The 72089-nt window shown below is 40.6% G+C and overlaps 1 protein-coding gene across 1 annotated transcript; it reads left to right on the top strand.

Moving 5' to 3' along the window:
• The first annotated feature begins 9637 nt into the window (after positions 1-9637).
• DSEL (dermatan sulfate epimerase like) lies at positions 9638-41754 on the top strand. Its single transcript, XM_088475990.1, has 2 exons — positions 9638-9757; positions 37334-41754. Exon 2 carries the CDS (start codon positions 37997-37999, stop codon positions 41630-41632), a length of 3636 nt encoding a protein of 1211 aa, XP_088332116.1. The 5' UTR covers positions 9638-9757; positions 37334-37996; the 3' UTR covers positions 41633-41754.
• The last annotated feature ends 30335 nt before the right edge of the window (positions 41755-72089 follow it).

Raw genomic sequence — 72089 nt, forward strand, 5'->3', positions numbered from 1 at the left:
GACAGCATTTAAAACCTTTAAGCATGCGCATAGTGGTGAAATTTTGACATTCTCCATGTGCTTACCTGTAACGCCTAGTTTGTTGTGTACTTCATTTATTGTCCCTGTGTTTTACAATCGGGGACAAACCACTAGAAAATGTAAAAAACATATGGACTTGCACCGGTCCGCTATCAGGATGTCTTTGGAGGGCAAAGCCAAAGATCTACCAGTTGCACGTCATTTTAAAGAGTTAACCATGTTTTATCTACGCTGCAGTACTTTGTTATTTATCATGTACTGGAAAATCCTAGAGGTGGAGATAGGATACATGCTCTACTTCGCAAGGAAGCTCAGTGGATTTTTAGACTTAATTCCATTACTCTGAGTGGGCTTAAGGATAAGATCAACTGGAATTGTCTAATTTGAGTTTATTTATTTTCATTATTTTTTTTTTGCATATAGGTATACAATATGTCTGTTGGATGTGATCTCAATCATATGATATACACTAGCGTAATTATTTACTCATATTAGCATTGTTTGGATACATTGGCCCTGATTCACTACGGATCGTGCAATCCATTGCCATCGCTATGCCATCACAGCACTACACAAGGATGCCCACTTTACCTTACACAAATCCGTAATGTATATATATTTTTATTATAATCCAAGTGCAAAAGAGGGATTGTTGTGTATATATTATAAGGGCACAGTCGTGCCCTTGTATTAAGGCTAAATCGAATAAACGGAATTCTCCCATAGGGAATTCCAGAGATGGGGGCATGGTACTTAAGGAGCTACATCTCAAAAGCTATTGGATGTACTGAACTGAAATTTGGCAAGGACAGGTAGAACTGTCGCTTGGTGCTGCATGCTAAAATTCAGGGCAAAAAAATGAGTAATTGGGAGTAATCTGAAGTTTAAACTGTCAGTTATTTTCTTCCACTTCCTGTTTGGTCAAAATTGTCACTTTTCTGCTTTAGTCTATGAGGGAGTTTTGGGAAGGCATAAATCAGGGAAGAGGAGGAATTAAGACTTGTGGTTTATTTTGTTAGGTATCTCTTGTTTCAGTGTAGGGCCTTTTGAGGTTCAGGTAATTAAGAAACTTACAGTTTTTTAACAATTGGCCAAAATATGCCCCATTTTAGAGATAGGGAGCTGTGCATGCTCAGTAGGTGGCCCCATGAGAAAACTTGCTGAGCTGCACTGACGAGAGGACACACAGAGCAGAAGCATGGTCTGGACCCTGCCCCTACTAAAAGGGAGGAGGAGGCAGAGTTTGCAGTCCCTCTGCTGGGAACTCCTCATCTCTAGTCAGCTCCAGGCTCTAAGTGAGCAGTGTGAGCAGCTGCAGTCACACCACAACCGTTCTCCTCCCCCGCAGTGTAGCATAGTCAGCCCTCTCCACTCCGCAGCATCCGCTGATCTAGTCAGCCCCTTCCAACCTATCACCCTACAATCTGTGGTGCTGTAGTCAGCCCCCCCACTGTCAGCGTGGCAGTGGCATGGAATGGGGTGGGATCTACCATCCACCACTGCTGCAGTACATGCTGGGCATGGCGTGGGAGGCAGCGGTGGGACATGGCTATTACCTTGCAGAGTTTGGCAGAGGGCGACGGCGTAGCTCGCTTCCTGTTTAAAAAATGGCATTGAGGTGCCATTTTTTTAATTTAACATGGCAGCATCAAGCCAATCACAGCTCACCGTGTCTTCACCCCAACCCTTAATGCTGGTTAATATAACCCAGCACGAGGCAGCGGGTGTCAGTTTAACAGCAGAGGTGGAGCAATGAAAAGCTCCTGAAGATTGAAGATGCCGGGGAAGTCCTAGATGGGCAGCGGCCATGTAAAAGAGCTTAAAGGCTGCTGCCCTCCAGGTGAAGATGTCATGGAAGTCCTGGGGGAGACAGCAGCCATGTAAAAGAGCTTAAAAGCTGAAGGTGCGGCAAAATAAATTATTAAAACATGTTGTTTTTATTTAAATTTTTATTTTACAGGAGTAATATAGGTACCAGCAGAACCTTAATGCCCAGCTTGCTGGTACTTGTGGTTCTCCAAGTACCTCCTGTGTGCTGTACCCTCCACCACCTGCGCTAGTGTTTTCTTTTTGTTGCTTTTCTCACCTGCAGGTGGCACGCTTTGCTACTCCCGTCCCTGATTGTTAATAAATTATAAAAAAAGGAATGAAATTCCATAGACAAAAAACTTTACAGTTTCACATATCACATTAAGGCTTCTTAGACATCATCTGAAATTTCAAAAAACCTTCTGAATTTCTGTCACTTAAAAAAGCTATGAAACTCTGATCATTAATGGACGTGTTCCTTGCACAATACAGATATGGATATGCCATCACATCCTGTGGTTAACTGCAGATTCAATGAGCACACAATTCTGTGAAATAGCAGCTCCACCATTTTGTGAGTGACAGCAATCTCACGTCAGATCAGAATTTAATTGCTTTTTTGAGTTTGAGTGGCAGAAATTCAGTAGGTTTTGTGAAATGTAAGAATCTTTAATGGGACATGTGAATCTGTAAGGATTTTTGTCTATGGAATATATATATATATATATATATATATATATATATACTGTGTATATATACACAGTGTGTATATTAGGGGTGAGCGGGTTCGGATTTCTGAAATCCGAAACCCCCCCGAGCCCCCCCGATCCGAGGCCGATCCGAGTCAGACTCGACTTTTCCCGCCTGACTTGGATCTGAAATCGAGGCAAAATGTCATCATCCCGCCTTCCGGATCTTGCGGGTTTTGGATTCTATATAAGGTACCCGCGTCGGCGCCATTTTCTCACTCGGCTGTGGACAGTGAAGAGGGAGGGTGGGAGTTAAGGGTGGCTGGGCTGTGTAGTGTAGTGTTGTGCTGTGTTGTGCTGTGCTGCTGTTGTCAATAGGGGCTGTGTCCACTCCTCCAAAGTCCATAGGGGCTGGCTGTGTTGTGCTGTGCTGCTGTTGTCCAAAGGGGCTGTGTCCACTCCTCCAAAGTCCATAGGGGCTGGCTGTGTTGTGCTGTGCTGCTGTTGTCCATAGGGGCTGTGTCCACTCCTCCAAAGTCCATAGGGGCTGGCTGTGTTGTGCTGTGCTGCTGTTGTCCATAGGGGCTGTGTCCACTCCAAAGTCCTGTGCAGTGTCCCAGTCCTAAAGGGGTGCTGTAGTGTTGTCCAGGGGGTGCTCTGTCCATCAGGGGTGCTCCCCCAAGTGCAAAAAAATAAATATTTTTTCTGTGTTTGTGAATTGTGTGCGCAGTAGCTGCACGTGCATCAACAAAGTAGTGCCAAGCATGCGCCTGTGTCCCATAAGTAAAGGACGGGCTGGCTTGTCTGTTAAAGGGTGCTGTAACCCCCAAAGGGCACTCCAAACAAAATAAAAAAATATTTTCTATGTTTGTGAATTGTGTGCACTGTGACTACACGTACATCAACAAAGTAGAAGCGCCAAGCGTGCGCCTGTGTCCCATAAGTAAAGGGCCGGCTGGCTTGTCCGTTAAATGGTGCTGTAACCCCCAAAGGGCACTCCAAACAAAATAAGAAAATATATTTTTTTTGTGTTTAACCCGAAACAGCTGTTGGAGCCATCAGGGTTCAGAGTGTCGTACATTATCAAGATGTGCTGAGTATTACTTCATACATTATTGCTCTATGGCTGGCTATTATACCCTAATGGTGATTTTTAAACATTAAAGTTTTTTTTCATATTGCTGTCTATAAAAGATGTGCTGGATTTTTGTCCATTACTGGACTTACTGCTATATATAGCCCTCTGACGAAGTTGATTACAAAATGCGTTAGGGCGTGGCTTGACTGACGCAGTGTGTTCACCGTCTGGCGTTCTCCTCGTGGTGAGAAGCTCCGGAGGTCACCGATCACGATACTGAGCGGGCTCATTTAGCGGTGTGGAGACCGTGGAGACTAGCAGCCGGGACGGAGTTCTGCCTATGGGTGCAGTATATATCATGTGGTATCCAGCCCACAGTGTATATTGATTTGGTACGAGTCCATCTTCTTATGTTTGGAGAAGTGAATTTTTATGCTTGTAATAAACTTATTCATGCACGATATAGCGCTCACTTCTTTCTTCTCTTTTTGCATCAATATATATAGATATATATATATATATATAAAACTAATAACTGTAGGCAGCTGGAACCGAGGGGTAGTTTGCTTGGGTGCCTCCCTGGGGCTAACGCACTGCTTGTATAATCAATGAAAAGAAGGTGGCACTTCAAGTCTTGTTTCCAAAGTGAAAAATAAGGTGCTTTTAATCAATGTTTTGGGGTCTAGTGTGTCCTGAGGAAGGGGACTGGACCCCGAAACATTGATTAAAAGTACTTTACTGATTGAGCCATAAGGTATCCTGGAGTGTGTGGTGTGTGTTTGTAGTTAGATCAAGATCTACATTCAGAATACTTTTGATAGTCATAAACTAGCCTGTCTATTGTTCAATACAAGCCAATCCAGCGGTCATGACAATGGTACATAAATTAGCTACTATCAGGAGGTCAATTAAAACAAGGACTGACCCACTTCAAGCAGGATAGATCTTGTTTACCAATCAAAAGTAACCAAAGGAGAATTTTGGATGAAAAGACTTTCCAAATGTAATAATACTCTCCCTGCTGGTAGCAAAAACAAGCAGATATGTTTGTTTTATGATACCTTGGAAATCAACTGGCCAACCCTCTAATTACATAATGTTTTGAACACTAAAGACTATGCCAGTTAATGAATAATTTAAGGTTATAAATATTAGGCACTTGAAGGTAGAGAGGGAGGAATTACAGATACAAGAGAAGGATCAGAACTGAAGACATTAAGACGGTAGCTATTCATTTTTACTTCACATATCTTGCAAGTCTACAGTTGTGTATTAATTGTTTAAGTTTGTAAAAGTTTTTGTGTTTTGTTATGTATGTAGTTAAGGAAGTGTAAAAAATTAGAAGACTTATTACCATTGTGTTTTCTTATTTTGTATTTTGTATGACCTAGAATAAATGTATTCCATGTTTCAAACTCATTTTGGAATCACTAAAGCTATACATGAAATTCGCAAATATTATATAAGGCTCTGGAGGTTCGACAATCGACTTGTATTCATAGGGTATAGAATTAATATGTTTAATGATCTATCCCTGCATAAAGTGTATCTACCACTTGCATGAATGCATTGCTTGGACAGTAGATGTTGTTACAATAGATATACTTAGTCAATAAGCCAGGATTATAAATATCTTTGTAAAGTATATTTATATTTTGCATTGATACATTTTTTTGGACAGTAGAACTATAGGCCCCTTAAAGCACATGAGCCGATCACATATATATGTATAACAGTGTGCATATAAAGTACATTGTTGTGTGACTGGAACAGTAATAATAATGTTACCATTTAATTATGAGCCAACCTATTTGTAAGCCCGTTAAAATAGATTTGCAGATATAAGATATATAAAACATATATCAATATATGATATAATAAATAATATATAAGTTTCGTCTTCAGTAGCGTTTGTGTGTGTGTGGCTATGGGGCAGTGTATATGCGAGGCTACTGGGGCAGTGTGTGTGTGCGGCTATGTGACAGCATGTGTGTGATACTATGGGAGCAGTGTGTGTGATGCTATGGGGCCAGCAATTATGTAAGGCTATGTGGCAGCATGTGTGTGATACTATGGGAGCAGTGTGTGTGATGCTATGGGGCCAGGAATTGTGTAAGGCTATGGGGCAGCATGTGTGTGAGTCTATGGGGCAGTGAGTGTGTGGTGTGAGGGGGGTGGGGGCGCCAAATGAAATACCCACCGGGGGCTCCACTTGGTCTAGAACTAGCCCTGGTTCTGCCCCTGATCCAGACAGATGGCAGCACTGTCTAGGAGGCAAGTTACTGTTCTCACATAAAGCCACACTGTACCAGAACATACTTTTCATACACACTGCCCTAATACACTGACACTGCACTAAAACAAAAACAAGTCTATATGCACATTCAGGTAGAATCAATTAGCTGCAAGCTTAACCTGGAAAGAAAATTCACTCGTCTTTACATGCGTCCTATAGGGTATGATAAAAAAAGAGTATGTTTTTTCTCCCTTATTTACTAGCAATGTGAGCAGCCATAAAGCTATACATTCATCTTTATCTCTGAATTCAGTTTACTGATTACTGTAGTAAGACAATAACAAATCATTGGACTGCAGACTACTTGACACATATCTGTGTGTGCAGGGCCGGTGCTAGACTTCTAGGCACCCTAGGCTAAACTTCTGCATGCGCCCCCCCCCTCCCCGGTACTCATTTAGCCCTTCAGGTGAAAATGACTTTGCACAGGTGGAGTGGCGTATGAGTCTTGTGTTAAAAAAAATATATATATGTATATATATATATATATATATATATTAATATATATATATATATATATATATATATATGAAACATAAAAAAATTTCCGCCACTACACCTGTACAAAGTCATTTTCATCCTGAGGGGCTAAATTACTACGGGGAAGTATGTATATATATACACACACACATGTATATATATATATATATATATATATATATATATATGTATATACATACACACACTCAGTAGCAGGGGTGTAACTAGAACTTTTTGGGCCCCATAGCAACATTTTTAAGGGTCTCCCCCTAACTTAGGTCTTACACAATGCCCACAGTAGTAGTCCCCCTAAAACACTAAATGCCCACTTGTAATGGTGCCCCTTATTCAATGCCCACTGTAAAGGTGCTCCTTACACAGTGCCCCCAGCAGTAATAATGCCCCTAAAAATAATGCTCCCTGTAGTAGTGCCCCCAGTAGTAATGCCTCCTGCAGTGCCCCCAGTAGTAAAGGCCCCTGTAGTACCCCCAGTAGTAAGGCCCCTCTAGTGCCCCCAATAGTAAGGCCCCTGTAGTGCCCCAATAGTAAGGCCCCCTGTAGTGCCCCCTGTAGTGCGGCCCCCTGTAGTGCCCCCAGTAGTGCCGCCCCTGTAGTGCCCCCAGTAGTGCGGCCCTGTAGTGCCCCCAGTAATGCGGCCCCTGTAGTGCCCCCAGTAGTGCAGCCCCAGTAGTGCCCCCAATAGTAAGACCCCTGTAGTGCCCCCAGTAGTGCGGCCAGTAATGCCCCTTGTAGTGGCCCCTGTAATAAGCCCCGCACGCGCGCACACACACATAAAAAAACAACAACAGTGCCTGCTGCCGTCCGTCCCGGGCGCCCGCTCCTCGGAACTAGGAAGACGGACCTCAGGAGTGAGCTCCATCCTCCGACGCCGGGGAAGCGGGGAGAGGTAGGTAGGGTAGGGGTAGAGGTAGAGAAGGAACCAGGTGCTCGCTTGTAACACAATCTCAGCGGGCACCCAGCAAATGGGGGGTGGTGATCGGAGGGCTGAGTGCCCTCTAGTGGCCGGTGCCCCTAGGAAGCTGCCTAATATTTCCTAGTGGAAGCGCCGGCTGTGTGTGTGTTAGCTCTTTTTATTTGATAAACATGGTGAAAACATCAATACTTCATATGTTCTGTCTAGTATTTTGCCTGCAGACCTTATTATTATTATTATTATCATTACAATTAATTTATAAGGAGTCACAGTGTTACACAGCACTGAACAGTGTGGAAAACAGAGGGTCTGATTCAGAGATTTACGCTAATGTTAATGCATACTCTAAAGGATCGCAGTTGCTAAAATATGCTAATGCCTTCCAAAGCATAGCCGAGCATAGGGACGCCCACTTCTGCCTTCTCATATCTGTCTGACAATGTACAATAGTGTAAACATCGTTACCATCAACGTATATTGGGCAGTCACGCAGCTTGTAATTCAAGTCTGACCAGCGGCAACCACTGCAGCTCTCCTGACATGCAGAGAGTTCTCATACAGACGATCGCAATGGCAAATTTATGCACATTATTAAAGTGAGAGATTTAGTGATTTAGAAGTGGATATGTTGCCCATAGCAACCAATCAGATTCTAGCTACTATCTTCTAGAAGGTGTGTGTTAAATGTTAAGTAGAATCTGACGGATTGCTATGGGCAACATCTCGACTTCGGCGGATGACACCCTGGTGCGGCCCCCACCCCCCTTGTGACGCCTCTGAGGGAGAGCAGGTACTAATTACCAGGACTTGTTGGAGGGGCCCAAGAGGGCCCAGGTCCGGCATTAACCACCCTTTCCTGTCAGCATCCCAGCACATGCTGCTGTGTGCTAGGCTGCAGTGGGACGAGGGAGACTGCTGCTGCTTTATAGTCTACGCTAGTAAATTATAGTGAGTAGCTGATTGGTTGCTATGGACATTTCCACTTTATATTTCTCTTGAAGGCACGATACATCACCCCTTTAGTAACTATACAGCAGTATTGTGAGCAACATATCAAGACTTCATTACACAGGAACTCTCTGCCCAGAAACGATAAATTGCTAATTAAAAAGAAACTGCCTCTAAGGCTACTTGGAATTGTCATTAGACATCTGTGTTAGGTATTGTCAAGTTATTCTCCCCTAGAAATCAACCAAATTAGAATTAAATCTAGGGGTAGATTTACTAAGCCAAGGCTTGTCAAAGCTGCTGATCATCGGCAGCTTTGACCGATAGTTTTCATACGGCAAAATAAATAAATGTTAAACAAGTCTGGTTTCGTTTTATTTCCATTGTCGTTTTCAAACTATCAGTCAAAGCCGCCGATGATCGGAACTTTGTCAAACCATGGCTTAGTAATCTACCCCTTAGCGATTTACATTTTATGATCATACAAGGAGACTCTTATTGCTATTTTGTGTGTCCTATCATTCATCGCTGAACTGTTGCTTACTTAGACATTGTAAATAAATGACATATACAGTATTTGCTCACTTGTGTCTGTACTACTGTTACAATTATTCGGCTCATAATAGATGGAATTGATGTGACATATTACTCATGTTGACATTCAGGAATTAATAAACAATTAATAAATGATCACATTGTCCTCTCAAAAACTAATTTTATATCAAAACTAATTTGTTAATAATTCTCTTTAGTATTTCACTATTGTTTGTGTTAACCACGTATGAAAGTTATTAGTTAATGTGGGACATATTTAATTTTAAGGGGGGAGGGGAGTTGTTGTGTTTGTGTCATTAAATCCAGCACAGTCATAACAACTGCAGCAATTCATGTTTATCTCCCCACAACTCCAGCCACTGGCAACATGATAATAACATGCTTTCTTCTTTCTCCATTGATCTGCAATAATTTTCTTGCAGTTCTTGGACTGAATCTCAAGCATTTATTCTTCTATACAGTATACTATACTGTAGTAGCCCGAGCAAAGCACTAGGGTCCAGGGGAAATCAGGCAGTAAGTGAGCTGTCTCACAGGCTCCACCTACATCCCCATCACGGTGAAAGCTCTCACCCTTTGCTGCACTCCAGAATCAAACCTCCCCCCCTTTCCTTTTCCTTTCCCTGGTATTCGCCGCCCCGTGATATGTCCCTTGATCCCTGGTGAGTGCTGATCGCTGCCTCAGTCAGTGATGGAGCATGCAGAACGAAAGGCAGGCACATCCTCCTAGCTGTATCCAGCCTGCCCCTGCTATTGCAGCAGCAGCAGCAGCAGCAGCAGCAGAAGAGAGGGTTCTACATCCATCATTTACAGACTGGAATCCTAATTCTTACTTCCTCTCCAGACTTCTGGCAGCAGTCTCCTCCTGCACGGTTTGCAGCTGTAAATTAGCAATTGTTAAGCTTCCCGCAAGGCACATTAGCCTGATCAGTCCAGAGGGTACAAAGGTAAAGTTTTCCTATGGTCTGAACCTATCCTGCCTATTAAAGAGAAAATAAGATGACGGAAACATAGTGAAATGATCGCTTTCTTTTCAGTAACTGTGCAGATGTTTCCACATGCAATGCTTTGGTATGGTGCTAATGTTATTACTTATCCAGGTTACTGTGTGTGCAGCTGACATTGTGTAATGTGAAAACCACATTGTCATAGTCGACTGATGACTTTTTCATGTGTTCAATTATTTACAAGTTTAAATATGTTTGTTTCATTCTGTGTTGTCAGAAAAGAATTTAGATTAGACTCCATCTAGTGGTTATTGTTGTCTGAGTTGTTATTGTCATTTCTGATGTGTGTAATGTGGTTTTTAATTTGCTATTTTTTTATGTACCTTTTATTTAGTAAACATGTCACTGGCACGGGAAAGGGTTTAATGTGACAATATGGATATATTTTTAAAGCTTAGTAGGTTATTGACACTAGGCGAGTAAGGAAAAGACAAATGAAAATTGAAAGTGACTGCATTTGTAATATATTGCATTGCAAATACTCTAATTATGTAGCTTATCTAATACAGTTTTGAATATCTACTTAAAATATATTACATGCAAGTGATATTGAGCAATATGGTTTTACGTGTGATAGCGCCTGATTCACTAAAATGGCGATTTAGTTACTTATTAACAAGTTAATTCAGTGTTTTTATTTACAAAACGCTGTTACCTAATGCAAATTGCTACAGTATGATAGTACTATCATTAGTTCACTTTACATTCATCTTATGTATTAAGATATTATAGTTCATTCAATTTTCTCAATGAACTGCAATTCATCTTAATTTGTAAGATGCACTTCTCAAGTGATCAAATTCAGGACTCAAAGAAATTACCCCCCCCCCCCCCATATTCCAGAAGAACTCTCCACGCCAGTGCTGCAACACTTCTCATTCTATTACCAGGACACTAACAGCACTGTCTGAGTCTCTTACCCATATAGTAATGGATGGAGACGTGGTTCTGCCCAGTCTATGACCTGTGCAATATACTGACACCTCATTTTTAGAATGTGAACTGGTACCTGTTGTAAATTGTTGTAACACTGGTGGTAGTTAGTTCCCTTTACTTGCAGTTAGAAACATTTAATTTACCTTTACTGTCCCTAAAGTGCTTTCTGTGTCTTTGGCTTGGTATAGTAAGCTGTGACTATAGGTGTGTATGGTAAATGTCAATACAAGAAACATTTTCAAATAAAGGTCACTTGGAGTCCACTCTTTTATCCTTGTGAATTATGTATAGAGCCACACTAGATATATGCTTTTATTTTCTTTATACTGTAGTGTTTTGCTAATTATAGACAAGAGAAATTACTATTATTTATTACAAAATATATGATACAATCTATAAATAAGGTTCATAACTCTATGCTATAAATACCATGACAAATAGTTGAACAATGTCATACATATATGAGCCAATATTGAGATTATACCATTTTTGGTAAATATTAACTATTTTGCTATGCTTTATATTGGCTGTAATGCATTGTAAGCACAGTCAAAGCTACAGCATACTACTAATATATGTTCTCCACCATGTTTCCATTACGGCCAGAAATTGTACGCTTGTTGCACCCCTCAATGTGACTATTATACAGGAGATAATAACTGAAATATAGAACCACAAAACAAGATGTGAGTGACTCCATGGTGTCTGACTGTCACTGAAAACCTTTTAGCATCAGTTGTGATTATTCATCTATAAGTGATCAGACCAAATAAATCAATGTTCTTACATATTATGTTCAACAACATTCATTTTTGATCATGGTTGTTTTATTATCAGAGGAGATGAAAAAATATTTCTGTTAAATTGTGAAGGTGATTATAATCAATTAATTTAATATAAAAAACCTGTCCAAAGGCCTACAGGAATATGGAGATCTCTAGCTGCACTCTTGGTGTTTATATTAATGAAATCCCCTATTTTATTATGTTGTACAAGTACAGCCTGAATAGGAGCACTGGGTCATGTTCTCCAAGCCAGTAATGTTTATATCTACTTCAAATGCTTCAGACTTTTCATATCTTTTGAGGGAATACAGCAAAGTGTCGGCATAGTAGGTGGCATTTTCAGATGGAGACAAGAATAGTTTTGTATTTTGTACTTTCATCCCCACTGGCAATATTAAAAAGGGTTGAATCAACTGTTTGTTCTGTTGCTGGACTTTTCAGTACTGACTACCCATGTTTGTCATTGCTAATCTTGGGATCTCTAGAAGTATATTAATGTTGCACAGATATGGGAATCAAGTAATTAAAGCCATATCAAAAATACACCACCAAACAGGATTTGAATTAGAATATATAATGGAATCTTAAACACAAATACAACACAAACCGTACACACAAATAGTTACTTCTGCTCTGAAGTACAATAACTCATAGGGGTCTATTTACTAAGCAGTGTTAGGAGAAGTGAAGAGTGAAAAGTGATAAGGTGCCAGCCAATCAGCTCCTAACTGCCATCTCACAGACTGTGTTTGAAAAATGACAGTTGGGAGCTGATTGGCTGACACCTTATTACTTTTCACTCTTCACTTTTCACTTCTCCTAACACTGCTTAGTAAGTAGACCCCATAATTAGCTACTTTCTGGACCAGCCCTCTGGGAGACACCGGGTGGGAGCTCCAACAGGCAAGTGCAGAGATCATGACAATATATTTCATTTAATCTTTCATCTTGGCCTTACTCCTCCCCCCATGCTGTGAAATAAGATGTTCCATAACTCTAACTTCTTTCCTAATGAAGTGGTTGGGATGCAGGAGGATGGTATTATAATAATAATAATATACCACATCATTCTGTATTAGTGTTTAGTGGGGGGAAATTGATCATAGTACATAAAATGTAGAGGTCTAACAAACTTTGTTTTCTTATTTTTTTCCTTAAAATAGGTATGTTCTTACATACACAGCCTGGCTCATGCAGGGATCTGTTTGGTGTTCTTCCGGACACCTGGTCAGCTTTAGAATACATACAGGAACATAGAATCTCTGGGGTATATTTACTAAAGTGCAAATTTTTAGAAGTGGAGATGTTGCCCATAGCAACCAATCAGATTCTAGCTATTATCTTGTAGAAGGGACTAGACAAATGTTAAGTAGAATCTGATTGGTTGCTATGGGCAACATCTTCATTTCAAAAAACCCGCACTTTAGTAAATATACCTCTTTATCTCTGGAATTTGGCGCTGTGTCTTGTAACACCAAGATCACCTTTTACATGTAATGCTCCGTAGTGTGTTATTGGCATATACGAGTATGTTTATAGTATATTATATTTACATATGTTTTATCAATCAAAGTTAAGAAAAAATACAGATAAATAGTTGTTCATTAACATTCATTATTAATTAGGCCCAGAATTAATAAAAAAGATTAATGAACACCTTTTTCGTTTTAGTAATATTGAACAAACTAATTTCTGTAGAAATATTGCGGAACTCCTTTTCCAGCCCCAATCCTTTCTATTTTAACCCCCTTCCCTTTTTCACTTATTCATTTTCCAGGTGTCTTAATTTTTTTTTAACTCCATCTTTTGCTATTAGTTGAAACACATTTCAATTATGAACTATGGCATCTTTTTATGGTGTTCTTGTTAATGTGTGTTATGCACTGTCATCATAAGCATCTGTAATACTATGTATTCTTTTTAAACATAAACATATCATAGTGAGATGCAAAAGGTTTATATGACCAGCAATGTTTTTTATACCGCAATTTAGAATTGAGCTAAGATGTGCTGCAACTATATATATATATATATATATATATATATATATAGATATAGATATAGATATATACATATAAAAAGCACACCCTTTCCCTGTCTTCAGATGGTGATCGTTATTGGCCAAGTTCTAAAAGTAAGGCCTGTATTCAATTGCCGGCGAAAAGTCCCGGACTCTTCGCATGCCGGAGATTTTGCCGTCATCGTTAGTTTTGCCTCCGGAAAAGTATCGCGCTCGTCACCGCTTTTCGCCCTATTCAATTGCAAAGGACGCAAGAGCGCGTCCCGGGGAAACACAAATCGGCGAAAAGTCCTGTCAGATTTGGGGAAATCAGCCTGACACCCCCAAAAGATGCACTGACATGTGGGATCACTATGGATATCCCCAAATAACCCTGCTGAAGGTATTTGTGGTAATTAAATGCTCTCAATTGGTGCTACGCTATTTTGCGTCGTAGCACAAGTGGTGAAGAATAGCATTTAGCAGTTTTTCTTTGACAAAAAAAAGTAGTCCCAGCAAATTTGGGGTACATGACAATGGGTGCAAGCATGGTTAAAAATCGCTAAAGTGCGTTTTAAAAAAAACTTAAAAAACGCACCTTCAGCAAGCACCTGCAATAAAAAAAACAGCTTGAGCATACTTAGGCGACCCCCTGCAGTCAATTTCGCTAGTTTTTAAGTTTGTCCTCCAACTTTGAACTTTTTCGCCACCAAAAACGAAAGTACTTTTTTGGGGTGTTCGAAAGTATTTTTCAAACTTTTTTTGATGCAGTTCACCTTTGGGGGACCGTCCCAAGGCTGCATGGGTGTTGCCGCAACTTTGCACCCCAAACCCCCAATTCTGCACTTTTTTTCCGCCTCCTTTCAGAGGCGAATCTTTCTCACTGGTTACAAGGTGCAGACTTTTCGCACTGGCAAAAAGTCTATGTAATTGAATATGGGGAAAAGTTCTTGCCTGGCGAAATGACGTCACCAGCAAGAACTTTTTGCCAAGAACGTCTTTTCGCCGGCAATTCAATACGGCCCTAAAGCTTCATATATTGGTGCATTCAGAGTCCCCATTGAGAATTATGCTGTATTTTGATATCTCCTACGTTAGGCATTTATTAAATAGCCCTGATACTACAATTTGCCTAAACCATGCAGAAACAGCCATTGCTGCAAGGCTTTCAACTTAATTAGGAATTATGGCCCTGATTAAGTAAGGATCGTTATAGTGATTACGCACGCAGTTTCACTGCGAAGTTATGCTAATGATTGCAATCGCAATGCCATTGCAAACATAAGGATGCCTACTTTATCCTACACGCATCTGTAATACTTAGCAAGTTTGCAAAACTATCGGTACCATCGCAGCCTCAGGCACACTTGCACAAGGTCTGACCTTACTCAAAAATCGATAACTTCATAGCACGCAGTGAAAGCCCAAGCTGCGTATGGCATCACAATGGATCATTTAGAACGCAACAATCGTCCGTTGCATGCATATTTGCTGTTGCAATCAGTAATGAATCAGGCCCTATATCCCTAATAGTTAAATTAGAAAACTCCTTAAACATCTGAAAAAGTTAAATATATTGTAACCATGTGTAAGTTAAAGAAAGTGAGTAATAGATTTTCATTAAACTTTATTTTGACAATAATGTGACAGTTTAGCTGCATTCTATGATCAGTAATAAAGCAATTTGTTACATTGTAATCATGCTTTGACACATTTACTGTTTCATTGCTATTATGGGAGAGGTTATGTTTTAAGAGTACATTTCTTCAAATCACCAAGATAAAACTAATGGTTTTCTTTATGCATGAATCACAAGTATATGACAAGTAAAATATTAGTACTGTATGTTTTTTTGGGGGCGGAGAAACATATTTTTTAATTCAGTTGAAGAATCAAATGTACTGTGTATTATTACTATTATCCTTTGTTCATATGGCGCCACAAGGGTTCTGCAGCGCCTTACAAAGTACAGAAACAAATGAGCACACAAGACAACAGTTATTAACAGTACAGACAATGCAGGACAAGTACAAGATTTATAAACAATGCTGCATAACACCTAAATAAGCAGCAGAGTCTAATACCCCTTTTACACCGGAGCTAAAACCTGGGTTATTGCAGGGTTAACTCGGGCAGCTCCCTGGTGTAAAAGGGGAGAGGGTTGGATCGCCGGGTCGAGTGACCTGGCAATCCAACCCAGGTAAATAGCAGGGTTTAACACGGGCGTAGTCCGTGAAGCCCTGCTGTGAGAACAGCGCACTCCAGGTCACGATGACCTGGAGTGCGCTGTTAGCCGGCCGATTGGTCCGGCTTCAGTGGTGCTTGGAGATGACGTCATCTTCAAGTGTCCACTTTCACGCCGGGAAAGCCGGGTCTGTGCAGACCCGACTCCCGTGTGAGCGGCGCCGACTCGGGAATATCCCAAGTCGGCGCCGGCTAAATTCTGGAGCTGATCCGTATAGGAACTCTGTTCCAACTCCAGGTCAGACATGGAATTTTGGTGGAAAAGGGGTATCAGTAATCAAGTTTTAGGTGCCATTGTAAATGAAAGTAAAAGTAAGGCAAGAAGAAGCACGTGGGGAAAGAGGGCCCTGCTCGCGAGAGCTTACATTCTAAGGGGAGGGTCAGACAAACATGGGTGACACAGATGGGCTAGATAGTGAGGAAGGAGTACAGAATAGTGGGTTAGGATGAGCGCTGGAAAGCATTGAGGAAGAAATGGGTCTTGAGAGCCCATTTGAAGATTAAGAGCCAGGCAATAATATATTGTTAATTTGCAATTGTTTTAATTTAATTTTAATAACTATTTAGATTATCAGATCAGCAGGCTATCTTTAAGCATTCCCAAGAAAGAACTGCATGATTTATTATAGGTAATTGGTTGTATTCCCCATTTTTTCTATACTGTACATGTCCACAATTAGCGTTGCTTATAATTGCATTTTCATTAGTGTTTCTATTCATACACAGGCTAGATATAGTTTTTCCTTAATGGGCTACATGGAATGTATGTGCTATGAATATGTATCTTTTGCCTATTATTGGGCTGCACAGACGGTGTAATGGTTAGCATTACTGCCTCACAGAACTGAGGTCATGGGTTTAATTTCCATAACTGTGTGGAGTTTGTATATTCTCCCTGTGCTTGCGTGGGTTTCCTCTGGGTACTCCAGTTTCCTCCCACACTCCAAAAATATACTGGTAGGTTAATTGGCTCCCCCCCAAAAAAAACCCTAGTGTGTATGTGTGTGTGTGTGTGTACATGTGATAGGGAATATAGATTGTAAGCTCCACTGGGGCAGGGACTGATGTGAATGGCCAAATATTCTCTCTGTAAAGCACTGCGCTATATAAATAACTGGTAATTATAAATAAATATTATCCTTACTATGTAAGCTCTTATGGCCAGGACCCTTCTCCCTCTTATTTTCCCCTAGCATACTCCAGCTCATCAGTGCTCTGCTCCCTTGTCTCCTCTGTTACCTATACACAGCTCTTGCTAGCTTCAGTGAGTTGCCTGGCTCATGCCCCAGTTATCCGGCCTATCCAGCCTGTGGTGTATTATTAATGTTTGGTACTTGTGCTATAATATGCCATTGTGTATTGTACGTATACTCTGACACCCTATTAGGGTGAAAGGTTTTCTATGTTTCTTTGTGCGGCGCAGCACATATATTTTGTAGCACTTTAGATAAATCGTTCTAGAGTCAAAGATTATTTCAGAAACTGTCCATACCTCAAAGCATCAACTTAGTATACAAGATCATTTGCTTCCTCAAGCTCACTGGAAACTGAAGGTCAGCTTCAAATTAGGAGTTGTAGTCTGTACAGGGTTCCTCAAAAAAGAGATGTTACCGATTTTGTGGCAATGAAACAAATTCAATGAGAGTCTTTAAAAACCTTTAAATTAGTGATAAAATCCTTCTTTTACTCCATAATCATCTGGACCCTGTACCCACTGCCACACCAGCATAGTAGCGTAGTTAGACTTTAAGTAGCATAGAGAGTGCTGGTCAAATTCACATTTGAAGATAAACTTCAACTTTAACAATAGTCAGTTTGAAGACTGCAGTGTTGATTGAGCCTACACATAAGTGTGGCCCTTAGCCATTGCACTTCTTCTACTACTGCCTCCAACCATTATCATATCAGTGAAAATGCAGTAAACAGGACTTTGATATGTGTATACAGATCTCCACGCATGCTCAGATGAGCATACCAGGAGGTGCAGGAGGATGGATTGCATTGCCTGGGCCCTGCTTTAAATTTTGCTATGGTGCCAGTGGGGTCAGACTGGCCTAGAGGGGAGCCGAGGATACCCCTGGTTGGCCTTGGTAAGGGGAGGTGGGGCCAACCACAGCTGTATTAAAGTCAGGGCTCATACCCAGGGTTTCCCTCTCTGAGTACCCACCACCATCAATTCGATCACTGAAGTGATCCGCACTGCTGCCACAGTGCCCACACTCACAGTCCTGAGGCGGTGCCAGTCACATTACCCGCTTGGCAGACAAGGTCCTTTATAGGACCACCAGCGGGCAGAGAAGTACTAGGGTATTTGGCACCCAGGGCAAGATAAAAAATTATGCCCCCCCGCCAAAAATGGGTGTGGCCGCAATTATTCATCTTCCGGCAGAACCTACATCTTTCCATATGGACAAAAGTGGTACCTACCTCAAAAATAGTTAGTGTAACTTAATACTGTTATTGAACCTGTTCATTAAATGAGCACTTAATGCATAGGAGGCATTGTATATTACAACAGTAGTTAGAATATCTGCCCTGAGGGTCTACATGCAATAGCAGGTAGAAATCAATTCAGTATTTTTATATAATCTTTGCTTGCCTGCTACTGCACATTTAAGCTGACACTTAGTTAAATGCTGTCAGCCTACCTACTGGAATAGTAGTAGTATTCAGGTGACATTGGTGAAAGCAGACAGTTAAGAAATCAAACATTAACACAACCTACATTTATTGCTTTGTACATATGATCTAGTTTATTAAAACAAAGGCTAAATACAGTGCTTTATCTTTGTGACCTTTTTCAGCATTTTTTTATTATTGATCTTGTTTGCTACATAACTACACTGCTCTGTGTCTTGAATACAATTCTATTCTCAGAGAGATTCAATGGTAGCAGGGAACAAAAAGCACTGTGATCTGGATGCAGGGCCGGATTAAGGTCTGTGGGGGCCCCTGGGTAACAAACAAGTGGGGGCCCTATCAATAAATGAGATATATATATATATATATATATACACACACACAAACATATATATATAGACACACAGAGCCGTAACTAGACTTTTTGGTGCCCTGTGCCAGAAAGAGCATTGGCGCCCCCCTCATTTTTAAAAGGGACATAATGCACCCAAAAATGGGCCATAGCTTCATGGGGAAGGGCCAGGGAAGAGATAGGAGACGCCAGGAAATGCTGGGGATGAAATAAGCGGAAGCTACAAGCAAGAATGATAATAAACAAATTTGATAGGCCCAAACAGCGCCCCCTGACCAGTGGTGCCCTGTGCGATGGCAACGGCCGCACTACCCTAGCTACGGCCCTGTAGACACAGATACACATATACATTATTACTGCATACTTCTCCTGGTTTCAGAGGCAGCAGCAGAAGTTGCGATTCGCGGGTCTTTGAAAAGGGTTGGAGCCAAATGTCATGAGGGGAGGGGCAGGCAGCTCAGTTAAAAGAAAAGAAAAAAACTGATTCATCAGGTGGATGTGGCTAAGGGCCTGTCATCCTGCCTATAATCCGGCCCTGTCTGGATGATATAAAGAGCTTAATAAAAAGTGCAGGGGAAACCTGATGAAGTTATTTAATTGGTAAAAATTTCAGAAGGGCATGTAACAATTAATTGAATATGGAAAGCATTTTTGTAGTTATTCTTTTTTTTACACCGTATCGTGCTGTAAATGTCACAAGTTATATGTAACATTAGATTGTTGTTATTACTATACTTATGTATGTACTATAAATTCTTTAGTAGTTTTTTATGAAATGTGTCAGCAGCCGAGTAAAAATATTATTTCTAAATTTAACTGTTTACATTTTCCAAAGATCAAAAAAGTTTGAATTGTAGCAAACTTATGACTCCTCATACTCCTCAGATGCACCCTGTGTCTTTGATACTGATATTGCATGTCAAACCGCTAGGCAAAAGGCATTTTTTTTTTAGATGTGGGTCTGATCAACAAAGTTGTTCAACCCACATGCTGTGTAAGCTATCTAGGCTGTCAGAAAGGGGAAAAAAAGAAAGAATGAACCGTGTTATAAAAAAAATGAGATAAGTGCCTCAGATAAGCAGCTGTCCCAAGGAAGCATAAAAGCTGTACTTTCATCTGTCTCATCAATGTTACTGTGAATGTGTGACTTTAATGTAGGTCACGCATGTGCACTATGAAAGCTGGAGGAATCTAAATAGGTCCCACTTGGCACTCCAGGAGTACTTTCAATAGGAGAGAGTGAGCAAGTGTCATCTGAAGTCGGTGCTAGCCCACTCTTTCCTAATGAAAAAAGCCAACAGTAACTGTTTTTGTTATGCCTGTATATGTACAATTACTTGTTCATTATTTAACTTGTTTATATCATTGTTATACACTTTTAATTATAATAATCAATAACAACTGAAAACTTTAATTCAATTGCTTCCTATAGGGGAGATGTACAGATGTGTCCTCATATATCTAGCCTCCTTGCGTGTTAAACAGTCATTCTAGTCAGGCAATGCCGTGGTGCGACTTGGTAGCGTCGAGTGTCTTTTTATGCAACTTTTTACCTTCAAATGCATCTAATTTGCACAGTCATGTAAATAGGATACACAAGCCGCTTCTGCTGATTAAAATGATATGTGGATTCCTATATTCTGTGTGTGGCTGCAGGTGTATCTGCATGCAAAATGCTACATTAGTGTCACAGCCACGGACACTGTCACATAGCATATTGCATGCAGAAACAGCCGCAGTCGCACACAGAATATAGGCATGTCACATATCATTTTAATCAGCGAATAAGATACATTTGAAGGTAAAAAGTAACACGTCTCTCATGCATTATGTGTAATGTGACTTGTAGCGCACGGAGGATACATGTATGTGGACACATATGTAGTAAACCTTTTAAAGAGAGATAGCGGAGAAGTAACCAATTGCTTCTATGTAGCTGTCATTTTATAATAACTGTGCTAGATTAAAGCTATCTAGTAACTGATTGGTTGCTATGGGCTACTTCTCCATTGTGTGTACCCAGTGATGTCGCCAACGATTCCAGCCCCGACAGGCAGACATATCGGACGGTCCGTACACACTACGCATTCTAGTGCCCGACCGTCCGGCTTCCCCGCAAAGTGCTGCATGGGATTGCCAGCTGCATCGCCTGATCTTACATGCAGTACATAAGATCAGGTGATGAGGCTGACGACCCCACAGGAGTGCACACTACATGATGTAGTGCATATACACTACACGTTTTTTAATGATCTTTATGCACATTCTACTGTTTTCTCCTACTGTAATCTTGGTGCACATGCTGCATATGCTGCTGTTTTCTCCTGTCGTAATCTTGGTGCACATACTACTGTTTTCTCCTGGTGTAATCTTGGTGCATATACTACTATTTTCTCCTGGTGTAAGTTTGGTGCATATACTACTGTTTTCTCCTGGGGTAAAACTGGTGCATATGCTGCTGTTTTCTCCTGTCGTAATCTTGGTTCATATACTACTGTTTTCTCCTAGAGTAAACCTGGTGCATATACTACTGTTTTCTCATGGCATAATCTTGGTGCATATACTACTGTTTTCTCCTAGAGTAAACCTGGTGCATATACTACTGTTTTCTCCTGGAATAATCTTGGTGCATATACTACTGTTTTCTCCTAGAGTAAACCTGGTGCATATACTACTGTTTTCCCCTGGCATAATCCTGGTGCATATACTACTGTTTTCTCCTGGGGTCCACCTGGTGCATATGCTGCTGTTTTTTCCTGGAATAATCTTGGTGCATATACTACTGTTTTCTCCTAGTGTAAACCTGGTGCATATGCTGCTGTTTTCTCCTGGAATAATCTTGGTGCATATACTACTGTTTTCTCCTGGGTAAACCTGGTGCATATGCTGCTGTTTTCTCCTGGCATAATCTTGGTGCACATACTACTGTTTTCTCCTAGAGTAAACCTGTTGCATATGCTGCTGTTTTCTCCTGGAATAATCTTGGTGCATATACTACTGTTTTCTCCTGGGTAAACCTGGTGCATATGCTGCTGTTTTCTCCTGGCATAATCTTGGTGCACATACTACTGTTTTCTCCTAGAGTAAACCTTGTGCATATGCTGCTGTTTTCTCCTGGCATAATCTTGGTGCATATACTACTGTTGTCTCCTGGCATAATCTTGGTGCACATACTACTGTTGTCTCCTGGCGTAATCTTGGTGCATATACTACTGTTGTCTCCTGGGATAATCTTGGCGCATATACTACTGTTGTCTCCTGGGATAATCTTGGCGCATATACTACTGTTGTCTCCTGGCATAACTTTGGTGCACATACTACTGTTGTCTCCTGAGATGATTGCTTAGTAAATAGACCCCTGAGAGCTTGCGGGGTATATGTGTGAAGCCTTGTAGAGAGATAAAGTGCCAACCAACCACTCCTGTCATTTTTCAAACACAAATGACAGTTAGTAGCTGATTGGATGGTACTTTATCTCTCTCCACTTTATCTCTCTCCAAGGCTTCATATTTCCTGTATGAGCTGCATGCCACAAGCAATAACGATATATAGCAGTGGGATGACCTCTTTTAAAATTGCATGTGCGTGAAAATCTTTAAAAACCTTTACGGTGTCTGCGTTACGCAGAGTATACGCACAAAGGCACTGTTGAGACACACAGTATCGGAAATAGAAAAGTGGGAATGTTCTGGGTGGGGACTGGGAGGTGCCTAAACAGATGCACAGAGACGGTCCGGCTTATGGACGTGTTCAGGGAGTGTTACTGAAGTGTTTGCATACTCCGATGCTCAATCATTCACTTTGGAAGCCATACTCAGACAGTAAATCTGCATCTGACATACAGCTGGTCCAAATTTCAAAGGTATGACTGATGGTGGTATCTAACGGCACATCAGGCAGTATAACAACACCTACAGGGTGCTGAAAGTGGGCGTCTCTATCCACATTTATACATACTGTGGCACATCAGGGAAGTACTTTGTAGTGACTTTGTAGCTCCATCTGTGTCTATCTCTGAATTGGACCCTAAATGCGTCCAGCTCTATGAAACCCAAATATCACAATATACCTTATATCTATTTTATTGATACCATTCATATTAGACTGTTGGCATTTGCCATTTCAGATCGCCTGCAACAGTCACCAGTGTGAGTCTAAGCTTTGAAACTTTTGTTGATTTTGGAAATGTTTAATTTTATTTTGTGTACATTTTATGAATATAAGGATTAATAGAACTATTGTTCCTGTTAACATTCTTTAAAAAAAATAAAATAGCTATAATCGGAAAGCTTAGCTCCTCAGGAAGGGACAGAAAAACTGGTATTTTTTTTTTTTAATACTTGTGTAACACATAAGTGCAGGGACCACAATTTTGATTAAATCAACATTAATAAAATGAATAAATAAAATAAAAGTACAGAACAAATCCTATCTGTTTGTAACGTATCTCTCCATGTCTTGAAGTAATAAAAGAGCACAAACCACAAGCAGCCCGCTTTTCAATGTCACACAACCCTGGTTTTCAGCAAGGGCTCCAGCTGGGGAGAAGATTAGTAAAAATTTATTGACTGGGAAGTAGTATAGGCTTTAGGGCTACTGACATTCAAACATTGTTTCTGACTTGAGTTTCTAATACAACACAAGCACTGTAAGTGCATGCAGTGGAAAACGCAGGATTTCTAGAAGGGGGTTTCCAAATGCTTGATTTTAGAGTGAGTCTGGCCAGTCCATGAAGAGGGTAGAATTAGCACTTAACCAGCTTTAATATGCGTCATACAAAGTATATTGGGCCTCATTCAGAGGCGGTCGGAGGATGCAAGTGGTCGCTCAGAAACTGAGCGGCCGCTTGCATCCTCACCGCCCGCCTCTGTTTCGGTCGTTAGGCTGTGGGTTTACACCCGCAGCTCTAACGACCGCTAGGGTGATGGTCGCGATGGTCATTGACCATTGCGACCATCGGGGCTTACGACGAGACCCTAGGTTAGGGTCTCACTTGTCGTAAGCCCCGGAGAGCTTCTGGCTCTGTCAGAGCGGAAGCTCTCCACTGACATCACTAGTGATGTCAGTGGGGCCTCCCCCAAACGGTAGGCGTTCCCATGGGAACGCCTCCGTTTTGGCTGCCACCCCCCTGGTCCGCCTTCCAAACGGGGCGAGCTGTCAATCAACATCAACAGCTCGCCCCCTTTGGAAAGAGACCCGCTACGACCGGCGCTGTCGGTCATAGCGGGTCTCACGCATGCGCACGAAGGAGCCGGCTCCCTCGTGCGCATACGCACTGGACAAACATCGAGGCGGTCGTAGACCGTACGGCTGCCTCTGAATGAAGGCCATTATGTGGCATAATTCCAGCATATAGAGGACCAGCAATCACTAGTAAACCATTAAATGCAGCAGTAGGGCCATCCTGCCTGAGCTGAATGTTTTTATTTTAGATGTGGGCTCCATTCCAGAGTATTAGAGCAAGTCCGAGAGTCTGGGGGAGCAGCAGAATAACCTAGCACTGCCCTGGACATATATGCACATATTTTTGCTCTATAGCAGCACATCCCTAACAGTGAATGTTTTCCAGATCTCCTAGTGGTGCACAGGTTATTTATTACTGACTGATACATGTTAAAAGTTGCACAGGTGATGCTAATTATTAAATTTGTGATACTGTGAAGAACATGCAGCACTAGTAAAAATCTATTATATTACTATTTCTATTGTTGTCATGGTGTGGGCTGGGGAGGGGGGTTTCCAGGCAGACGGAAACCCCCCTGCGTTTGCCTATGGCATGCAATCAAATTTTAACATAAAACTGATTATTTTGTATACATATGTCTATACCCTTTTGTGTTCACACTGAAATCTGCATTCATTTATGTTTCAGCTTGTTTTTTTTAATGTTTCTTGATGAATTTGATCTCTATAGGTGCACATTGCATTGGGCTGCATTTTGCTCTCTAATCCATTGAAATGAATAAGCAGAACTGTAACTAGGGGTGTGCAACCAGGGCCACCACACATAGCACAGGGCTCTGTGAGCGGCACCATCGCAGCCCCACAGCCCTTGTTTCTCGTTAGCAGGGTACCTGGAATGGCAACCTGTAATCAGTATTACTGCTCCATTGCCACCCATAATTTCCTTCCGTCACTACAGGCAGCTACCCTGCCAAGTTTACAGCTGTCCCTAGCATCTTGAAGTCTCTCTGGGCACTACTTCACTTTCAGGTGGTGGTGTGTGACATCATGATCTCATGCATTAAGGGGGCGCAGGTGGCACAGGGAGCTGTTAAGCCCTGTTATGGCCCTGTTAATAGGATATTGAAATTAATGGTCCATTAACATAAATGGAGTTGCACAGCACTAACAATTGTTTTTCCCTACACGAGTAATGATTTAATAAATATCTATAGTTGTGGACAAATACATTTCCATATAATGTAAAAAAAGGTTATAGTCTATCAATGTGCTGCCTAGGAGCCACAATCAGAAAAAGTGCCAACAACATGTTATCTAATCTAACACATCAAAGCTGAAATCTAAACAGGAAAAATATGGTACTCTTAAATTGGAACGCTCCCATTAAATGTAAACCTCATCGTCATTTCATATGTGTGAAGCAAGGAAAGAAGAAAAATAATAACAAACAATGGATTAATACAATTCAATTACTAAAATTACAAATATGTCCATGTTTTTAAAAGCCAGTATTGCCCCATGCAAAAAACATACACAAAAGCGTGCAAAACCATGGTGAAAAATATGGGTGCTCTCCCAATACAAGAACATAAACACTAATGTATGAAAAAAGGGGGTTACTTACACTGTCTTGCTTCATACATATGAAATGACGATGATGTTTATAATTTAATGTGAGTGCATCGATTTAAGAATACTATATTTTTCCTAATTAAATAAGTTTTGTATGTTCATCTGAGTTTATGTTACCTAGACAAGTGGACATCTCATTGGTGTACTGTACAGTTTACTTTGTTTTTCTACTATCAATGTAAATCTAGTTCAAGTGAGCTCCCATAGATAATCCTACACCAAGCTGGTCAGTCTGGGGAGGTCCCATGCTGTGGTTTCCCTGCTTATATCGAGACCCAGCCTAGAATATTTAGCACAGGAGTTGGTTTAAAATCTCTGTAATTTCAGTGTGATCTAACAAGTTGTTGGCTATGGAAATGAATTGGGGAAGCACAGTGAGAAATTGAAAAAATTTCAGCATGATAACATTAATATTCAAACTTATTTACATACAGTAGGAGAAATAAAATAGTAGAAGAATTACATAAGTGTAGTCTGAGTCAAAATAAGATCTTCATTTATAAATCACTGATTTATTCCCTAGATTCCCTATAGCAAAGAAAAATATACACCAGTAAGGAAGTAAGATGACTAGGCACTCCATTATAACAGGTAATGTTTGTCACTGGAAATAAACATTTGTTTTTATTCCAGAGCCTAGATAAAGTCTGTGAATAAACCCTGAGACCTTTATTCAGGTCACACAATAATATGTATTTTATTTTAACTGATTAGTAGTTAGCTGCTAGTTAGAGAAGCAGACACTGGTATTATTATTTATTATTATTATTAGCATTTATTTATATGGCGCCACAAGTGTTCCGCAGCGCCTTACAAAGTACAAAAACAAATTGTATACAAGTGACTTACAGAACAATACAATACAGGACATGGATAATATATATTGCTACATTAATGACCATATCACCCAGATAAGCAACAGAGCATAAGCAACCAAGTGTTAGGTGCCCTAGTGGTGACTAAGAAGTAAATGACACTATAGTAAGGAGAAGCACAAGAGGGTAGATGGCCCTGCTCGTGAGAGCTTACATTCTAAAAAGGTGGGGGAAGACAAACTGGGTTGACACAGATGGGGTAGATGGGGACGAATGAGCATGTAGCAAGGAGTTAGAATGATAGCTGGAAGGCTTTGATGAAGTAGTGGGTCTTGAGAGCCCGTTTGAAGGATTGCAAACAGGTGGAGAGTCTGATGCGGAGTGGGAGAGAGTTCCAGAGGTGGGGAGCAGTGCGGGCAAAATCTTGGAGGCGGGAGTGGGAGGAAGTAATCAGCTGGCATGAAAGGCGGCGTGCATTAGTTGAGCGAAGAGGGCGGAGAGGAGCGTGAAGGGAGATGAGATCAGAGATGTATATGGGAGAAGATTGGGTGAGGGCTTTGTGAGCGAGCGTGAGAACCTTAAATTGGACTCTGAAAGGGAAGGGGAGCCAGTGTAGGGCTTGTAGGAGAGGGGAGGCAGATACAGAATGTTTGGAGAGGAAGATAAGCCGTGCAGCAGCATTGAGGACAGACTGGAGAGGAGAGAGATGGGATTTGGGGAGGCCAGATAGGAGGAGGTTACAATAGTCCAATCTGGAGATGACCAGTGAGTGTATGAGGGTTTTAGTAGCATCCTGGGTGAGATAGGGTCTGATCTTAGAAATATTTTTGAGATGGAAACGACAGGACTGTGAAAGGTTCTGGATATGTGGTTTGAAGGAGAGGGATGAGTCCAGGATAACTCCAAGACAGCGCACCTTGGGACTAGATGAGATAGTTATTCCATCAATTGATAAAGAAATAGTGGGAAGTGAGGTGATGTGGGAGGGTGGGAAGATGATTAGCTCTGTCTTAGACATATTAAGTTTAAGAAATCGCTGGGACATCCAGGAAGAGACAGCAGAGAGACAGTTGGAGATACGAGTCAGAAGAGAGGGGGAGAGATCAGGGGAGGAAAGGTAGATTTGAGTATCATCAGCATAGAGATGATAATGGAGGTCAAAAGAGCGGATGAGTTCACCTAGAGAGGAAGTATAGAGGGAGAATAGGAGAGGACCAAGAACAGAACCTTGGGGAACACCTACTGTAAGAGGCTGTGGAGGGGAAGAGGAGTCGTGAGAGGAAACTGAAAAAGATCGGTCAGAGAGGTAGGATGACAGCCAGGAGAGGGCAGTTTCACGTAGACCAAGGGAGTGAAGGATATTCAGCAGGAGAGGGTGGTCCACAGTGTCAAAAGCAGCAGAGAGATCAAGGAGAATGAGAAGAGAGTAGTGGCCTTGGGATTTGGCAGCAAGGAGGTCATTGCTGACTTTTGTGAGGGCAGTTTCAGTGGAGTGGAGAGAACGGAAGCCAGACTGAAAAGGGTCAAGGAGGGAGTGGGAGGAAAGAAAAGTGGTAAGGCGGTTGTAGACAATCCGCTCAAGGAGTTTGGAGGCAAAGGGGAGGAGAGAGATGGGACGGTAGTTAGAAAGAAGGTTAGGATCAAGGGTAGGTTTTTTAAGAATGGGGGAGACAAGGGCATGTTTGAATGCAGAAGGAACAGTGCCTGATGAGAGGGAGAGGTTAATGAGGTGGGCAAGATGGGAGCAGGCTGAGAGAGAGAGGAAGCGGAGGAGGCAGGAGGGGATGGGATCAAGGGGGGAGGTGGAAGGGGGGGAGGACCAGATGAGGGCCATGACTTCCTCTCCAGATACAGGGGAGAAGAATGTTAGAGTTGGTAAAGTTGATGGGGAGGGGTGACTAGGGAAAGGAGGAGGTGGAGAGCTGGGGGACTGATTGGATATGATGTCCTGACGTATGGAATCAATTTTAGATGTAAAGTAGGTAGCATAGTCAAGGGCAGTGAGCAAGGAGGGGAGACGAGGAGGGGGTGGGCGAAGGAGGGATTTGAAAGTAGTGAAGAGACGCTGGGGATTAGAGGACTGAGAGGAGATGAGGTTCTTAAAGTATGACTGTTTAGAGAGGGAGAGCGCAGCACTATAGGATGAGAGCATAAATTTGAAATGGAGAAAATCTGCCTTAGAGCGTGATCTTCTCCACTGTCGCTCGGCAGTTCGAGAACACTTTTGCAGGTATCTGGTGCATTTGGAATGCCAGGGTTGAGGAGTAGATCTGCGAGTGTGAATAGTGATCGCTGGGGCAACAGAGTCCAGAGCAGAAGTAAGGGAGGCATTGTATAGGGAGGCGGCTTGTTCAGGGCAGGAGAGAGAGAGGATAGGGGAGAGAAGTGAGTCAAGCAGGGAAGAAAAGGAACCTGTGTCGATAGTGTCAATGTTACGCTTAGTAATGGAGGCTTTTGGAGGTAGAGGAGGGGAAGGAGAGAGGGACAGGTTAAAAGAGAGAAGGTGATGGTCAGAAAGAGGGAATGGGGAATTGAGGTGGTCAGAAATATCACAACGGTGTGTGAATACCAGATCAAGCACATGGCCACTCACATGGGAGGGTGAGGAGGTCCATTGGGAGAGACCAAGTGATGATGTGAGGGAGAGGAGTTTGGAGGCAGAGGATTCTGTGGGGATATCAATTGGAATATTAAAGTCCAGGCAGACGGAAACCCCCCTGCGTTTGCCTATGGCATGCAATCAAATTTTAACATAAAACTGATTATTTTGTATACATATGTCTATACCCTTTTGTGTTCACACTGAAATCTGCATTCATTTATGTTTCAGCTTGTTTTTTTTAATGTTTCTTGATGAATTTGATCTCTATAGGTGCACATTGCATTGGGCTGCATTTTGCTCTCTAATCCATTGAAATGAATAAGCAGAACTGTAACTAGGGGTGTGCAACCAGGGCCACCACACATAGCACAGGGCTCTGTGAGCGGCACCATCGCAGCCCCACAGCCCTTGTTTCTCGTTAGCAGGGTACCTGGAATGGCAACCTGTAATCAGTATTACTGCTCCATTGCCACCCATAATTTCCTTTCGACACTACAGGCAGCTACCCTGCCAAGTTTACAGCTGTCCCTAGCATCTTGAAGTCTCTCTGGGCACTACTTCACTTTCAGGTGGTGGTGTGTGACATCATGATCTCATGCATTAAGGGGGCGCAGGTGGCACAGGGAGCTGTTAAGCCCTGTTATGGCCCTGTTAATAGGATATTGAAATTAATGGTCCATTAACATAAATGGAGTTGCACAGCACTAACAATTGTTTTTCCCTACATGAGTAATGATTTAATAAATATCTATAGTTGTGGACAAATACATTTCCATATAATGTAAAAAAAGGTTATAGTCTATCAATGTGCTGCCTAGGAGCCACAATCAGAAAAAGTGCCAACAACATGTTATCTAATCTAACACATCAAAGCTGAAATCTAAACAGGAAAAATATGGTACTCTTAAATTGGAACGCTCCCATTAAATGTAAACCTCATCGTCATTTCAAATGTGTGAAGCAAGGAAAGAAGAAAAATAATAACAAACAATGGATTAATACAATTCAATTACTAAAATTACAAATATGTCCATGTTTTTAAAAGCCAGTATTGCCCCATGCAAAAAACATACACAAAAGCATGCAAAACCATGGTGAAAAATATGGGTGCTCTCCCAATACAAGAACATAAACACTAATGTATGAAAAAAGGGGGTTACTTACACTGTCTTGCTTCATACATATGAAATGACGATGATGTTTATAATTTAATGTGAGTGCATCGATTTAAGAATACTATATTTTTCCTAATTAAATAAGTTTTGTATGTTCATCTGAGTTTATGTTACCTAGACAAGTGGACATCTCATTGGTGTAGGATTATCTATGGGAGCTCACTTGAACTAGATTTACATTGATAGTAGAAAAACAAAGTAAATAGTTTACTTTGTTTTTCTACTATCAATGTAAATCTAGTTCAAGTGAGCTCCCATAGATAATCCTACACCAAGCTGGTCAGTCTGGGGAGGTCCCATGCTGTGGTTTCCCTGCTTATATCGAGACCCAGCCTAGAATATTTAGCACAGGAGTTGGTTTAAAATCTCTGTAATTTCAGTGTGATCTAACAAGTTGTTGGCTATGGAAATGAATTGGGGAAGCACAGTGAGAAATTGAAAAAATTTCAGCATGATAACATTAATATTCAAACTTATTTACATACAGTAGGAGAAATAAAATAGTAGAAGAATTACATAAGTGTAGTCTGAGTCAAAATAAGATCTTCATTTATAAATCACTGATTTATTCCCTAGATTCCCTATAGCAAAGAAAAATATACACCAGTAAGGAAGTAAGATGACTAGGCACTCCATTATAACAGGTAATGTTTGTCACTGGAAAGAAACATTTGTTTTTATTCCAGAGCCTAGATAAAGTCTGTGAATAAACCCTGAGACCTTTATTCAGGTCACACATTAATATGTATTTTATTTTAACTGATTAGTAGTTAGCTGCTAGTTAGAGAAGCAGACACTGGTATAAAATATTATTTTATTTGTTCATACAGAGAATACAAACAGTTGGATGTAGTTTTGGGAATGAATAGTGATCCCTGCCCTAGGAAGCCTCATAGCAAGAAGTCATGATTTATATGTGTTTGCTCATTCATTCATTTATGTATTTATAAGTGAAATCGATACCTCCGAGGTTTCATTATTCCTACACCCTCTATATGTAACATAATAAGGATTCTTACCATTTGCTGTGTACCAGCAATTGAAACTGCATAGGTTATATATAAATATGTAACTCTACATATGTGTAAGGGATTTCATTTCAGTGCCTCAGGATTATTAATAATATATACCAATTAACTTATCATCTGAAATATTTATACATTGGAGTTAACTATCCAAAAATTTTAAAATAGTTGTCTCATTAGTGCCAGCACAGACCATGTAACTTGCGTTTATATTAGAAATTGCCGGTGACATTTTTTTTTGACAATTTGTTCACTGTAACAAGTAGGAAATCATTTCCATTATGGACATTCATATTATAGGGATATTGGGAACTACAGTACTAATGTCTCCATGTTTTAAGCCATTTTTGTTTACAAATTCGTTGGCATTACAGCAAATATTGGCACAATTAATTATTGCACTGGTTTTACAAATATCGACAATGGCACAAGTTCCCCTGTACAGCAAATAAAGAGAAATCACTAAACTGATGTTTGTTATATAGATTTGAAAAAAATATTTTTTCAGATTCTTGTAAACACCATTGACAATCTATTATACCATAATTAGGGACATACTGTGTTTATCAAGATAATTCTGCCCATAAAACATGTGGAATGTCTGTTTCTGCATGTTTATAAGGACATAGGGTTCTATTCACCATCCCTTAATATCTACAAAAGGGGGTGAAAATTTACACTTTCCATACGCTTACCTGCTGCTCATGCGGGCACGTTGGAGGGAGCTTGCACTACAGACCACGGGGTTGGCAGAGGGGGGCTTCTATAGGCGGCGTCGGGTGAGTTGGTGGAGGGGGGGTGGTATAGGCGGCAGCAGAGAAGAGGTGATTACAGTGGGCTGGGAGAGAGACCGTGCCAAGGGGGAGGTGGTTACAGGCAGCGACAGGGGGCTGTGACAAAAACCTGACTGGCAGCAGAAGGAAGAGGAAGGAGAGGGTTGGTACAGGCTGTGACGGGGTGCATGGCCACTTGCATGGTGTGTACCAAACCAGAAAAGTAACATGATAGTGTGAGCCAGGGGTATTCAATATGCAACCCTCCTTTGCTGTGAACTACACATTCCAGCATTTCCTGCTACAGTTTTAGCATAACCTAATGGCAAAACTCTGGCAGGGCATGCTGGAATGTGTAGTTCCACAGCAGCTGGAAGGCTGCAATTTGAATACCTGTGTGTGTGTGTGTATGTATATATATATATATATATATTTTATTATTATTATCATTTATTTATATGGAGCCACAAGTGTTCCGCAGCGCCTTACAATGTATGAAAACAAATAGGTGACAAAAGACTTACAGTACAGTACAATACAATACAGGACAAGGAACATGGATAATATACATTGCCACTTTAGTGACCATAACACCCACATAAGCAGCAGAACATAAGCAACCAAGTGTTAGGTGCCCTAGTGGGGAGTAAGAAGCAGATGAAAGTAAAGAAGGGAGAAGCAGAAGAGGGTAGAGGGCCCTGCTTGCAAGAGCTTACATTTTAAAAGGGTATGGCAGATATACATGAGTGACACAGATGGGGTAGACAGGAGGCTATACTCACGGCCAGGTCACCAAGTTCCAGCTGATGAGTATCCAGGATATGACTCCAGATCGTACTTTATTACTATTGTAGTTAATTCTGAAAAATTTATTAGCTCAGCTCCTATCATTTCAATACATAGCTTTAAGAGTTTTGTTAGTGCATCTCATTGTCCAAACCATGTTCATTAAACATATAAAACTGTAATAAATTTAGTTGATATAATCTGGTCTCAAATTTTGGTCAAAGCTTGTTCAACTGTTTGATTAATTGTTATGCATATCACACTTAATACTAGCCACACTTTATATCTTTCCACATGCAGCTGACTATTCTAATTCAAAAGAAATAGTTTGTCTGATTATGGCAAACTACAGCTGGCATCTATTGGTCAGCTGATCAAAGCAGATAAATTGCACTCTGTTAAGTAAACACATGCTCAATAAACTATACTAACCTCAAAATATCCACAGAGCAAGTAAGACCAAATGTGTGTGTATATATATATATATATATATAAACTGTACTGTATATGTGTGTGCATGTTGTCATGTTCATGCATACACTTGATAAGAAGTAGACTGTGGCCATAAGTGGTGCACATGGTGAACAACAATTCTCCAGTAGACTGTAAATTGAAGCCATGCTCAACTGGTATCAAGGTGCCAAAAGAACATTGCCCTCACCATTACACCACCAGCGACCTGAATTGTTGACACAAGGAAGGATGGGTCTATGGATTTACGTACGTTGTTTACCCAAAATGTTTACCCTATAATCTGTATGTCACAGCTGTTCAGTTTTGATGACTCTGTTCAGATATGCTCTTCTGAATACCACTATTGCTGCACATGGTTATTTGAGTTACTGTCACCTTCTTGTCAGCTGGAGCCAATCTGCCCATTGTCCTCCAACCACTGTCATCAACATTGGAATTTTTGCCCCCTCAGAACTCTGGAATTTTGCAGGGTTGTCCATGGGTCGTTCCAGTGGCACCCTTCAGTGTTAACTAACCAATCTGGGTCGCAATGACCTGGATCGTGCCGCATGCCGCCCGTGCGCATGCCGCCCGATTGGCCGGCTTTAGTGACGCTTGGAAATTACATCATCTTCAAACATCCACTGCAACGCCGGAAGAGCCAGGCCACTGCAGACCCGGCTCCGGTGTGAATGACGCCGACTTGGGAATATTCTGGGTCGGCGCCGCAGTATGAAAGGGGTTAGTTCCGGATCGGATCCGGATTGGAACCCTGTTCCAACCTGCGGGTCAGATCTGGAACTTTGGTATAAAAGCTGTATGACTGTGCATATTTCAGTTTATTATTATGGCATACTGTATTAGAAGTATGTGTGGCTAGATTGTAAACTTGTTGTATAAGGGGCCTATTCATCAACACTAAAATAACGTTTTTAAGGACATTTTCCTTAAATAACGTTATTTTGGTATTCATGAACAGACTTAACACAGGAGATATCACAGATATCTCCTTGCTAAGTTCCCCTGCGTTAATTTCCACACTCCCCATACATTAGTATGGGGATGTGGAAATTGTGGTATTCATCAAATTCCGAAAATTATCAATTTTCGGAATTTGATGCAGTTACTATTCGCCACTGTGAGGTGGCGAATAGCAGAATCCACTTACCTGTATCTACTTGTGCAGTTCCCCCGACGAGCCCCTCCGGCGCTCTGCTCCGTCCTCAGGCTCCGGAGGCTGGTCTGTCATGTGTGCTCCCCAGCAGAGCACAAGAAAGTTTAGAGAAAAAAAAGAAAATTTTTTTTTTTTCTAATCTGTCATGTGGTCTGCTGGGAAACCACATGACAGACCAGCAGGACGGAGCCGGAGGCTGCTGCGCGGACAGGTAAGTCGGGGGGGGGGAAGGTGAGCGGAGGGGGGAGGGGTGTGGGGGGACACGAAACTTAACGCATCTGTAGGCAGTCCTGCGCATGCGCTGGTTTTACAGATGTAACAGCGCATGCGCAGCACTGTTTCCAGATGCGATAAGTTAGTGTAGGCAGGGAAAAGTATCTATTTCCCGAAAAGCTGTCATCGCAAAAATGACAGCTTTTCGGAATAGATACTTATGGAGAGGTGGAATGATGAATTCCACCTATAATTAGCTAGAACTCCATGAGAGTTCTAAAGCTAATTATCTCCAGAGAATTTTAATGTTTAATGAATAGGCCCCAAAAAACGGTAAGTTAAAATATCTCCTGTGTACTGTATTAGTGCCTTAGTAGAAAAATGATCACTTACATTTGTGTATTTCTTGCTTGACTACCAAATACCAAATAGAAACTTTTAGCAAAGTCTCTCACAGTCATCAGAATAAAAGCATTTTGTACATCTTCATACCTCCCAACATGAATCTCTCCTGGAGGGACAAAATGCTCTATTTCTGTACATCCCTCTTAATTTATGATTGCCATCACCTGTGTTGAACTAGTTAATTGATAAGGCGTTTCAACACAGGTGATGGCAATCATACATTAAGAGGGAAGTCCAGGAACAGAACATTTTTGTCCCTCCTGGAATGGGTCATGGTGGAAGGTACGCATATTTATAACAAAAAAAGTATAATGGACATTCTTAAAACACATTCCCTATAGTATTATTTAAAAGGCATGTACACTTTTGGTTAACCCCTCCTTCATATATTCTACCCACTGATTGTGGTCTGTTTTTTCTTCTTTTTTTATTATTTTGGACTTGCAGTGCTACCACAGCATTACAGCACACAATTCATCTACAGAATATCTCTTTAAAGGGGCCTATCTATTAGCAGATAAATTTGAACGATGAACGATATATCGTTCAGTCGTTCAATTTATCTGTCATGGATAGGCCCTGAAAGATGACAGATGCGCACTCCATCGGCCGACAAATGTCTTTCGTCTCTCCAACATGTTGGTCAATTATCGCTTATCGCTGACAGATATTAGAAATATCTGTCAGTTTATAAGGTGTAAACGACAAATGATATTTTTAATGAAAATTAATAGAAACATAAAAAAAATTCCACTCCCTGAATGATGTCATGCAATATCATTCGTCGTTTGCAAAAATCTGTCATGTACGTGACAGATATCTGTCACCGCAGCCCCAGGATTTTTCAAGGGATAAATCTTTTGTCTTTCATCGTAGCGAAAGATCTGCTAATGGATCGGCCCCTTAACAGAGTTCTATTGAAAATAATGTTGCTATAACGTGTAAACAACTGCACCTCTGTCTTAGCAAAGTAAATAGACATCTGGGGGTATATTTACTAAAAGTCCATTTTTGGTCGATGTTTGGTTGATTTTTGGTCTATTTTGTGTATCAGGGTCTAAGTCATACATTTACTAACAGATGATTTTTTACATATTTTTATTAAATAATGCCAAAAAATCCTCTCTAACTAAATGTGTGATTTAAATGTGCGATTCAGACCCTGACGCCAAACATCATCCAAAAATAGTCCAAAAATTATGTAAAAAATCATCTGTTAGTTAATGTTTGATTTAGACCCTGAAATACAATATCGTCCAAAAATTCACCAAACATCAACCTTCAATAAATATACCCCCTGGACTCTTATGCTCAGGTATTGTGGAGCAGAGTTTAATCACTTACCTGGTGACATCGCATGTGATGCAACTGCAGCAAGCAGTGCTTCAGCTGGCAAGGTCACATCACATGCAATCGCTCTTCCCCCCTGTGTCCCCCGGCTTAGGAAGAGGAGACCAAGTCTGCAAAAGTGCAGAACAGATCTCATCTGACTCCCCGGACCCACCGGAAGTGACACAGCTGTCTGTGACCACCGAATTCACTTCGGGGGTACATGCACCAGTGATCACAGTGTGAGGAGGGGAACTTGGTTGTTATTTGGCTGATCTCTGCAAGTGCTGGTCATCTGTGCCCCCTGACACATGCTCTGCATGTGCGGGAGGGAAGGGGGGGTATATGCCCATGGGGGTGTGGGGCGGGGGGAATCTAGCATCAGTGGCGGTGGGAGAGATGTAATATAAAGAAATATGAGGCTGGATGGTGGTAAAATAATAAAAAATATACATTGGTGACAGGGTATGAGAAGGCTTCTACAAAGGGGGTAGTTGGTTTATAAAACAGATTTTTTTTTTACTACTAAGGGGGTATGTGGGGGTACTGTTATTAGGATTTATGACCACTGTGTGGTCTATTACCTATGGAAAGTTCTATTATAATAGGGGCCTAAGGTTGCGGGGGAATAGGGGGGGGAGCAAAACACCCCCAAGATTTTTTTTTTTAATCAAATATTTAAATATATTATTAATAATACTTTTTAAACTTTATTATATAATAAAAAAATGACAATTTCTGAGCAGTTTTATCGGAAAAAAAATCAGTCAAGTGGTTAAGGTTCCTTATTTGCTCCATGGGATGCAGGTTAAACTGCAGGGATATTGTCCTTTAATTAATAGGCTGTGTTTTCTGCCTATGGCACACAAATGAATACATTTAAAAGAAAGAAAAAAATTGACTATCGGCTATGTAACATTTCTCTGAACTTCAAAAGCATGTATATTTAATATTGTCATAGCATTACATGATGTGGATTTGTTTTTCTCTGCAGGAATTCACACTCTTGCACAGCTGAAAATGGGAAATGGAAGCAAAAATAACTGAAAAACAGATGGTGGATATCTGAAATTGTCTTTCCTTCAACAACAAAACAGCAAAGAAGAACAGCATTTGGTTAATTGTTATGCCAAATCCACAAAAACATGTATAACATTGTTTTGATGAATCAGACATTTTAATTACTGACAACTGGAAGATGAATTAATGGCATAGAAAAAAAATCCATAACATTTTCACATATGCCTTATTTGGCAATAACTGAATAAATGCATCATAAACCAGCACACAAATGGTGCAGGAGAGCTCAATAATTAGTTAGGAAAACAAATACGTATGCAATTCACCAAGACCCAGATTTTGTTTTATTATACTGCTGCTTTATTTAAGAAAGTATAAATAGAAATCACAGAAAACCTATTTAAAATATATTACAGTGTCTCCTATTGCGTTCCAATATTACAGAGATAATTATTACACAGAAGGGAAAATCATGAATTGTAATTTGTAACCAAGATATACCTATCAGTATGTAAAGTCCCTTAACTTCATATTTACCAAATGTTTGCCAAAAGCAAGTACTAAATGAACGCACGTTTTTTAAAAGAATATATGAAAACTGAAAGAAATCTTTTATTGATTCATAGCCTGATGGATCATGGCTCCAAATGTAGCAGGACACTCTGCTGTTGCAATTTTTTTTCTTTTTCTATCACTTTGCTATGTCTATTGTAACAATTATACTAATGACTGGATGGTGCTTGAAGACGATTTCCCTCAGTATAGCATATTGTCGTCTCATGGAACCTTTAATTTCAAGCAGAAAAACAATCCTTCTTATCCACGGTTATATTTTGATAGTGCTGATGTTCAAGAACTTAAGCAAAAGACTCACACCACCCATTTACATTTATTTAGGGCAATTAGAAATGCCGTTAGCATGATGCTGGCTAATCCATCTTATTACTTGCCTCCTCCAAAGCATGCTGATTTTGCAGCCAAATGGAATGAGATTTATGGAAATAATTTACCACCATTGGCATTATATTGTCTACTTTCTCCAGATGATAAACCTGCATTTATGTTTGCACTGGAATATATGGACAGAATGGTTAATTATAAAGACTGGATGGTTCAAAGTGCCCCTGGCGATGAGGTACCACTTGCACATTCTTTAACGGGTTTCGCCACCTCATTTGACTTTTTATATTGGTCTCTTGACCGGGATAGAAGACAAAAGTATTTGAAAAAAATTGAGACTGTCACTAGTGAGATGTATGAATATGCCAAAGTTCGGTCATGGGGAAAACAGTTCCTCCACAACCACCAAACCACTAATATGCTTGCATTGCTCATCGGAACTCTAGTTGTTGAAGAATCAACCCAGGCAAAATCAACCCAGACAAATATGTGGAAAGAAATGGTTATCGATGTGATGGAAAAAACAATGTTTCTTCTTAATCATGTTGTAGATGGATCTCTTGATGAAGGCGTGGCATATGGCAGCTATACATCAAAATCAGTTACACAATATGTTTTCCTATCAAAGCGCCATCTTGGTATTAATCATTTTGAAAACAACTGGCTGAAAATGCACTTTTGGTTTTATTATTCTACTTTGTTACCTGGTTTTCAGAGAACTATTGGAATAGCAGATTCTAATTATAACTGGTTTTATGGTCCAGAAAGCCAGCTGGTGTTTTTGGATACATTTATTCTAAAGAATGGATCTGGAAACTGGTTGGCACGTCAAATCAGAAAACACAGACCTAAAGATGGACCCATGGTACAATCCGCATCACAAAGGTGGAGTACATTTCATACAGAATATTTGTGGTATAATGCAGAGCTTTCCCCACAGCCTCCACCTGATCATGAAACACCAAAAATGCATGTGTTTCCCAACTGGGGAGTCGTAACATATGGAGGTGGTGTGTCTAATACTCAGACTAACACATTTCTATCTTTCAAATCTGGAAAGCTTGGTGGTCGTGCAGTTTATGACATTGTTCATTTTCAACCATACTCTTGGGTAGATGGGTGGAGAAGCTTCAACCCTGGGCATGAACATCCAGATCAGAATTCTTTCACATTTGCCCCAAATGGTCAAGTTTTTGTTTCTGAGGCTCTCTATGGACCAAAATTTAGTCATTTAAATAATATTTTAGTTTTTGCTCCATCACCTACCAGTCAGTGCAATCAACCATGGGAAGGTCAACTTGGTGAATGTTCTCATTGGCTTAAATGGACAACAAATGAATCTGGAGATGCAGCTGGAGAGATTATAACAGCAAGTCAACAAGGAGAGACAATGTTTGTAAGTGGTGAAGCAGTGTCTGCCTACTCATCCTACATGAAATTAAAAAGTGTTTATCGTAGTTTGCTGCTTTTAAATCACCAGACATTACTTGTGGTTGACCATATTGAGAAGAATGAAGGTTCTCCAATATCCTTAGTCAGTGCCTTTTTTCATAATCTAGATATCGATTTTAAGTATGTTCCATTTAGGTTTCTTAATAAATTAAATGGTGCTATGATGGACATATGGGATGCACATTATAAAATGATGTGGATAGATCAAAATGGTAATAGTCCTATAGCTAAGATACAGGAAGCTGAGCAGATAGCTGAATTCAAAAAGCGCTGGACACAATTCGTAAATGTTACCTTTCAGTTAAACGAAAAAGTTTCAAGGATTGCTTACTTATTCCATGGGCCATATGTTAATGTGTCAAATCTAAAATTCTTAGATAGTAGCAAATATGGAGTTAAACTCTCTGTTAAAATTAATAATACTGAAAATATAGTGTCTATGGTAACAGACTACAATGATCTTGAGGTCAGATTTAATTATCTTGGTTTTGGAGGTTATGCAAAATTGGAAGACCAGGACAAAATAGTGCGATTCGGCTTGGGTACTGAGTATGTTAAAAAAACTAAACTAATCAATATGAAGGGGTTTCATTTTGGGTACAAGGTACATTTGATTTTAGGCTTAATATTAGGTATAAGCTTGGGGATTTTAGTACATTATAGGAGATTCTACGTTAGTTTTCGTAAGTTGATGCGCTGGATGCTGATATTGATTATAACATTGTGGTTTTTTGAATTGGTAGATGTGTGGAAAACATGTACTCAACCTATTTGTGCAAAGTGGAATAGTGAGGGAGCAGACAGAGGGGTAATTAGGAAATCTGAAATGCATTCCGAACTGCCAGTTGTAGTAATTACATCTCTTCCAGGTTCAGGAGCTGAAATTTTAAAGCAACTTTTTTTTAATAGTTCAGATTTTATTTATATTAAGGTCCCTACAGTTTACATTGACATTCCTGAAGCAGAATACAAAATCGATTCATTTGTGGATGCATGTGAATGGACTAGATCTGATGTGGTTGATGGGCATTTTCAACTAATTCAAGGTTGGCTACAGTCAGTGCTACAGAATACAAAACTCCATTTACAGAATATTGATTTGCAAGAACCCAGCAAACCCAAGCTTTTTCACCATACCCCAATTAGCAAAGAAAAGAAGCGAAGATATAAGACAAGAGACATTTTCTCAGAGCAAAGGATTAAACCTAAAGCATATTACGATAGGGATGCCGATTACGTTAGACAACTCCGCAAACATTTAGTACTGTTTCCCAAGGCTCAGCCTGTGCTTGGTTTAAATAGTGGTAGCTGGACTTTAAAGCTTCCATTCATTCAAAAGACTATTGGACCTCAATTAAGGGCAATATTTGTTATTCGAGACCCTCGTGCTTGGATTTATTCAGTGTTATATAAGAGCAGTCCAAGTTTATACACATTGAGAAATGTTCCTCAACGCTTATCGGCAATGTTCAGAAATGATGAAAAACAGAAATGTAAGTCAAATTCTGGCTTTGCATTGGAATATGACTCATTAAAGGAAGAGATTTCCAATTCTAAATCAAATGATTTATCAAAACTCGCTTATCTATGGTTAGCCAATGTAGCAGCAGCCATTAGAATAAATAATGATTTGCCATCAAAAAATTACCTTCTGATTAAATTTGAGGACATTGTTAACTTTCCAGAAGAGACTGCAGAAAGTATGTACAACTTTTTTGGTATTCCTGTATCACCTGCAAGTTTAAATCAAATAATGTTTGCAAGTTCCACAAACCTGTTTTATCTACCACACGAAGGAGAAATTTCACCCTCAAACATAAATACATGGAAGCGGAATATGCCTAGTGCAGACATTGCATTAATTGAGGATATCTGCTGGAAACTAATGGATAAACTTGGGTATGCAAGAATTAAAGATTGATTTGTCCATTTTAAAGCCACTAAAATAGACTAAGCCAAAAATGATCATTATGAATGATTTTATGAGTGGTAGCTCCTATGTGCTGCAGGACAGCAGTCATTTGCACTATCTCAATATGATTTATGAATCACAATCAGAATCAATAAATATATATTGTTTATTCTTGTAGATTGTCTTTATATATTTTTTTAACAGATATTATTTTATGCATTGTAATTTTCAAGAGTTCTAAAAATGTTTAGAGAATACACTTTAAAGTGCTAATAAATCATTAAAAAAGTGATAGGGATCAGATCATCCTTCTTCCTCTGCTATTCAAGAAAGAGATAAGTTCCAAACTCCTAAGTATACAATAGAAGAAAAAACACAACAGCACCAAATTGAGCAGACAATAATGAAAGAGCAGAACTAATATTTCCTAAATAATGTTTGTATGATCAATTAGATTTATACAACAAGCTATATACCCTAATATATGATTTTCATATTTTGTGATTTTAAGGAATACCATATACATTGATTGGATGATATATGGCATTGTTTGATATGTACTGTGTATTAATGTATTTTTTAATACAAAAATTAGATTGATTAGCTAGTTGCTCATTTAGGAATTTTTTTTACACTTACATTAGATCATTATTGTCTAATTAGTTTGGTACTGTTCATGTGTTTTTATTATTCTTTAAAAATGTATTCTTATGCAAATATTCACATAAAAGTAAGAATTCATAAAATACATTGTGCTATTTACAAAACGTGTTTTTGCCTCTTGCAAGAAATTTGTTTTTAGGGTTATCTTATAAAGAAACAAATTATTTCAATCTACAGGATGGGCCTTATAATTGCAAATAATTTGAATATTAAGACCACTACAACCAAAAAAGTATTGCTTTATTTAGAAAACAGCTCTACCGGGCACTGAAAATCTAACATTGGGTGGCGTTTAGTTTGTTGTTTTCCTATTTTATTTACCTATGTTCTCCCAATAAAAAGTAAAACATAAAATTCAAAAGTTTGATTTAAACAAGCACATACAACCAGTGGTGTCACAAAAGGGGTGCGGGCAGCACCCGGGTGTCACTAGCTGAGGGGTGACACCAAGGTGCCAACTCCTCAGTGACAGGAGCTGGGTGCTGCACTGTTGCAGAGAGTGAGCTGGCACTGTACACAGGACAGTCTGCACCCCCCACCACTACCACCCCAAGTGATAACCAAGAAAGGTGGATCTAGACCACAATTATACATATGATATAGCAAAACAACAATTGCTGTTAGCTAAAATAAAATGAAAGCAAAACTTCTGTTTATTCATAAGATATGGGTGCCTACTCCCTACAGGAGCAGACAGACTGGAAAAGGAGTTTGTCACAAAGTGTATAGTCTCTGATTGAGCGTTTTGCCTCAGAAAGATTTTGACCTTATCATTTATTTTCTGCAAAATAATTACAATTTGCTAGGAAACTTAAAATTATTTAATGAAATGTTTTAATTTGGCTCCCAATTCCATCAACCCCTCAATTTTCTGTATGGATAAAAGATAGACAGTAAGTAGAGAAACATTGTCTAGATAGACAACAGATGTTAGACAGGCAATAGGTAGACAAGGACAAAAGGTTGACACAGAAAAGGTCGATGTTGATTAAGGTCGATGAGGTCACAAGGTCAACAGGGTCGAAAGGTCGACACAAAAATGGTCAACACATTTTTCTGTTTTCTAGCCCTAATATTTACTCTAACCCTCCCCTCAGTCCCTAATCCTCCCTCCTGGTGCCTAACCCTAACCATCGGGGTAAGTGCCTAATTCTAACCATCCCTTCTAGTGCCTAATCCTCCCTCTTGGTGCCTAACCCTAACCATCTCTTCTAATGCCTAACCCTAACTGTCTGGTAAGTGCCTTACCCTAAATTTAAAAAAAAAACTTTGTGGCCCATTTTAGTGTCGACCAATTTTTTTGTATTGACCTTTTGACCATGTTGACCTTTATCCATGACAACCTTTTCTGTGAGGACATTTTGTCCTTGTCAACCCATTGACTGTGTAGACGTTGTCTATCTAATTACTATCTATCTTTCATAACAAACCCATTGCTGGTATTGTACTGATAATTATATACCTAAATCTGAAGTGTATTCGAAAGTTATTTAACTTTATTTTACAGTTTTTCTATATTCTGATTCCATTGATATATAAGTAACAGTCTTTTACTAAAGTGAGAGTTTTTAGAAGTGATGATGTTGCCCATAGCAACCAATCAGTTTCTAGCTATTATCTTCCAGAAGGTGCTCGTTAAATGTTAAGTAGAATCTGATTGGTTGCTCTGTCCAACATCTCCATTTCTAAAGACTCTCACTTTAGTAAATATACCCTTTAGTATTACATTTTGTGATAGCCTTGTGAATATTAAGAATTTAAATTTGCCTTGATCTCCAATTGTCCCTGATCTGTTACATGCATTTTTTTGTTCCCTCATAACTGAGAGAACAAAGAGACGTAGTACCAACAACATCCTTATCTTCATAGGCATAAATAAGAACTCCTTTCTACCGTTCAGTAGATGCTGGCACACAAATAGGAGTTTATCATGTCCTAGCAACTAAGTGATAAGTGTGCTCTCTGGGAAATAGGGAATAGATCAGCTGGGATTGTGTGAAGAGTGCTCTCAGGTTGGTACTTGGGTGGAGCGGAAATCATCCTTCTAACAAAGAGAATCATAAATCCAATTGGACCGCTCTTCTACCTACAAAGTACTGTTGTCAATAAAATCTCCATCTATTTGCTGTCAGTGTCTTATCACTTTTGTCTACATAGTGTAGAACTCTCAATACAGTGGATTACGTATTGATAAGGATGGTTCTCTTTGTTCTTTAACTTCACTGCTGAACTGGGTTTGTCCCTCCATTGTATCCTTACTTTCTGTGAAATTCTCAGGTCCTTCAAAAGGGGTGCATTGGGTGTCTGCTATGTAAAAATTATTGGACACTAATAGCAAATAAATTAACAAGATTTTATTGATGGTAGTACTTTGTATGTCCACCATATGCAGTGATTACTGCAGACAGCCTTCTTGGCAAACTATTCATAAGTTCCTGGACAACAGCAGGTGGTATGTTTTGCTATTTCGCCTTAAATACAGTGACCAACTGTGACACTGAAGAAGGTCAAGTCGTCCTAGAATGCACTCGTCGCTCTAATTCGTCTACTGCAAAAGGAATAGTTCATCTGTTAATTTTTTAAGATTATTTCAGGAAATGTTTTAAGTGGCATTACAGTAGTGATCTTCTGATGTTCTGTAAATGACTTACATGAGCCTGAGATATACAGAACAATTTGTCATTTGTACCTTGTGTAGCATGTTTCTTACTGTGTAGCAATTTACTTGGCTACATTACCAAATAAAGGACGACTTACATTAGCATAGTTAGTAGGAGAATTGAGGATGTTCCTTCCAACACAAAAAGCAGGTACACCAGTGCTCTAAATGCAAAGATGAGTTTACTTAAATTAGATAAAGAGCTGTAGAGAGTACAGTTTTAGGGGTATGTACACTAAATTTTTTGATTGAGTTAAATTACTGTATAAATCATGCTAAACTGTACAATATTTTAATAGAGTGGAAAAAATTATTTAATGAAACGGCTAAGAGGTAGGAGGTTAGACTTTTCATATAACATTTACAGTTTAATATAGTGGGCCAAGTGTAATAGGATGAGAGTTTTCTCACACTTTTTAAACTCGACCAATATAATAGAGTCTGACAGAGCAAACTCGCATGTTTTTCAGACTTAAAAAATCTCACAATTTAAAATCTCATCCAGATATTTTCTCATTTTGAAGATAAAACTTGACCAATGTGAGAGGTTGCTGCTAAACTCTCACTTTTTCTAAACTCTCACCCTATTACATTTGGCCCAGTATGTCTGTTCTATTTTGTAGATGTGTCCCCCTACACTAAATTAGGTATATATATTGAGCTGTATTGGGTGGAGTCAAGAATGGCACATCAAAAGAAAACAATGGGAGTACTGAAACAGTACCTCAAACAGTACCAATTTTAATTTAACCTTAAAATTGGTTTCAAAACATCAATATTTTCTGATGATTTTTGGATGTTTCTATTTATAGTAATCCGGATGGAGGCTTAGGACAAGTCATTTGTGTTTGTTCCAGCCACCAAAAAAGCATAGATTCCCCAAACCTCTCTGTCCCTAGTGGTGACTGCTGCAATAGCAGTTACCGCCTAATCTGCCCCGCCCCAGCCACATAACATATAATAACAATAATAATACTAATATATTACATCAGGGCACAAAGCTGCTGCTATGTGTTCCCTCCAATAATCTTTATTTAAGAGGAGCATGAGGGAGTATCTTACAGAGTCTCTGTAGCAAGACATAAGGCACTTATAGCACTCATATAAAGAAGCATCAATTTTGCATTTGTTTGGCGGCATTCCATCTGTTGATTTACTAAAGCACAAACCACTGGAAACCTACTGAGAATCCAGACTTTAGAATACAAAAGAACATTGAAGCACCATGAATGTTTTTTTCCATTCTGAGTACAAAGCGGCAGGTATAGAAAACATTGCAAACTTGCTGGAAGAACAAATTAGGTGGTTTTGACAGGCAAGGTAACTCACAAAGCTGCTGCTCAAGCTATCTGTTCATCCAGAGGAATCACCATATACATACAGTATAATTAAGACAATCATTATGTGTTGAATAAGGAGTCTGATGTTGTAACATTGATAATTCTCTAATGAAAGAAATACTATTTTATTCAAATATTAGGGGGAGAAATTATTGTTATTTTTTATTAAGAGACCAATATTGTTTATGAATTATATTCAAGGGACGATATTAACTAATTGTTAATTGGTGTTTCAAAATTTTTTAATGAAGTGGGAAGTATTTATTTTTTTATGATGTCTACACCAGTTATATAAATATAAAATAAGAAATGCTTTCCCATTATATATAAAAAAACATATTTAAACACCAATTAACAATTCATATTGCCTCTTTTATATAATTATTAAATAATATTGCTTTCTTAATAAAATGTATATTTTTCCCTGATAAAATAACACAATATTATTTCCCTCATAAGAGAATTATAAATGTTATAGAATCTGCCTCATAATGATTGCTCTCTGTCACGCTCTGGACTATTAAAACCACTTTCTTACTGCTCCGGTGCTTGTGCAGGATAGCACAGAGTTCCGCTCACACTGCACATCGCTCCCGGCTGATGCTGAGGTTGTCTGTGCTGCTCCTGCCCCTTCCGTTCAGTGTCCTGTTACTGAGCATGGAGATGGCTCTCTGCAGCCTCTTGCTCACAGCATGTCTTTCCAGCATGATGGAACACAGGCTGCATGCCAGAGTTCCCTCCTAAACAACAGTATGGGTGCAGCCATGTTGGACTCGGTCACCTGATGCTCTTCCTCCACTCAGTGCGCTGCTCCAAGACCAGCTGATCACAACATCCAATCCCTGGGGATCCTCCCCTATAAATTCCATTTCCAGACTGGCCTCTTTTTCCTGTACAATGTCGGTTCTTGCTGATACAGCTCAGTGCTAAGCTCCCAGGTACTCTGAATCTGAATGGACCCAGTCCATTATATCCAGTTTCTATATCTGGTAAACAAGTCTCCTATACCATCTTGTACACCAGTCTGGTTTTTAACACTGAGAGTTGTTCTTACAGCCACCACTGGTTCCAGCCGATACTTCCAACCATCAGGCTCATCCAAAGCTTCCAACATTGGACTCATATTAATTAAGTTCTTCAATTCATCAACATCATTCCCAACCAATCCAGTTAATCAATTCATCAACATTGGACTCATCAATTAAGTTCTTCAACTCTTCAACATTGGTCCCAACTGACCAGGTTCATCATGTCATTAATATCGGACTCATGTCAGTTAAGTTCTTCAATTCTATAACATCGGCCTCAAACCATTCAAGTTCCTCAATTCTTCAATATAGTATTCAAATCCATTAAGATCTTCAAATCATCAACATCAGTCTCAAACCGATCCAGCTCACAAACCAGCATCTTTGGTTCCAATCCGATTTTGCTCATTCATTCAGTATTATCATATATAGTTCTCATTCCAACCTGCTATTTAATAAAGACATTCCATTCTTGTTCTCACCTTCGGCCCATCATCCTTTACTTCCTCACAGCAATACATGAGGAATCCTGGTTCAAGTCACCCAGGTTTATTCACACCTCCCAAGTATCCTCTTCAGCCTCCAATGCCATTTCCAGCCCAAACCAACCCTCAGGCATGACTCTCATTATAAGTGTATTTTGTTCCTCTCCTACTGATTGTCCAGAAACATTCAGCAGTTTTATGATGATCTTGCACCAGTTTTACAGCATTGTTATTGTGATTTTACAGCAGCTTGGTCCAAATTCCATAAAAAAAATCACCCAAAAAATTTTCATTAAAATAGATGGACATTGCCGACGGTTTATAAATCCCTATCAAAATGACTCACTAGTAGATTCAGTGGTTTGGTGCTTCAGTTTGCCAGTGCCGTGTGGAGGTTGCAAAACCGCTGCTTAATAAATTTACCCTGCACTACCCTCATGGATAATGAGGGAGGACAGGTGATGAGGAGCCACGCAAGGCTTCTCTGTTACTGTAAACTGTATTAACAGAATGTAGGGTGACAGCAGATAGTAACAGCAGAGTGTACTATAAGAAATACGGGATATATTTAGATTAACGGTGGCCGGGACACCGGGCGTCGGAATACCGAAGTTGGAAGCCCGACCCGGGACTAAAGATTGGCATTGAAATCCCGATTATTGAGCCACCAGTATTTCATACCCATTCCAAGAAATACAGTATGCATAGCAGAATGTGCTTGGTGCAGTAGTCCTCCAGATATGCAGTTAAACTAAGATACATTTGTATTGGTCGATATGCTGAGAGTATTGTTTGTGTATTGCTGGTGGTGGTTAGTCCACATGTGGTATGCTCAATCAGTTCTTAGATTTATTGCAATCTAGCAGAAGAGCAAGTAACATAACACACAGGGATATCACAGGTGTAACAGTGGTAAGCAATCTGTGGAATATAGCAGCCTGGAGCTTAGGGTAATGTTGGGCATTGTAGTGTACTGGGTGTGAGCTGGGCGAATGTATTGGCAAATGGTAGTCCGAAAGACCCTCTGCGATTCAGTGGTGCTATACGGTAGTTGCGGTTATTGTTACTGGCTGTACTGGCATGTATTCTGATGGGAGTCTCTGGAGTTCACCCTATCCTCATGAACACTGGAGAGAAAAGATGCATGCAGGCGCTTGTGCATGTGCAGTAGCACGTGTCAGAGATCGGGCTCCTGACTGAGCTGCACCAGGTCCTATTGAGTGCTGGCTCAATTCAGTGTCATAAATTCATCCCAGATGCCCAGAAGCAAGTTATAATTTCATGCTCCTCCCCCCCCGTCACAACACTGTCATTGTAATGTAGCATTTTGCATGCAAATAAACCTGCAGTCTCGCACAGAAAGTAGGCATGCTGCATATCATTTTAATCAGCTTGTGCATCCTATTTGCATTGTTGTGCAAATAAGACACATTTGAAGGGAAATATTTGCAAGAAAATATGTTTGCGCTACCGAGTCACTTTGCCCTCACACGTTATGTGTAACGCGACTTGTAGCGCACGGAGGATAAATGTATGGAGTGGGATGGGGAGTTGTGGGTGGAGGAGGTGCCCCTTCAGTGCTGGCACCCAGCGGTAGGTGCCTCCATTGTCTCCCATAGTTCTGCCCCTGGCTCAGTTCCACCTACAGAATGCTGGAGGGAGGCTGCACAAGAAAGCACTCCTTCCAGCAAACTGAACAACTCCCAGTCAGGAGAATTGTGCATGCTGCAGTAGCAGTGAAACAAAAATTAAACACAGGAAAGAAAATAGAAGTAGCTGCAATAGCATGCATGTGCATGTGGAGAAATGACTGACTGCTAGGGCCATTAGTTTAAACTGACAGTGTAGCAGGGGTTGAGAAAAAGCCAGCCAACATACACTGGAAAGAAATTATTGATTGTAAGAAAATATTGGATCTTCCCTATCGTTGGCAAAATAAACTTTAAACATTGGAACCAAAACATTAATGATTCTAATGTTTCATAATTTGATTCCCATTCCTACTCAACAGGTGTACTTGAATGCAGGTGATTTAATTTATTTTGCTTAGTAAATTAGTACACCTGTTTCTACAGATGGAAATCCTGAAAAGATGACCTGTTTGTGGCTTATAGTTGAAAACCACTAACATACTGTAGGTACATCATGTGGCATTCCTTGTTGTGATCATTTGTTGCTTTAGATTAGGGGTGGGGAACCTTTTTTCTGCTGAGGGCCATTTTGATATATATATCATTATTCGCAGGCCGGTGCAGGCCACGCCCACTTTGTGTGACGTCACATGGGACCGGGCCACAATCGCCGATGAGGGAGCTGTAAGGGCAACGGGATGACTGTCTGAAGCATCCTAAGGTCACTCCAGGTGGCACTGCTGCATAGATTCTGGCTGCAGGGTGCCATTCTAGGCCAGATGAGGCTAGCAGAAAAAAGCTCAGAGGACCAGACCAAATGATTCCACAGGCCTTATACAGCCCCTAGGCCTGAGGTTCCCCATCCCTGCTTTAGATAAATGTTTCTCAAATCCAGTCCTCATGGAACCCTAACAGTGTAATATTTTAAGGTCTACTCACACAAATCAATATAATTAGTAGCAACTTTGGCTCTTTGAAAAAATATTAAATAAAATTTTTCTTTAAGGAAGTCATTTCACTGACCATTTCGGGATGTAGTAACCCTACCGGAGGTTGAGATGCCGGTGCTCAGAATACCAGCACCAGAATCCCAACCCCTGGAATCCCGATGGTATTAGGGTTAGGGGGAGGGAAAGGGTTAGGGGTTAGGGTTAGGCACTAGGGAGGGTGTTAGGGTTAGGCTGTGAAGGAGAGGGTAAGAGTTAGGCTGCAGGGGGGAGGGTAAGGGTTTGACTGTGGAAGGGTAGGGTTAGGGTTAGGCTGTGAGAAAGATGGGTTGGAGGGGTTGGATGCTTACTTTAGTGGTCGGGATCCTGACTGTCAGGATACCACTGTCGTCATTCTGACTGCAGGCATCCCGACTGTACTCAACCCAACAATTCTACATTTTACAATTGTTACTGATCCAAGAATGAAATTTGCAAACCAGCTATGCATTTCTTGTAATATTTTTGACATTTGTAATTGCCAAGGTAACATTTTAAAATATTTGGAAACACCACTTTTTATTTTTAAATGTGCTTGTATATCAAGAATATTGGAATACATTATTGGGTTGTTTGTATAAAGTCAAAATAATGAACTGCAGCACAAGTACAATACTAAATTAATATTATTATAAAAAATAAATATCCAGGACATAGAGGGCATTGTTCAGTCAGATATAAATGCAATTTGCGTTTTTTCGGGGGGGGGGGAGAGTAACTTGCTTTTTTTGTGCGCATACACATCTTTTTGCAATGCATGTCTGTTTTCAGGCTTACACTGCACTTGCAACTGTGTACAATTAGGGGACTGATATGGACATACAGACAGATGTAGTGGGCATGCAGATACTCCTATAGTACAGTAAATGTGTGGTGTAGACATGGCCGGAGTAAAGCTAGGTACACACTGTCTGATAATTTTTTGACTGGGTTGACAAACAGGACAATTTTTCTGCAAATCAAAAGCTCTAATATCTTTTCTACACATTATCCAATTTTTTACTAGAAGTTACCAATTTTCGGCCACATCACACTGATTTTGCATACTGTATGTCTGCCCACAAGGGGGATGATGTAGTCATGGGAATTTGTAGGAAATATGGGCAGATTATCAAGAATGCAAACACTCTGCCCGATATCGGGAGAAATTTTCTGTCTTGGCCAACCGGTCTGATAATCAAAGGATGTGTTTGTGGATGTTATTTGACTGTTTTATCACCAAAATGCTGATGCCTACACACTATACTATAAATTAGGCCGATCACCCGATTATTGGCAAATTGGCTGAATATTGTGCAGTGTGTACCTAGCTTAAGGGCCTGTTGTGAGAAATGGAGGAGCTGTGACCAGTGCCATGTGGGTGTGTACACGTAAAAGTAGAAAAACAAATCCTAATTTTGTGAGGAAAACCTGCTGCAAGTCCCCAGGTCCTCCTGCTACACAACCCCACTTCCCTATGTCCTCCTGCTGCACGTCCCAAGTTTCTTACATCCTCCTGCTACAGTTTTCCACCTCTTCCTGCTGCAAGTCCCCTCTTCCCTATGTCCTCCTGCTGCACATCCCCACTTCATTACGTCATTACATCCTACAGCTGCATACCACCACTTCCCTACATCCTGCTGCTGCACAACCCCACTTCTGTTTCAGTTCCTCACTCACCCATTGTCTTCCTACTGCATATATACACTGAGAGGTTAGGTTCTGCTGTATCACGGGTGTTGCCAGAGTCCTGGACTAACTGAAGAGTCTGGACTGAGAGCATTGCAGCAGATGTGCTGCAGTCTAGTCATGATCTGCCTATCTTGCCCCAGCCAACGATCTCTATCCCCCTCCAGCTCAAGCAGGAATACTATGATTCTGGCAACCTGTTCTGTGTGCAGTGCCCATAAAGGGACATGTATGGGCTCCTAAGGCATATTAAGGGACATATGGGGGCTCTGATGGCAAATAAGGTGTATGTGGTAGCAGATGGCATATAAGGGGGCATGTGGGCACCTGAAATCTGAGATATAAAATGTTTGTAACCCTTCTGCATTTTGGCCATTCCCCCATATCACATACCCTGTCCAAGAATCTGAAAATGAAAAGGCGGTAACCCTACTTATGACTGAATGTGTGGCCACCTATTTTTATGTCGAGTCCTGACCCTGCAGTCCCTTCAGCCCTATTTTTAATCAGTCACTGGATGTAGATGTGTAGTTGCAAATTGCAACTAAAATGGGCATAAAAAATTCACAAACATAGCCAGCAGGAGGGGTCTGACTTGCAGGTGTTATAACCCTGGTATAAGTTGTGTCTGATTGAACACTTGCTTTACACTCAGTTGAAAAGGGGAAGCCTGCAGATAGATAGATCGATAGATAGATATAGATATCAGGGTGGGTAGACTGAGGTGACTCGGGTCCAATAATAATACATATATGCTCCATGTCACTTGGGTGCTAATTATCTTCTATCCATCCATTAAATGTGATGTGTTTCCATTGTTTACTACACTCTTTAGCATTTTTGGTACTCACGGTGGATCCATGCCTCCAGTCATATTTCAGCTGCATCTGACCCAGGTAGGGTGTGGTATAAGAGATAGACAGTAATTAGATAGACAATGTCTAGATCGACCCCAGATGTTAGACAGTTAATAGATCGACAGGTACAAAAGGTCGACAGGTACAAAAGGTCGACACACTAAAGGTCGACATGTTAGAAGGTCGACAGGTACAAATGTTCGACGGGGTCAAAAGGTCGACACACTTTTTTTTTACGGAAATACACTTCGGCCCCTTGGGGGCTCGCTTCGCTTGCCACGCTGCGGGCACGGTGGCTCACTTCGCTTGCCACATGGTTATATTCCCCCTCCATGCCAACTTGGATGATAGGGAATGACGTTGGACACTGGCTCATCTTAAGTGCCTAAACCTAAACTTAACCCTGAAAAAAAAAAATCACGTGTCAATCATTTTTGTGTCGACCATTTTCATGTCGACATTTTGACCCTGTCGATCATTTGTACCTGTCGACCTTCTTACATGTCGGCCTTTAGTGTGTCAACCTTTTGTGCCTATCGACCTTTTGTACCTGTCGATCTATTGACTGTCTAACATCTGGGGTCGATGTAGACATTGTCTAACTAATTACAGTCTGGCACCCCCCAGGTACATGAAGATGCAGCCACAAACAGGATATGGTTGAGATCCCGGCGGTCAGGATGCTGGTGCTCAGAATGCTGATGCTGAAATCCCGATACCAGTCAGAATCCCAACCGCAGGCATCCCAATGGTAACTATTGGGGTTAGGGGGTGGGTTAGCATTAGGCCCTAGGGGGAGGTTAGGCTACATGAGGGAAGTCAGGTTTACATGTTGGGGGGGTAGTTTTAGGGGTAGGATTAGGTATCCTAACCCTGTCAGGATGCCGGTGTCCGAATTCTGACCACTGGGATCCCGAGCGCAAACGCTACTGCTACAAACTACTGTATGTGACCAAACCTGAATAGATTGCAAAAATGTATTGTTTGCTTTTCCATTTGCATCCAACTGTGAATAAGGCCTACAGTCTGGACATTTATAAGAGGCAGTTGTCTGCCATTCATGCAAAATCTTATGGTATTGTTTTAGCTCTTCTTGAAAAATGTCTCTATAAAGTGTTGTAGGCTAACATATCAATGAGCACTGAACATTTGTCTGTATATACAGGGGCACCGAGAGGGCGGGGGAGCGGGTACTATTTACCTGGATCCGGGCTTCCTGAGGGGCCCGGGTCTGGCGCCGCCCCCCCTCCATTCTCTCTCCCTCATAGCAGACCAGCACACAGCGTGTGCTGAGCTGCAGTGGGAGACTGGTTGTGGTTGCTGAGCAGCAACCACAGCAGTCTCCTATGTCTGTTGGGGGGGAGCAATCACCCTGATCGCACCCCCCCCCTGGCTTTGGGAGGCTCACAGCGCCCCCCTCCCCAGCGGACAGCATCGCTTCGCGGTGTTGCAAAAGTGTGTTGGGGGTTTTTTTGCTCAAGGGGTCGTGGCCACGCCTCCTGCAATTAGGCCATGCCCCCTCTTCACCTGGGCCCGGCAGGACTTTCTACGCCCCTGTGTATATAACTAATTTGGGCTATAATACTTATAATATAATATGCTTCATCAGTTGGACCTCATTTGGGGTTAAGAGCAAAGCACATAAAAGGAGCAAATTAGCTCATGGACAAACTAATGCAAGTGGTAAAAATAGATTGTTTTTGCATGAATGGAATATACTGGTGCACACAGATACTGAACAGCATTAGTGAATAACCTGATGCTCTCCCAAATCTACATCTGTAGGGACATTTTACATTTTCTCATCCTGCAGTGAAAAATGGTTTTAAAAATTGTCAATGTGTTTTTTACTTTGCTCCTAACGCTAAGTGGCAGCCTCATTTAGCCACAGGTTGTGTCACTCCCTCTGTTCCCATGGTTAAATTGCCCAGAACTATTATTTACAGACCCGTGATCAACTGCTGTGGCAGCAGCCACAAGGCAGCAGTTAGTGTGATTTCTGCTCTCACCCTTAGAGGCTAATTGAATTTGCCTCTAAATGAAGCTCATTATTTTTTTTAGTACTTAAAACATTATGTCACCAGTGTAGAAAAATAACAAATGCTGACATAGGGTTTTATTTTTAGAATGAGTTGGTTACTTTATAAACAACAACAATAATACATAGCATAATACATCTTAAGTGGGACAAAAGAGAGGAAAATACAATTAAATGTATTCTCTTTGAAGAAGATTATAAGGGGTAAATTTTTGTTTGTTTTTTAAACTCGGTTTGCATCGCCGAATCTCGGGTGATTTTCACGTTTTTCAACCTGCAAATGTACTAAGAAGTGAGTTTAGCTGAAAGTTTTCCGATGGTGAATCAGATTGAGATTTCTCCCCCGAATAGCAAGTGTTCTCTCTCTGCAAAACTCTGCTGAGCAAGCAGCCTGCACATATCAGTGAGATATGTGAAGGCTGCTTGTGTGATCTACCTGTTAAAGAAGGGTAAAAGGGTAAAAAAATTATGTGAGTTCCCTCCCCAAAAGCATAACCAGCCCCAGACTTGTCAGCCAGTCCTGGTTTTTAAAATTATGGGGAACAAAACGAGTAGGGTAATTTAGAAACCAGCACCTTGCTGCAGGACCAGTGCTGGTTTTAAAAATAGGGGGGAAAAAATGCGTAGGGGTCGACCTGTATTTGAAACCAGCACCGGACCCAAACCAACCGAGTTGTAATGCCACAGCCAGGAGACCGGGGCTCCATGGTCAAAGCATTAACACTCCAAGCTGGTCAGGCCAAGCCCGAAACTCCAGGCTTGGGCTGAAGCCCAGGGCTCTTCCCTGCAGCCCTGGGCTGTGGGTACGGGGGTAATAATGTGTAAAATAGTTGAAAACTATTGTATTTTACAGTGGAACTACAGGTGCCAGCATGCCTACCCTTTGGCACTTGTGGAACTACAAGTGCCAGTAGGCGGCCAGCACCCATAAACCCACTGTAAAATAAATATTTTTAAAACCACAGTACACACACACCATATACAGTAAAACTTTATTACATATTCCTATCCCACTCACACATACTTACCTGTGCCAGCTGGTCTGTCCCCTTGTCCCATGTAAATTCCACAGGTGTACCTGGAAAAAAGATCCCATACTCACCTCCATCCTGATGCTGCTCTAGCATCCCCATACTTGGCAAAATAAGAAAACGAATTACGCGACCCATGTGGACAGGTGCAAGTATATGTGTGACATAATACTTGCACCTCGTGAAATGACAGATGACCGTGATTATATGCTATTTCACACGGGCCGCTTGCCAATCAGTGGCCACTTTACATGTAGTGGTCGCTCATTGGCTGGTTACACGTGGGTCACAGGCAATGAGCGGCCGCTCTGCAGGGTGGGTCTGCCGCCTGCACAGATCCCAACCATGAGGAATCTGTGTTCAGCGGTGCACTAGTGTGCATTGCTGAATAAGGCCCACAGTCTCTAATGTTACTTATTAACAAGTATAGTATAGAACAATATTAAGTCTACAATAATGTCAATAATTTGTAGCCATTGATAAATTGATGCACTTCTAGAATTAAATTGGCCCCAGGTCTGGTTGTTAAAAGAGACTTTAGATATGTCTATTGACAGCTTCTAAGATATGCTGACTCTCCTGTTGCAATGCTAGGCTGGTAAAACCAAAGAAGCTTCACTATTTACACACATAATTACCAAAATTAGAAGCCCATATAGGATTGTTTCAGGCTATATATATATATATCACTATAACTCTTACCGATGCTTATGGTGAAGTAACTGGATGACTTTCTATATAGTCTCTCATAGTGCAACAGGCCCTTTTAGTGCAGGTTCCAGCAGAAATTGTATTCCTTTGTCAGCACCCACAGCTTAATATTTAGACATCCCTGGTACTACTCTCACTTTGTCCATAGCTCAGTGTTAGTGCACTGGCCGTCAACTTTTCTCTGACTTACACTGCCTTACTGTGGCTACTTCTTGTGGAATCTCTGCTCTGTCAACTCCTCAGAGCATATGGACACACAATCTTCCCTCATGTTTGCTACTTTAGACTGATCACTCTGGCTGGTGATTAGTCCTCCTTTTACAGAGTGGGGTACGTCAGGGTTGCCTGCCCTCCTGATTTGGGCAGGAGCCTCCCGATAGTCGGGTGCAGCTCCCGCCCGCCCGGAAAGGCAGGCAAGCCTCCCGGTGGCCGCCGATCCCCCCCGACATCCCCCGCAATTTACTCCTAACCCCAGCTGCGAGGGCAGCCAGTGACGCGATTCACGTCATTTTCACCCCGCCCTGCCCCGCCTCACAATGCCTGTATTATCGGCATTGTGTAGCGGGGGCGGGGCCAAAATGACACGATCGCGTGACCCTGCCCCCGTGATGCCTACAAGCATCAGGCACCCATCCGGACACGCTCCCTTTTTCGGCCACGCCCCCCGCTGCCCTGCCGATCTGGCTGCTCCCTCCCGGAAGGAGCAGCCAGAAAGTCGGCAACTATGGAGTACGTGCTGTTAGGCTATCACGTCCCTACTTCTGGCCCCTTCTCTGGCTTGCTGAATTACTTTCTCTTATATACAGTAGATCATGTGGTGTAGCACAAGCTCCTGCTGCTTATGCTGTATCCAAGCCCTGCTGTAGCATCCCCATCTCCATGGCAACCTCCTCTTCAACTGTCTGCATAGCTGCAGCTAAATCTTCCCTCAGTATTGTTGGCAGCACAAGTTATCCCTTTCACTGCTAATACTATATTTGCAGTATTGAGGGTAACAGATTAGAATAGGAGATTCTTAAAATTGACAATAAGTTAGCACTGGAATGGCCTAAGAAATAAATGTAACTTTGCTGATAGGGTAAAGATGCCTTCCTTACAGTGAAACAATTATTATTGTTCAGGACTTGCCACTTTCCTTTTTTTTCTGAAAATGACACTAAAATTTAATGAGAAATAAGATACATACAAGTATTTTGTTTAGCAATGAGTAATGAAATATATTCGCATACTTGTTAGATTCTCAAAATTATATATATATATATATAATATATATATATATATATATTATATATATATATATATATATATATATTTAATGTGTTTTACTTACAGTAATAATGGTTTTCTGCTCAAGATGTGTTTGTTCTTCATACCATACTCACTCTGAAAAACAGAGGTACCCTTTCATAAAGGTATCTTTATAACCGGGGCACTCTTTCTCGTAAGTTTTGAAAAAGGAGTAGCTATCTGGACACTCGTGTGAAATCAAAATATTCCGTTAGGAGGGAACATACCCTAGTTACAATAAAATGTGTTAAAACATATTCATAAAGGTTTCTTTTAGATCCTCGGACCACTCTATTCTTCTCCTGATAGGATAAGAACAAGAAGAGGATGTTGAGGATCTCCAGTTGTGCTTCATTTCTGCTGGTGCTCCCCAGCACTCCATGGTTGGTTTGTCTTCCTGCAGCTGGAGGCAATTGGGTAAATTAAAATGTAATGTTTATTAACACATCTTAAGGTGCCTATCCATCCACTAGACGATTAAAATGAGCGATTGAATGATAACGATATCGTTCGATCGTTTGATAATCGTTTGAAAATCTTTTGCAGATTATTTAAAAAATTGGTCTTTAAATACATCTAAAAGTCGTGCAAACGAATAGGACAACTAAACAAAAATGACAGGATCAGTATGTTTGCAGATAATTGATTGTGCCAACACTGAACGACTGCCCGTTCAGTGTAGGCACATCACAGACTGACAAACGACTGCACCATTACGACATTGTAATCATGCAGTCTTTTGCCTGTCTTCTAGTGGATAGGCACCTTAAGACAAAAGGAGACCTGGACTTTCTGTGACTGTAGTATGCCTCTAAACCCAAACACAACAATATATACAAACAAACATAAATAAATATATCTTATTACATTTCTTATGACTGCAATTACTTTATGGCAAAATATTCTGATCATGGTTTATAATTATAGTCAAATAATTAAATTCTATATTATTACCAAGGATAAAATTCTAGCACACACACCACCAAAATCAGTATTAGAATACTGTATATACTAATAGACTATATAATAGTAGTACTGTCGGGATGTAGTTAAATGGCAGGCGGACGGTATGCTGGCCACCAAAATACTGATGACTGCAGTAACCTGAGGGACATGAGGTTACTGGCGTTGGCATACTGAACGTCAGAATGCCAAATGTCCGGACACTGATAAGTACAGCTTTGTCCCCAGGGATGGGGGGGGGTAGGTTTAGGCACTCCTGGGGGGAGATTAGGCTATGGGGAGGGGGGGTTAGCCTTAGGCGCCCCCAGGGGGAGATAAGGATTAGGCACCCCCCCAGGAGGGTTAGGTTTGTGGTGCAGAAATGAGGGTTAGTGTTAGGCACCACTGGGGTGAAGTTAAAAGCTCACACTTCTACTGTCCGTTATGGAGATATGTCACCCCTTGTATCAGAGACATTGCAGGGAGGAGATGCTACCCAGATAAGTTTATTCTGCTGGAAGGAAAATAATACCTGATATGGAGAGGTCAAGAATGTGGTGCATTCGCCAGCTGAGGTATATATGTCTAATGTATGTTTCCCCTTTGATGCTTGCTCACATGACAGCCAGGATCTTCTGCTAGAAATACTCATGTCAATTTGCAACAGGAAATAAATACTAAGCAACTTAGTTTAACTAAGCTTTCATATCTCAGCCAATCATCATACAGTAGCTGGGTGATAGTTGTGGTATAAGTGCAGGAGTAAGGGATGGTGTAGAGTCCCACAGGTTTAGAAGGGTGTTTCATTGTGAAGCTCAGGTTAAGTGATAAGATAGATTCCATGTCATGTGTATAGAGAGAGAGGTGTAAAGTTGAGTGTAATGGCAGAGCATGTATCAATTTTTTGGTATTGAATAGTGAAGTATAGTAAAGATAGTTTAATAAGAGGAAATCAACAACTTGAGTTTAGAAGAATATTAATCAGATACAAAACAAGCCACAACAGGATGAAGGGGGAACACCCCTAATTAGGGATTCCAATCCCTAGATCCTGGACATTCTTGAATACCAAAAACAGCTGAGACTACAATCAGTGACTGTTGATTAGGCATGAGGGCGGTGGGTTAAGACTTCCCTTCTCAGTTCCAGCGCATTATCAGTCCTCTCTAGTTTAGTTACAGATAGCTTGGAAGCACACCACCTGATGACATCATCGCTGTGCGGCCAATCAGTGACTGAGAGCAGCCGTATCACAGGACTTCAGTTCTTCTACTGCAGCTGTACATCAGAAAATGCAATAGAAGTCCCTTCTGAGCACCTCCATGTGAATAAGGTAAGTGAAAAAAGGAGGACAGCGGTTGGAGAGAGATGGATAATGGGTCGGCGACAAGGGAGCACATGTAATGGTTGCTCTCTGCTAAGCTAATGGCTGCTGAGCCCTTATTCACTGAAAAAGAATGGTTTATTTTGTGGATCCTCAGAAGTTGTCTTACAATTTCAATGATCTGACTTTTTATCCAACCAAGTGCAGTTAATGCTCACAATACCGATGTAATAAATAAAACTTACAATAAAAAAATAATTTTGAAGTACCGTAACATTTTTGAAAGTAATCTTTTCACATTTGCTACCATGAGCATTTTCACATAAACACCCAAAAATGCCTGAGATTGTAATCATTAAATCCCGGGTATTACTGGTTTCAAAACACGCTGTTGATTAGTTTCAGTTACTGATAGGCTGAAAACACACTACCTGATGACATCATCACTGGAACTGAAAGCAGCCACATCACAGGACTCCAGCTCTTCTACTGCAGCTGGGCATGGAAGAGGATTGGAAAATGCAAGAGAAGCCCCTTCTAAGCAACTCTATGTGAATAAGGTAAGTGAAAATGGAGGATGGCAGTTGGAGAGAGATGGATACCGGGGCAGGGACAAGGGAGCACATGTAATGGTTGCTCTCTGGTTAGCTGGTGGCTGCAGAGCCCTAATTCACTGAAAAAGAATAAATAATAAACCTTCCAATAAAAAATATATTGAGGTAACTGTTTTAAAGTAACCTTTTCATACTTCCTACCATGTGCATTTTCACATGAACCCCTTTTTGCACCAAAGGCATGTCCTTTTCTGGTGCTAGATATACTAAAGTTATGCATCTGCATACTTTATGATGATGCTTTCTGTCCCGTGGAAGGGTTAGAAGATAGGTGGGAGAGAGATGCCAGGCAGGGGGATGAGGGAGAAGGAAAGCAGGGGGATGAAGGATTGCACGAGGGACAGGATGAGGAGATAGATAACAGAGGGGATAGTAGGGGGAGATGAATGTCAGGGAGGAGAGATAACAGAGGGTACAGGAGGGGGGAGATGGAGGGCAGGAGATGGTAGATGGGTTGAAGAAAGGACAATAGTGGTTAAATGATTAGCAGAGAGGACATGAGGAGGAGATAGATGGCAGGGAGGACAGGGGTGGAGTAGAAAATAAATGTACAAATATATAAATATAATGCTTTTATTACCCCTTTTACCCTTAGGGGTATATTTACTAAAGGTCAATTTTAATCGATTTAAAATCGATTAACATCGATGCTGTGTTTCTGGAGCTAAATCACACATTTACTAACAAACAATTTTTGATTTTTTTTAATTAAGTATTAGTAAATATGTGATTTAGCCCCAGAAACAAAACATCGATGTTAATCTATTTTGATTGATTTTAAATTGATCAGAATCAAAATCGATTAAAATCGACCTTTGGTAAATAAACCCTGAACCACTCAATGAGAGAGGAGAAGACCACCTGGACCCATAGAGCCCCTAACTTCAGCGGGGTACCTTCACTTACCTTTCCCACAGGCAGAGCCGTAACTAGACTTTTTGGTGCCCTGAGCCAGAAAGAGCATTTGCGCCCCCCATATTTTTCAAATAGGGACAAAATGCACCCAAAAAGGGGCATGGTCTCATGGGGAATGGCCAGGGAAGAGATAGTGGAGGCCAGGAGATGCTGGGAATAAAATAAGAGGAAGCTACAAGTGAGAATGATTGTAACCAGAAAATTGACAGGCACGAAAAGCACCCCATGTCCTGCGGTGCCCTGTGCCAAATGCTTTCCAGTCCTATATTGTGGTTCCAAAGCACAAAAAGTTATTTATGTAAACAGGGAAAGATTTAACAATTAGAATAAAAAGCAATAAGATATGTATAAGTACAGCCAATACATACGCATGTGCTACTGGTCCCAGTATGCAGTCCTTCAATCCTGAATCCTGTGATCACCCAAAATGGAGAATGACCGAACACTGAGATCAGCACACAGCATATATACAGTACAGGTTACAAGGATAACAAAGAGATAAGTTGGCATGTTTTCATTGGTTCTTGCATCTGGTCAATCTGGTCGTTGGTCAGTTCATACGGTGTCATCAGAGGTATGGCTAGATTTTCCAACAGCTTCTTTGTGTAACTTCCCTCCAAAGAGCTAGTTTAAACTGGCTACAAACACTGCATACCGAGAATAGCATTCTAACCAATAACTCCCTATAATCCATAACTAGCAAATGCAAGATGCGAATCCTTCGCCGATAGAAATGGATGTCTACAAATAAACAGGGATTTAGTATGATACCAAACATGACATGTCCACTGTATTCTAAACCTTAGATCTCACTTAAGTACATTTTACATCATAATTATTAACAAACAAAACCTTTAATAACTGGTTATTAACTTATAGTGTGTGGGAACCATTTTATACATATGCGTTTGCATATGCGCATCTGTATATTGAAATAGGAAGTGTTCGTATGTATGTATGTGAATACACATGTGAGCATCTATGTGTATGCATGTGGATTCACATACGAGCGTCTCTGTGTATGCATATAAATTTATGTGTGTGCGTTATGTGCATCAGTATATACTGTATGGGTTTTTGTGGATTCACGTTTGTGCGCATCGGATTGCGCCGATGCAAAGTAGCGTCGTGGTAACCCATCGTCAGACCATAGACAATTAGATCATCAGATAATAATTGCAAGCGATCATATCCAATTGTTTGACTTTGACAGTCCACCCTTTGATAGCAAACAAAACTATCACATTCTATTCAACCTTTTTAGTCATGCATAATAAATGAGTATTCAATGTTCTAAACGGTATGACACAACTCGGTAATTGAACCGTTAACAATGCATTTCAGGTAAAGGGTAAAACAACCCTTGTACGTCATCTACTGATCTATAGGGGACCTTTGGTAGGATGTGGGACCTCATCGAACTTATAAAGGAAGTTTGGGGGAAGTTGAGACTACATTATCTAGGATGTTTTAACGGAACATTTACAATACATTTTATTATACATGACCAAGCCTATTCCCATGTTATTATCTGATGGCACATTCAATTTCAGGATTGTAATGCAGTTCTTTATCAACCTTAGTACCTATACCACCACCACTCACCACCATCATGATTTCATTTTCACAGTTTACCTTGGTGGTACTTTTACTACCCTTTGCCACAGTAAGAACACATCTGACACATAAACCAATTACTATAATGACAATCAGTATAAGAATATGGAGCTTACCCATACTAGCAACCATCTCCTGTACCCACTCTCCCAGACCGGTGAACCATTTGACAGGGTTTAACAGCAAGAACCAATTCTCTACCTTTACCTCAGTCTCATACAGGGAAGTATTATGGTCCTTCTGAAATTCCCACTTCAGTTGTAGGATTTCATCCATTTTCCAGTCTATCACCTCTTTGGGGTAATTAGTATTATTGGTGATGTACGTGCATCACCTATGTTGTACCAACTCCTTTTTACAAGCCTGTAGCTCCTTACCAGTATACTTGAAAGTGTCATCATGCATCTCGGTGATGTTGTCTATTAATTTAGCCAGGTCTTGGATGCATCTAAAATTTAAAGTTCCCCGAGTGATCCTGGTGGGATCTAATGCTACCAAAATTTGGAAGCCAGTTGTTTCACTAATCAACTGTGTGGCTATATGTTCTTCACCAGGTATATTTCTTTTGTCACGATGTTCATACTGTGTGTGTATGTATGGAGATGGTGCAGTTTCATGGATACCAATCATTTCATCATGTGGAAGAGTCATAACCTCTGGGACCAATTTACCTATAAAACATAAACCCTTGGAACTTGGAGATAACCATTAATAAGCCCTCCTTCCACAAACATAGTATACATTATCTGGGAGGACATATGGTATATTACGATCCTGCACTATATCCCATAAAGTTTTAACAAAACTACATATGCCTATTGTCCTCATCTGCTCAAGACACGTTTCAGCATGAATAACATTTTGACAATACCCCATAGTAACTTTACCAATAGATGCCACATTTGGTTTGTTCCTACATCCTCGCCTCTCGAGTTCATCACTACTGGTGTGGCGAGCCACTGTCTGAACCAATACATCTGCTTCCCTATTCTCCAGTCTTTCAAAGAACAATCTATGGAGTATTGGAGCAGCTTTAAATTAGGGGACCTGGTAATGTTATATTTTCCATCTATTTTCCTCCCTCCCTGTAATTCAAGGACCTCAGAAATTTAATGGGAATGGTACTAATCCTACATTATTTTGTTCCTGAGGCATGTGAGTGCACACCCAACATTCAGTCTGGTTTAAGACCTTACCCACTAAGGAATGGTAATCCTCTAAAGGATGCCCGCCCAATACAGATTACTCTTGGACTGGCATCGTTAGATGCATTTCTCATCAACTAGGGATCCACAGTACTCACAGATACAATATTCCTCAGACAATAACCCCTCACACTGTCTCCGAGTTCCATGGCTAACAAATCTCTTAACAATTCCTAAACTGGGTTTGACCATAGGTTGCCCTGTTTGTTTTATCGCTCTCTCCATCGACTCCACTCCATCACTATCGGCCTCCCTCTCTGTCATCTGTCCTCCATCACAGAAATAGGAAATCCCAAAACAAATAAGGATGAGAAGAGCCCTTGAAGGCGGTAAGGATGCAAAAATAGCCCACCACTCCTTTGCTGGAATAGTAGCCTGCACACGCCTCTGGCTCAGGTGTTTCACTGCAGTCTCTAGCTCTCCTGGAACAGGATCACAATCGACAGGTCCACGTTATCTGTCTTGACTACACCTTGTATCTCCTTTGGGTGGTTGACCCCTCTTCAGTGAGTGGAATGGAGACAGGTATCTCTGTTACCCCCAAAGATGTGGCACTCGTCTTCAACCCCTGCCAAGGGCCTTCCCAATAATCTGTTAAACAACATTTTTGATGAGAATTTCCAAAGAAAGAAAATATCCCTAATCTGGGAAATTCTAAAATTTCCAACCTTCAAATACCCATGTAACACCCCCCCTTTTCTCCTGACAATAATCTGTATATTAATTGTTTAGGAGAATCAGAGGTCTTGGATGCTTTGATCTACTTTAACCCACTTTCCGATGTTCTGAGAAAATAGAAATAAATGTTAGTATACATAATACAGGCATGTCAATATGTAACTAATTCTTATCTATTCTAAACATACAAAAATTTTAATAGAGATATCCAATTAATTTAGTAATAACAGAAAATCATCCTATGGAACCTGCTTAAATATAAGACCATTTTAAAACAACCTTAAATTACATTTTTCATTGAAAACCCTTAGTAATTCCAGGCATCACCACCTCTGCTGGGAAATGGATGTGTGTTTCTCTTACCTTCTACTCCTCCTAGGACCTGTGAGTGTCCCTTTTGTCCACAAGAGGTAAAACAGCAAAATTATAACAGGTACATTCTGCTGAGCTATTGTCACTGCAACAATTTCAAACAGTATAATCAAATGCATATTTTTATGATCTATGTCAATCCCCCTGTTCTGGTGAATGAAACCTCCACCACTGGGTTATCCATAATACCTACATAACAATTTAACTAGATTTTACAGAGATTTATAAACAGAAAAAAATATCACGTTTGTGCCTGATACTAACTATCACTTGGGATCTCTAAAAACTATTTCTTATGAACACTTGGTCAGGGGTTGCGATACTTACTTTCTACCACAAGGGGGATTTTGAATCCTTTACTCCAGGACACATATTTAATAAATATAGTTTACCTGTATACAATACCATACGGATGTCTCTTTATTTACTAGTGATGACAAATCTAGATTTCATTATTTCTGCTTTTCATATGATATCCCTACTTCTAAGGAATATCCCATGTCCAACATTCTGAGTGTTACGCATATCACATTGTTCTTAATATCTATAATGTAATGTATATCGCTGCCTAAGAAAATCATATTTCCTGCAGTCATATATACTTACCACATGACCGGTTTACCTTTATTACAGAAATCGCCAGCTTATGATTCAGTCTTTTCCAACCATTCTGCTTACTAATACATATATAATGATTATTACAGGACTCATTGCAAACCTGCTACAGTCAGGTGCATAAATATTGGGACATTGACAGAATTTTCATATTTTGGCCTCTATTCACCACCACAATGGCTTTGAAATGAAACAAACAAGATGTGCAGACTTTCAGATTTAATTTGAGGGTAATTACATCCAAATCAGGTGAATGGTGTAGGAATTACAACGGTTTCTATATGTGCCTCCCACTTTTTAAGGGGCCAAAAGTAATGGGACAAACTAAACAATCCTAAATCTAACTTTCACTTTTTAATACTTTGTTGCAAATCCTTTGCAGGCAATTACAGCCTGAAGTCTGGAATGCATAGACATCACCAGACGCTGGGTTTCATCCCTGGTGATGCTCTGCCAGGCCTCTACTGCAAATGTCTTCAGTTCCTGCTTGTTCTTGGGGCATTTTCCCTTCAGTTTTGTCTTCATCAAGTGAAATGCATGCTCAATTGGATTCAGGTCAGGGGATTGACTTTGCCATTGCATAACATTCCACTTTTTAGCCGTAAAAAACTCTTTGGTTGCTTTTGCAGTATGCTTTGGGTCATTGTCCATCTGCACTGTGAAGCGCCGTCCAATGAGTTCTGAAGCATTTCACTGAATATGAGCATATAATATTGCCTGAAACACTTCAGAATTCATTCTGCTGCTTTTGTCAGCAGTCACATCATCAATAAATACAAGGGAACCAGTTCCATTGGCAGCCATACATGCCCACGCCATGACACTACCACCACCATGCTTCACTGATGAGGTGGTTTGTTTAGGATCATGAGCAGTTCCTTTCCTTCTGCATACTCTTTTCTTCCCATCACTCTGGTACAAGTTGATCTTTGTCTCATCTGTCCATAGGATGTTGTTCCAGAACTGTAATGGCTTTTTTAGATGTTGTTTGGCAAACTCTAATCTGGTCTTCCTGTTTTTGAGGCTCACCAATGGTTTACATCTTGTGGTGAACCCTCTATATTCACTCTTGTGAAGTCTTCTCTTGATTGTTGACTTTGAGACATATACACCTACCTCCTGGAGAGTGTTCTTGATTTGTCCAACTGTTGTGAAGGGGTTTTTCTTCAACAGGGAAATAATTCTTCTGTCATCCACCACAGTTGTTTTCCGTGGTCTTCTGGGTCTTTTGGTGTTGCTGAGGTCTCCGATGCGTTCATTAATTTTAAGAATGTTCCAAACAGTTAATTTGGCCACACCTAATGTTTTTGCTATCTCTCTGATGGGTTTGTTTTGATTTTTCAGCCTAATGATGGCTTACTTCACTGATGGTGACAGCTCTTTGGATCTCATATTGAGAGTCGACAGCAACTGATTCCAAATGCAAATGTCACACCTAGAATCAACTCCAGACCTTTTACCTGCTTAATTCATAATGAAATAATGAGGGAATAGCCCACACCTGTCCATGAAATAGCTTTTGAGTTGATAGTCTCATTACTTTTGGCCCCTTAAAAAGTGGGAGGCACATATAGAAACCGTTGTAATTCCTACACAGTTCACCTGATTTGGATGTAATTACCCTCAAATTAAATCTGAAAGTCTGCAGTTAAAGCACATCTTGTTTGTTTTATTTCAAAGCCATTGTGGTGGTGAATAGAGGCCAAAAGATGAAAATTCTGTCAAAGTCCCAATATTTATGCACCTGACTGGCTATATGATCCAATTTAATCACAACCTGCTTAGCAATACATCACCTGATTCTAAGCTTTACACCAGTATTACATATATATCCATCACAAGAATTGAATTTCTTAACCCAAAGTAAATCTATAAACTGCTGTATTACAAGGATTTTTCAGACGTACATACAAACTCCACACAGGATACCAAGATCATGTTACAGCACCAATACCTCAAAATTTATGTATTGCAGCCATGTGTGGGTTCAGTATACAGATCTTTGTTTTCTGAGATTGTGTGTAAACCCCACCCTTTGTGCACAACCAGACATTTGAGAACAACGGAGAGTAATAAATGCAAATCATGATTCATTGGAAAACACCTGCAATAGGAAAAATACTTTTACCATCACTAAATGAATTAATATTTTTGGGTTTGTTGCGATTATTTATGAATTCTCTCATGTGCCAATGGGTATTATGTGACCTTAATGCACATGTTTCACTGCAGATATGCAGCAGGGTGAAATGGAATGATGTACCATGGTTGTATGTGTGTGAAGTGTACACGCGTGTGTGTATGGGGGGATATATGATATACTGTATCTATATTTTAAGGGAATATTAATTATTCACCTGCACTTCCGGCCCCACTACTGGTCTAGAGATAGATTGTGGAGAGTGTCGAAGCTGAATAATTGGCTGAGACAAGTTCAGTTTAAAATTTAATCGCGACGACGCCATTTTGCGACTGGCCTCAAGACACCATCTTGTGAATGGCAGCAAGACTCCATTTTAGAAAAGAAAGCTTACACAAGCGCCATTTTTGTCAAAAATACATAGTACACAATCCACAGTGCAAAATTGCTAAAAGTAGCAATTTTGCTACTCACAACGCAAAGTTGCTAAAAAGTAGCACGAACAGCTTTTTCACAATCTTCCCCAAACACCTACCGACGGTGTTTAGCAGACATAAAATAACTTTGCAACACATTAAAATCACCACAAACATATTTGAGCAGTAGCAAAGTAGTGGTGTTTTCCCTTGCATTCACATTAACACATATGCGATGTAGCAAAAAGTAGCAAATTAGTGGTGTTTTCCCTGCACTTCATGTTAAACATAGGACAATGCAAAATAGCTATTTAGACACACAGCCAGCTTTTTAGTGATCTTTCCCAAACCCATACTGGCATGCTCACACACATACACAGAAGCCTTTCCAACTTAGTGCTGGTCGCTAAGTGCCCCACAGACCCTCAAACACACAAAACAATTTAATGTCATTTCTCCCCGCATACACATTTAAAAGCAATGGTCCCGCAGCACGAAAGGAATGATTATTATTTGGTTTAATCGCAATGTCAGCATATGAAGAAATGAATGTTTTCTGTAACTATGGTTTAGTAAATGGCAAATGGACCGTGATTGGTGCCGTACTGATCTACTCTTTTCCCACAGCGTTCCGGTGGCATCGGTGAGGAGATCAGAACATGCGGCTATGAGATATGAATGATAGAGAGAATAACTCCTTGAAATGTTGTATGCCATGGTTTAGACTAGATTTATTATGCAGCGGGAAAGTGGACACAATCAGGCTGTTAGAGGCTGGTTTGAGTCTTTGCACTGACCTATGAATTGTACCGTAACGGAAGAAGCAAGAAGAGGAACCAATGAGAACCTGCCAACGTATTCTATTGTATTGCTTATCCCAGTACGGGTATATATGTGAGTGCTCTGAAACGAGATGCCAGTCTGCGGTGGTCCTGTTATGCTGTTTCGACGATTGTTTCATTACTGATGCCGGTATCTGGTCCCAGAGTGCACGCGTATGTATTGACTGTACCTTATGACCTAAATGTTTGTACAATTTAGTTTGCGCTCATTGTTAGATCATAGCGTGGTAACATCTGTACTTTTACATGAGTAATAATCTTTAGCGCGTTGGACCGCTATTCCACTGTCTTAGAGTCTTATTAATGGTATATTTAAAACACAGCGCCAATTAGCGACACCTTATGGTTTTAGGAGGTATAGGCAGGTTTTGTCTTAGAGGTTCTAGGCAGGTGAATCTTAGAGGTTTATAGGCAGGAATGTACTAAAAAGGTTCAGTTGCACGATTCAACAGTTGGGGGCTCGTAGGTTTATCACGTTATCTGATACACGGTAACACTCGGTCAGTTCCCTCTCAGCAAAAGGGTGGAGGCACCTTTTGAGAGACGCATTAGTCTTTCATTACCACAGTGTTGCTGAGAGCGTACTGCCGGTTATTGTGTAGAGGAAGCGTTGATCAGAATCCAGGGACAAGGAGAGAAAAGTTATTTTCTCTCGTTGATAAAAGTTTAGAGGGAGTAGCATAATAGCGTTAAGGTAATAACACGTGGGTCTGGTCGCATCACTGTGTATGCGACTAGTCGCACAATTGTGTACACGTACTTCCGGTTGTGCTGCCACGTGTTTGAACAAAGCCATTGAGGTTTACATTTTTTTTCTATTACCAATATCTGGGTTAAACATGTATTTTTCTGCGCAGGAAAAAAGTGTGTAACAGTGAATATTTGTTGAACAAAGTTAAGGGTATTGTATGATCCTTAAGGGCTAGGTGCAAGGGTTAGCCTAGTCGCTCAGTAAGCAGCTTTACCGTTCTATACACAGTAGCAGGTGTACATGTTGTCTTTTGTTGTATAGAGGTGCGTGAGAGTGGCCGACATATAAACTCTCATAGGCTTGGAAGTTGCCTTACTAAATCTTATCCGGGTGTGGAAGTTGCCTTTTTCAAATCTTATCCAGGTGTGGAAGTTGCCTTACTAAATCTTATCCAGGTGTGTGGGCGCCGCCGACTTAAATCGTCCGCAGGTAAGTGAAAGTGTCTTGATTGTCTTTCACCGGTTTAAATTTTTATTGGAAAGCGTAGGAGTTGTCCCAGAATGGGAGCCATGCAAACAGTAGAAATGTTAGGCAATGATGTGCTGCTAATGGAGGCGCCGATCGGATCGGCCCGTCATATCATGCATACCAAATACGGTACTTATGCAATAAGGTATTGTGATTTATGGTTTAATATGACGAGGAAGAGTGTCAGACCGTTTCCCAGAATTGGTAGTTTTGATAAAAATGTGTTAGATAATGTCCGGGATCACATCAGTTTGATGCGATCCCGAGAGAAAAAGATTAAATATTTTGAATGTTTAAAACTGTGGCAGCACGAGGGGGAAATGTGGCTGAAGGAGGTACCCGCGACGCAAGCAGGCATCGCGGGCACAGTCTCGGGCAATGCGCCGGTGACGCTAAATAGCGCCACAGATGCATTGCTTGATAGCGTGAACGCACTGCAAGGTAGCATCGCAGAAGGTAGTACAGATGGTTCACGTGCACCACCACCACCCTATGCGGATGGGGGTGTAGGTGCAGTCAATGAAAAAAAAAACCATAAAAATGTAACAAACAAATTGTACCCTCTCTTAAGCAACCTTAAAGAAAATGTTTATGATGTGGATGATGAGCCTATTGTAATGTCTGCTATTTCCCATGCTGTGCAAATGATAGATGCTGCATCACCACAATCACGGGTGGTGCCGCCATCTCCATCGGTAACAGCAAGGGAAGTGTTAACACACTCTGCACCCATAGAGGAAGTTGTTAATACCATACATAGCAGCAGCAGATTAAACCCCCAGCCAGGTAACCAGGTCAAAGGTAGCAGCGCTACCGGTCTGCATCCCATTCGGACAATAACTATTCCAAATGGAAATGCAGACGCAAACAGTATAGTGCCCACGAGGGAAGTAGTAATGCATTGTCCTTGGACAAGAGCAGAACTAAATTCCATCATAAATGATTTCCCCGATCCCAAAAAGGAATTAGCCAAATGTCAAAGATTTTTGAGAAATTTGGGTAGTTCACATGAGCCCACTAATAAAGATTGGCATGTGGTGTTAAGGGCCTGTCTGCCACGCAATACCGACGTGACAAAATTTATCACAGATTGTGTATTGGATGGTGACGTCCCCTTAACAGATCAAGTAAACCAAGGTAACATTTCCCGCAAAGTAACTCAATTGGGTATATATTTTCCAGT

This window comes from Taudactylus pleione, unplaced genomic scaffold (assembly GCF_031769625.1).
Source record: "Taudactylus pleione unplaced genomic scaffold, aTauple2 ptg000179l, whole genome shotgun sequence".
NCBI lineage: Eukaryota > Metazoa > Chordata > Amphibia > Anura > Myobatrachidae > Taudactylus > Taudactylus pleione.

Bases quoted from the DNA above. Each gene is read 5' to 3' on its own strand.
- DSEL (XM_088475990.1), top strand. From the start codon at position 37,997: ATGGCTCCAAATGTAGCAGGACACTCTGCTGTTGCAATTTTTTTTCTT.